Source organism: Haliotis rufescens, unplaced genomic scaffold, assembly GCF_023055435.1.
Source record: "Haliotis rufescens isolate VD_foot unplaced genomic scaffold, xgHalRufe1.0.p SCAF_1, whole genome shotgun sequence".
Taxonomy (NCBI): Eukaryota; Metazoa; Mollusca; class Gastropoda; order Lepetellida; family Haliotidae; genus Haliotis; species Haliotis rufescens.
The window spans coordinates 16,152,122-16,208,019 of record NW_025963779.1 but is presented as its reverse complement, the minus strand read 5'-3'; the positions used below and the strand labels follow the sequence as shown (position 1 = coordinate 16,208,019).

At 39.4% G+C, this 55,898-nt stretch overlaps 3 protein-coding genes across 5 annotated transcripts; 1 reads left to right on the top strand and 2 right to left on the bottom strand.

The window, feature by feature from the left end:
* The first annotated feature begins 19,054 nt into the window (after positions 1 to 19,054).
* On the top strand, positions 19,055 to 40,937 carry LOC124149481 (toll-like receptor 4). 2 transcript variants are annotated; one of them, XM_048391987.1, is made up of 4 exons: positions 19,055 to 19,418; positions 20,022 to 20,177; positions 21,265 to 21,381; positions 36,567 to 40,937. In XM_048391987.1, exons 3-4 carry the CDS (start codon positions 21,364 to 21,366, stop codon positions 39,888 to 39,890), a joined length of 3,342 nt encoding a protein of 1,113 aa, XP_048247944.1. In that variant the 5' UTR covers positions 19,055 to 19,418; positions 20,022 to 20,177; positions 21,265 to 21,363; the 3' UTR covers positions 39,891 to 40,937. The 2 variants fall into 2 exon arrangements, with proteins under 2 accessions (XP_048247944.1, XP_046377064.2); XM_046521108.2 differs by lacking the exons at positions 19,055 to 19,418; positions 20,022 to 20,177; positions 21,265 to 21,381 and adding an exon at positions 23,562 to 23,694.
* A 2,310-nt stretch (positions 40,938 to 43,247) lies between these two features.
* LOC124150421 (deleted in malignant brain tumors 1 protein-like) lies at positions 43,248 to 49,246 on the bottom strand. The gene is made up of 6 exons (XM_046522438.2): positions 49,159 to 49,246; positions 47,813 to 47,867; positions 47,498 to 47,588; positions 46,257 to 46,396; positions 44,889 to 45,032; positions 43,248 to 44,179 (listed from the first exon to the last, which is right to left on the bottom strand). The coding sequence occupies exons 2-6, from the start codon at positions 47,853 to 47,855 to the stop codon at positions 43,725 to 43,727; spliced, it is 873 nt and encodes a 290-aa protein (XP_046378394.2). The 5' UTR covers positions 47,856 to 47,867; positions 49,159 to 49,246; the 3' UTR covers positions 43,248 to 43,724.
* Positions 49,247 to 51,810: 2,564 nt separating this feature from the next.
* Positions 51,811 to 54,920, bottom strand: LOC124150407. Of its 2 annotated transcripts, none has more exons than XM_046522417.2 (5): positions 54,852 to 54,920; positions 54,062 to 54,158; positions 53,738 to 53,862; positions 53,286 to 53,426; positions 51,811 to 52,917 (listed from the first exon to the last, which is right to left on the bottom strand). In XM_046522417.2, the coding sequence occupies exons 1-5, from the start codon at positions 54,886 to 54,888 to the stop codon at positions 51,923 to 51,925; spliced, it is 1,395 nt and encodes a 464-aa protein (XP_046378373.1). In that variant the 5' UTR covers positions 54,889 to 54,920; the 3' UTR covers positions 51,811 to 51,922. The 2 variants fall into 2 exon arrangements, with proteins under 2 accessions (XP_046378373.1, XP_046378380.1); XM_046522424.2 differs by having other exon boundaries at positions 54,062 to 54,169; positions 54,852 to 54,910.
* Positions 54,921 to 55,898: the final 978 nt, after the last annotated feature.

Sequence of the window (55,898 nt, the reverse complement as noted above, 5' to 3'; positions counted from 1 at the left end):
ACATTTGAATATTTTATATTATTAAACATTTGAATATTTTATATTCATATAAATATGGCAACAATTGCGATGATGGTCGGTGGAGCTATTGTTAATGCTCTAGCTTTTTTGGGGAGTAATTATTTATTTTCTACTTTGAGGGAATCAAACGCTAAAGAAGTTGAAGAGGAGCGTAAACGACATAACAATGCTTTAGAACAACTCGAAGCAGCCCAGTCACAATATACGCGGCAGAGAATGAAGAGATTAGATTTTATTCATGAAGAAATGCGTAAGGAAGGACATTCAATTCAAACGTTTAAGGATGTCGGATCTGCCATGCACGAATACTTCCTCGTTTATGGGAAAAAACTTGACCCAATACCGAGACCAACAATGAGTCAGTTTTATACACCGTCAGAGGCTCAGAAAAACTGCGAGGTCGCATTTGTGATAATGGGGTTATTTGATGTATTGATTTTCAGCTATACCATGACCTAGTTAGCTAATCTATAAATAGCGTTGGCTGGCTGCCTAATCAATATCTCACCAGTGTAGATGTGATTTGCATTTAGACAAATGATATGATTGATCAATAAACCATGAATCATTGCAGGTTTACACTCATGGGTAAAAAAACTCTATGTAACCGACGCTGTGTTGATATTTACTGCGGCATACACAATTATTACATCAGGCGCGGAAACATAAACTATACGTGTTCTGTATGCGGGATAGGGGTCAAAGGTCGTTATTGTTTATGTAAGGAACACGGTGCTGATAGGGTCAGGAACCAGATTATTTATGCTAGGAAGAGAGATTACATCAATGAGAGAAATAGGTTGGGGAGAATACGTATTTAGATATATGAAAAACAACCAATTAGACATTTGACTCATTTTGCATATACCATTCAACCACAATGGTTCTTGTCAGAGAGTTGAAGGCTATGGCAAAGCAAAGTGGTCTACGTGGATATTCTCAAATGAGAAAAGCTGAATTGATTACCTTACTCGGTTTGGAATACAACAAACCCCAGACTGTTAGAGAACTCAAAGCTCAAGCGAGAAACAGTGGGCTGAGAGGTTATTCTCGAATGAGAAGAGCTGAATTGATCGCTTTACTAGATAATAATCAACATTATGATGTTGATAATGATGATGAGAATAAACAACAAGAATTAATATTTGTACCCACATCCGCCGGCGTTGGTAAATATCTAACAGGTTGGAAGATGGATATTAATTCTAACATGGATGTTAACGATATTAAGCCCATCATATCGAGTAAAATTAACGAGGAGTTAGATGATTTACATAGTATAAAATACCAGCTGACAATTAAAATGTTATTGAGTAAAAGTAACACAGACGATAGCACCGAATATACCGAACCATATTTTCGAAGCAATCAAGAAGTTATAACCGAATCCGATACTATAAACGCATCAATTCAGAGAATACAGGAAACTTTAGAACGCTGGACTAATAGAGGTTCGGGTTGGGGTGTGGATAAAATCGATAGTTTATATTTAGATATAGCAAATTATATGCCCTTCACACTGCAAACACGAAAACATCTTTTTTTCCGTATATGGTCATTGGACGGAAAAACGACTAAAAATTCATTAAAATTGATTAATTGGTGAGCGTCTAGAAAGTGTCCAGAAAAGGGTCGAGTTTTTCAAGCGTAAAATGGACGGAAAAACGATGTTTTTTGCTCCGCCTTGTACAACTGTGAACGGCCAATCAGCTGGCGCTGGTCCCTCGACGCACGTGATTCCTAAGGCTTCCTTTCGAAAGCTTTAGGTTTCGTATTTCAGTTAACGGAATTCAGGCATGCGCCAAGAAGTCAAACCAAACAATGTTACCAAGTTTATTGTGGTAACATATCCCTCGGCTATGAACAGTTAACCCTATCGGTTATGGGTTGCGTTTCATGTAGTTATAATAACACTAATTTTTTAATGTGAAGTTTACAAGATATACGGCTAGGACGAGAGGTCGGTCACATGAAGTTCTTCACGTGACTGTATTCTTGAAATTGCGTAAACACTGACTACTTCCACATTTCTGGGGAAAACCCTTGGAATTCCGTGGTACGAATTCATACAGAAGCGTGGTTGCATGCCCGTTTAAAGATACCCTCGCTACAACCCATCCCAGAGAAAAAACAAACGAAAAAAACATCCAATCTATCGCAGTGACAATCTACAGCAATCTATGAATTTACCTTAGTTAACGTTTATCGTGTCGGCCATTTTGACGTATTGTACTTGATGTAAATGTATTACGACGCTCTGTCATTGTAATTGACTTACTGAGGTAATTCTGAAAAAGATCTTCTCATCTAAAGAGGATATTGTTTGGAATATATTTCTGGGGGGGGGGGGCTATTTTATTCCGGGAAGGCCTATTAAAGCTAGCAGTAAATCAAGGCACCATGCGTGTATATGATCTGTTATTATATGTGTTTAAATTACGGTTTGGGGCGTTAATAAAATACACTGACGCAAGTATATTCTATTCAAATCAATTGGATAATTGAATATGCTTTCTTTTACATATTACATAACAGCACTGCACAACATTTGAACAGTTGCAGTAACACACTACCGTAATCGCATTAAACACCATTTTCAACTGTACAGTATTTAAGTATTTCAGTTATATCACGGTGTACAGACTGAGGTGGTATTAAAATCCGAATTGGTTCAGGCTATCCAACGGGTGTTGGGAAAAGGTGGGCGTATACTGCCACACAAGTGGCACCCGTCACAAACACATGCAAGGACAAGTCAATTGTTCACCTGAACAAAGCACGGAAACACACAATGATGCCCGTCCTCACTTTTACCGAGCATGTTAATTATATTGCCCGTCAAAAACATGGACGAGTATAAACAATATGTTCATTCACGTAACACATGTCATACATTTTGACAAAATGTATTGACTCGGAGCATTATTGTTAATCACAACGTATAGACTCGGCATGCAGTTGAACTCATCACCCATCCCATTATTGACAATCCTTCTTGAAGATCTATGAAATCAGAAGCTGCAACACTTTATCTTTTAATTGGCATGTCAGACTTCTATTTCATAACTCAGTTTTTTTGCACAGATCACTAGGGAAGGGACATTGTCACGTTGTCGCATTGTCGCATTGACGCCCTTACAAAAACAAGCAAAACGTGTCAAAATTAACAAAAGCGCGACAATTGGCCATTTGTCGCATTGTCGCGTGTTTGCATTGTCGCTCTTTGAATAATCTTTTTCCTTATTTTACAAAAGGGCGACGATGCCGTAACGCGACATTTTCAAGGTCAAAATATGTCTCGTTGTCGCATTGTCGCCCCATCACAAATGTGTATAAAAGGCGTAAAGTTCAGTTAATGTTACAGTTAGGAAGAGGTAACCAAGTTACATCTGTCGTAGAAGTTCAACCTGATACATGTAAATCTTGAAATGAAAACACAAGTCCGTCCGCGAGTCCATAACGTTTTATTGTGAGCTCTTCTCTAAAAGTGCTTCGACTACCAGTTCCAAACACGTACATGTAGTACCTCATCAACAATCCACATACCTCTAGTGCAGTGGTCTTCCGGAAGATCTTACTCTTGACCGCATCAGACAACTGACGAGTTCACGCCTGACCTGTGACCTCGTTGCAACCCTCATGAGGTGTTTGCCGAAGGGGGAGGGGTAGGAAATGTGTGCTCCAGCCAAGCGCAGAGCTCGCGACACACTGTATACTGAATGTTGTATACAGTATATTGCAGTTGATATACTGTATACTGCATGTGATACTTATTAGCGGAAATGTTACAACTTTCAAGATTCAAGATTTAATTTCCATTTATTTCATATACGTCAGACCGCCGTCATTTATCACTGGAATACTGCTGAGAGCGGCGTTAAAACAATTTGTTTTCATAATGGAGCGCTGCAGTCATTTAAAATAGAACCGTATACATATGTAGTACCAACTCACTCACTCTGTTTCGAATATTCAGCAGAAAATATATTATTAACCAGGTCTTTGGGAAGAGATATCAGATTTTTATAAGCAGTCACATAGGGATAATAAAGGATCCCTTGCTGATAAGGTTCTTGTTTACTTAAGAGCAGAGTTGGCCATGTTAGATGATATAACCAAAATCCAGGAGCTCTGGCGGGGGGGGGGGGGGAGGGGGCAATCTGGACTTGTCAGTGTATGGAATGAGCTGTGGCGGTGACCCAACAGAATCATGATTAGGAAAGTCTAGATTTCCACAGCCCTAGCCTGAAATTAAGAATTGTTCTAGGCTCCATTTTAATTGTATTATGTTCATTTTGTAGACATGGATGGACCAACCAGGAGAGAAATTGTTGGAATATTAATATCACATGTTACCACTGATCCAGTTAAATTCATCACACTATAACATATTAGTATTTGACATTACGGCATTTGATTATAAGGGCATGATCATGTACATGTTCACTGTAGTAATGTACACACCAGGCAACTTGATTATAATTTTTATTACAGTGTAGCGCGGCATCAACGATAATTTTATGATATCCTCACTTGTCATCGATGTATTGACATCGAACAATGGACGACAATTCGAAATTCTTATAAATAGCTTCAATAGGGACAGCGCCGGTGTCAGTACAATTTTCCTAGTTAAAAATATGTCTCTACGAAATATAATCTGAAGCAGACAAGAACAATACTTTTTTATTAATGCTTACTTTCATGGATAGAATTGAGTCAATCTAGGCTTGCCAAATCGTTCTAAACTTGAGCTGGATTCCTTTTAAATTTATTCTCTATGGTCTGGGAGACGAACGGGCGTCAGTATCGCATGGAGAACTGGGACAGCCTGAATCAGTGTAATCGGATATGTTGTGGAGTTTCGATTTTGGGCTGTTTGCTGAATAGAACAAGGGCTCACGAACAAGGGCACAATGTAGAGATTAAATCATTACCACCTCTCTTTATATCGGATATGTTATTGTGATTTGAAATCTCTTTTGGAGAATTGCGAGTTATGTAAACTCTGTATTCTTTCGTCATGGTAGCATATATATTTTCTATGTTGCTTTTTGAATCATCCACAAATAATGAGAACTACAATGTAAACCTCTCTTTGGAGATAAACAATAATACTACTGAAGGGGATATCTGAAAAATGGGACTTATCGACAAATATTTCTTTCTTAAATACTACCCGTTACAGGCATTCTGATCATTATATTATACTTTGTACAGTTTAAAAGTCAAATAATGGCAAATTGTGTATCTTTCTACATTTTGAATTCATTATAATTTCTGCAATAAAACCTTAGCATTAGATAGTGATATAAACGAAACTGATCTATACTTTGATAAATGAATTATCAATTTCGTATTATGAATTAGATAAACAGAAATATGATAGTAAAACAAATTATTTTAATCTGTTCGTGTGAGTAGGTAACGAGAGATCTAGGCAACTCACTAACGTAGCCATTGGGAAAAATGAAATATTAAAAGTTTAGGGGGTTGAACAGGTACATTGAATGACAGGGAAGAAAGCAACGCAATAATTAAATTATGAATCAAATTATGTTATAAATATAACAGAATATATAGAAATATAAGTTTAATTTCTCATTGTTGGAAGGTATTAAATAATAGATTTTGTTTGTTTGTTGTTTAAGGACGCACTCAGCAATATACCAGCTATATGACGGTGGTTCGTAAATAATCCAGTCTGAACCAGACAATCCAGTTATTATCACCAAGAGCACCGATCTACGCAATTGGGATACGATGACATGCATCAACCAAGTCAGCGAGCCTAACCATATTTCAAGACATGTATTTGATATTCATAATAAATCCACAAAAGCTACACAATGGCGACAAAACGGTACCAGCATCACAGATTACTTTAATTAATATAATTACTTTAAAGTTAAAACATGTATCTAAATAGAAAATTGGAAGGATACACTTCCGACATTTTTCGTATTTTGTTTTCGTTTGGAGAGAGAAGTTGTGATTGGTATCTGATGGGTGCAAACAGGTGTTCCCTTCCGCCCAGGCCTTACGGCAATGCTATAGCCCAAAATGAAACAAGCCTAGATGTTCAACAGGTTCAGGCTGAAATTTCCATACCACTTGGGCTCCTTTTAAATTTAGATATAGTTTCTCGTGTCGATATGTGTCAAAAGAAATGAATTAAATATTACAGCACTGGTGAATAGGTTGTATGCGCATGTCAGTGTCGATCCTACAATATCCTTTTATGCAAAATACATATATGCTGATGAATTAACGTAGTAATACTACGCAAATATATGTCAAGATGTATACATCAGTAACATCTCGTGATCTTTATTCGTGCTTTAAGCTCTTTTTCTACGGGAGATTCTGGGGTGTTACATCACACCAGAAAGCCAGGTCCAAATTCAAGTCATAATTTCATGGTCCGTCTTGTATGTTGGAAACCAATATCGCAACATAGCTGAATATTGCTAAACGTGGTATTAACCCGATTACTCACATAATTATTCCATTTTCTACAGTCATCTACGAACACTATCTTTCAGGAGGTATATCTATATCATCCAAATGTCCATACATATATGTCCACATATATATGTATAAAGCAAGTCGTCCTGCACTCTTCCTTAATAGTAGTGTTTGTTTGATTGTTTGTTGTTAAACGCCGCACTCAACAATATACCAGCTATATGACGGCGGTTTGTAAATAATCCAGTCTGGGCCAGACAATCCAGTTATTGACATCAAGAGCACCGATCTACGCAATTGGGATACGATGACATGCATCAACCAAGTCAGCGAGCCTGAACACCCAAGTACGTTAGTCGCCTAAGTACAAGCATGGGTTGTTGAATGCCTATTCTAACCCGCATCTTCACGGGTAATGTTTTTAATAATAAGGTACAGTAAAATTATGTATATGTCCATAATAGGTGTGTATAAGTAAATGGATAATATATCCATACACGCCAATTAAATGGCTGCATATGGTTCTTTGATGAACTCTTTTACAAGTCTATATTTCAAGACATGTATTTGATATTCATAATAACTCCACAATAGCTACACAATGGCGATAAAACGGTACCAGCATCACAGATATCTTTATAATTACTTTTAAGTTAAATCATGTATCTAAATAGTAAATTAGAAGGATTAAAAATATACACTTCCGACATTTTTCGGGGTTTTTTCGTTTGGAGAGAGGAGTAGTGACAGTAGTGACTGGTATGTGATGGGTGCAAACAGGTGTCGAGTGGCTGTCTCAGATGGCTCTAATTTCGTAGCTCTAAAGATCACGACGGCGATACAGACCATGATGTAGTTGTCTCACAGTCCCTGAACCATATTATTTTCCCTTCCGCCCAGGCCTTACTGCAATGCTATAGCCCCAAATGAAACAAGCCTAGATGTTCAACGGGTTCAGGCTGAAATTTCCATCTCACTTGGGCTCCTTTTAAATTTAAATATAGTTTCTCGTTTTAACCAAAATAATGTATTTGTATAATGTATCCCATGCATGTCTATATTTCTTCAGACAGACTCTCCATGTTCCTATCTATTTGTATCAAAAGACAAATGAATTAAATATTACAGCACTGGTGGATAGGTTATATGCGCATGTAAGCGTCGATCTACAATATCCTTTGCGCAAAATACATATATACTGATGAATAAACGTCGTAATACTACGCAAATATATGCCCAGATGTATACATAAGTTTCATCTCGTGATCTTTATTCGTGCTTTTAGCTCTTTTTCTACATTAGATTATGGGGTGTTACATCACACCAGAAAGCCAGGTCCAAATTCAAGTCATAATTTCATGACCACAGACCTGATGCTAGAATAACATCTAATCTCTGAAATGAACATATTTTACAGAAAAAACCCAGTTGTTAAACAATAGTTATAAAATATAACAAAAAGAGACTTTCTTCATTTTGCCAAATTTTGGGCTGTATTGGACATATTTGTTTCGGGGTCTGTATGCCAGACACACCTAATTCTTTAAAGTATAAAGATAAGTACATGTAAGTATAGATGTGGTATATATTCAAATATGTTTGTGATTAACCCGACCTTGAAAAATATTGAAGGGTGAGTGGTAACTATTTATGTCATTATTTCGAATTAGAATGATAGCACATCAGAAAAGCATGGCACTTTAATATACGTATCTTGTTAGCCCAATAGTGTTTTAAGTAAGAGCAACATGTATATCGAGAGTATAGGTTTTGTGCGTGACTTACCCCACATTACTGTCAGAAAGTGTGCATGCTCTGTTTATCGGGAATAAATGACATAAGGCGATTCATGCGGATAAATACGATTTACTTCAGATCTAGTATAGATTACTGTAGGTTAGGAGAAAATGTATGTAATTAACAGAACTTTTGATTTCGGCAAGCTTCGTGCTCAGGGGCTTGTTTGGGCGGGTTTAAAGGATTCGGGTCCTGGCTTGGTCTTTGTGTTGGACGTCTAGCTGGCATTTCCAGGTTTGACGTATCAATGACCAAAATGATGTCTGATGCAATTCTCTATTTTGACTTGTACCGTATGTTTCCGTGCCTTTTCGGGTGAACAATTGGCTTGCCTTTGCATGTGTTTGTAGCGGGTGCCACTTGTTAATCGGGATGAGCTCGCCTTTTTGCGAGCACCCAGTGTCATCATTTTATAAGGTGAATAATGAAACATGCATGCTCCTGGTGTTGTCGGAATCGTGCAGTTGGCGCTACTTTTGGCAAGGGTTTCTTGTGATGATGGAACGGCTTATGTCGTTTTTGTCAACTGATATAATCAACTGTGATATAATGTCAGGGTATATGGTCATGTAATTAAGAAACAAACCACGAGTGGGAGTTGTTTATTGTACGATAAACAACGACCACGACTCGTTTATTTCTTATATGAGATATCAACATTACGTACGACCGCGGCAATGCCAGATAAATCCATTTTATGAACAGGAGGGTTTGAATTTGGTCTTTCCCGCATATTCTCACAATTTTCTCGTCTGAACTTTTTTTCCCAATACCGATTAACATTTCGCTCTCACTTTCTGATGCGATTGTTCGGGCATTGCATTTATCTACCTTCCCCAGCTACATCTATTGGGAACAACTCACTGGACACTTCCCTCTCACAAATAACATCAAAGTTACGACGTCCTCAAGTTGCGAGTGCATGTTCGAATCTCCATAAATGACGTCATGATAGAACAAGGTTTTATCGTGAAATAAATATCGCTTCCTTCTTCTTTGTTCTTTGCGATTTATCGCGTAGCTGTTTTATATCCAATGTCAATTTCTCATTGCTTTATCATGACGTATCCGTGTCATAACCAATCATGTAGCAATAGCAAACACAAATATAGTTGACTTAGAATAGAATAGTGTCATGATATATAATTATCCTTTGGTGTGCAATATTTCCGGTTGATAAATCTAACATATGCTTACTTTTAAGAATAGCGACTATACATTTTTATATTACATTATCAGGTCTCTGTAACATTTGCAAAATAAAACAAATTTCAAAATACAACTGAACCTAAATGTATGTTGTAATATCCTTAAGTTGCTGAGAGCGGCATTAGACATAAACAAAACATAATATCTTAAAGAATTATGTTAATAATGTCGATGCTAAAAAATAATCTCCACAATATCCATACCTCTTTCTCTATGTTAAATGTGAAACATAATAACTATTTTTAATGATCTGAAAGAATAATAATGACAATAATATCAAAATAATATCATCATTATTTATGTTACTTATCCTCAACTGAAGTAGTCCTCAACACTATACGTTCAGAGAAGAAACCGATGAACATATTATCAACGTAACATACATTAATGGAAATTAGATGAACAGTTGATTGAACAAATGATATTATTTGGTCGACCATCTATCAGCCAATACAAATTGTGAGACTACAGTGATTTTTGCAAGGCTACTCTCATAAATGTCATGACGCATTTGAGGCCAGGGTTCTTCTACACTCGCATTAATGTGCTGACTTATTATTGCGTTAATTTCATGATTTACGGTATTCATGAAGAACATTTCACGTGGGACCAACAGAGGGAAATATGACTATCGACTTCTTTTTTTATTTAGCTAGCTCAAACGATCTATTGGTTTGATTTATTGTTATGGTATCCACAAAATAAGTTGGATCCGGTTTTGTTGTTCTTTGTTTAACGCCGCAGCAATATTCCAGTTATATGACGGTTGTCTGTAAATAATCGAGTCTGGACCAGACAATCCAGTGATTGATATCACGACCACCGATCCACGCAATTGAGATACAATGACATGCATCAACCAAGTCAGCGAGCCTGACTAACCGATCCCTTTAGTCGCCTCTTACGACAAGCATAGTCGCCAATGACAGCAAGCATGGGTTGCTGTAAATCTATTCTTAACCGGATCTTCAAAGGTCAAGTTGGATTCAACTGATATGTTAAGATGAAATAAAACTGAATTATATGTGCTGTTTACATATCAAAGTTTGCCAAATTGTTACAACATGTTTGGCCACAGCAAGGCTACGTATTCACAACTTATTGTGGTAGGCACAGTATAACTCATGAGTCTGGACTGAGGGAGGGCCGTATTCCTCCTTGTGGGTCACCTGCTTGGCAATATGGGACGGGAAAACTGCAGGTGGGTGAGGGCAGTTAAGTTGATGGTACAGACAGAACACAGAGATCATTTTACAAATGTGAAACGTCATTCCACAAAGGAAGAAGCGAAAGCTGAAACTTGGTGAGATTTACAGAACAAAGGCGGTTATATCTAGTTTCTTACTGACTCTCGAGGATACATTTGATAAAACTTCGTGTGTACGACACGGCCACCAGTCACTTAATTTGGGTCACAATCATTCTGTCTTCTTTCATTTATCATTTGAAATACCATCCCTTCGTGCACTTGTGCTTCCTACTCAAGTTACCGAACACATCCTGTTTACGTACACATGCAAGATATATATTACGCCGATGAGAATTTACGATTATACGTTGATACGTCTAACTGCTGGCCTGGTACGCAATGTCATATTTCTTATCGCCAGGGATCACAGGTGTGATACCAGTCTCCCTCAAGGAGACGTCTGATTACGTGAGTGAGTGAGTGAGTGCCTGTTCCACTGGTATGTCCGGATCTGGGTACGGGTCACCGGCTTAGCGTCATCGATCTAGATATATCTATGCAGGAATAGGTCATCCATGCGGATAGCGTAATCTCGATTAATGTATTCAGGAACCTTTCGTGAACAACATTTATTGAAAATGCTACCGAAGAATCAAACAACTTTAAGATTTGGCTTCTGTGGTGGAATCATTCTAATATTTCACATAACCGTTAACGTACTTCTTGAATGGTGTCACGCCATTCATTCAGACAGATCTCGAAGATATGTTAATATCTATGCGAGGACAGCGGATTAGATATCGCGAGGCCGGTTCACAATCCGTAAAAGCCTGTGATATGCCATGAATAGCCCATTGCATCTCGTATATACGGTACTCCACACAGAGATTAACGAAGGGCATCTATCTGATCAGGGGTTATTTAAATATCTATAACAGCTGTGTGTCAGTTTATCCAGTTTCTTTCAGTGCAGAAAAATACAAAGGCGGTCAGCTGTGAACACGGTTCTTCAGCATCGGACATCAGCTGTCCTTGACACGCACATTTCAGCGCATTTGAAGCTACTGAGAATGCCCCTTGCAGAGTTGGACGAACATTCTGTGGTAGCGCTCGCGGCGGTGTTGACCAGAGGCTATCAGCAGTATTTCCTGTCCAGGTTATTTAGGTCCATTGTGTGTGTGCGTGCGTGCGTGCGTGCTTGCGTGCGTGCGTGTGTGTCGGGGGGGGGGGGGGGGGGGGGGGTGCGTGGGGGTGAGAACGGGGGCATGGATGGTGGATTTAACAACAAGTAAGGTCATCTTGAGCGGGACGGTTTTCGTAGGCAATAGATGGATTAGCATATGAAATATGATTCTCTTTAGGTAGAAAAAGATCCACTTACTGTCTCGTAGTATAGATGTTGCAAGAAATTGTATTTCTGAAGACATCACGTGACAGTTTTTTACGATGCATCACGTCTGCACCAGCGCTTGATTACAGCCTTGTGTTTGGGTGTTTCAGTAGTTTAAATTGCTCTTCTTGATGTTGTTGAATAAACTTTGATACTATGAACAATATAAGGTTATATGAGAGTATGACTTTAGAATGGTAACATGCGTTAATGTATATATGATATAAATATATATATATAATAGGATGACATAAATAGAACAATGAGTAGTACGTCCAGATTAGTGTATAGACAACATTTAAAAGTAGATGAAAGAACACAATCGTCCGGAATACAATGTATACTTCTGGTGCACTTCCATGTGACTATATAGCATACAATAAGCTTACGGGTCTCGTTTGGATCCGTTTGGGTGGCAGCTTAGATATCCATAGAGTAGGTTCATCTCGGAATCTCCCATATAACTGGGGCTCCTCTTCAATTTAAATGGAGTTACTTGTTTCTTTCAAACCTATACACTTTTAGAGACTAAGCATTAGTCTGAATAGATATCACCAGTTTGGAATTTGAAACTAATCTGTTTACAGTAACAGAACACTGTTTATGTGTCATGTACAAAATGTATATGCATATACTATCTGGCAATAAACACCAAGATCACCTTCTACAAAAATAAGTTTTAAAAGCCGGTTGATATTCTTTTGCGTATTTGACGATTATATAACTTTCGAAAGTATAAATCCTTTTCCTATACTCAGACGTTCCTGAGCCTTGCGCTTTCCTAATTATTTTGACTAAAATTATTACCGTTATCATTGTATTTGTTAATGGGAAATACGCGCCGATCAAGTACGTGCCATAAATTAAAGCGACATTGTACGATTCCGAACTCATCACGAGACTGTGTTTATGAATCACTGTCAAATAGTGGTGACATATAGTGGAAACAATACGCGAAATCGCGCATGCACAGAACGGAAAATTTGGACAAGGCATTAACCAATCCGCATGCGTAGAACGATTGATTTCAGTACTTCCTCTAAGCGCTTCGAGTACGTACAGCGTCAAACTCGGGCCTCTAATCTAACACGCGAGAACTGACCAATGAAATATGAGAAGTAGGAATACCGGTAGACGCTGTTGCCTGATTGACAATGCCAATCAAGAAAGGGAGGAGCTTGATGATATCGTTCTCTCCCAGTAAATTCCGATGTCAAATAACGACTTTATTTGGACGGAAAAACGATGGTTTGAAAGCGTCCAAATAACGTCGTTTTTCCGTCCAATGACCATATACGGAAAAAAACGACGTTTTCGTGTTTGCAGTGTTAAAGGTGGATCTTATATAGATTTACCCCCGTATTATAAGAAGAAAAAAGCCATAATTAACGTAAAAAATAAATCCGATGACTGTTTAAGAATGATGATAAGATCTGCATTGTTCCCGTAGATTCTAAAATTGCAAATAGACCTTCTAGCTATCCCCAAAACGATGGACTCAACTTCGATGGTATAGACGAACCTACACCAATATCACAAATTGATAAGGTGGAAAAGCAAAATAATTTAGCTATAAATGTTTTCGGACATTCTAAAGGAATTGTTGTACACAGGATAAGCTCCGCTCCGGAACATATCCCCAGAATCAATTCATTTCTGATCGAAAAAGATGGAAAATATCATTATACGTGGATAAAGAGTTTAAACAGGCTATTATACGATCAAACAAAACATAAAGAAAAGAAATATTTCTGCGAAAGATGTCTACATGGGTACAGCAGACAAGGTCTATTAGAAGCGCATAAAGAAGACTGTAGAGGTGTTGGACAGACCGCTATCAGGATCGATATGCCTAAAGATTGAAAAAATATATTAAAATTTGAACATTATTGTAATCAAATGCCAGTACCATACGTAATTTACGCCGACTTCGAAGCGCTTATCAAACCCATAGAAAATACCAACCGTAGCAATCAAGATAGTAGTTTTACGTACAAAACTCAAGAACATATTACTTGTGGGTTTGGATATATAGTTGTAAGGTATGATGGGAAAACAAACCAGCCCGTGATTTACAGAGGTCCCGATGCAGCGGGAAAGTTCCTAGAATATCCACAAAATGAAGAGAGAATAATCACGGGAAAATTATCGTGTAAGAAACCAATGTGTATGACGAGGGATGATTGGAGGGTCTATAAGAAGTCAACGAGTTGTCATGTTTGTAATAAACCCCTGGATGGGGATTCCGTAAGAGATCATTGTCACGTCAAGGGTAATTATCGGGGAGCCGCGCATAACGAGTGTAACTTGAAACTAAAAATGAATTCTCAAACAATACCCATCCCCGTTGTGTTTCATAATCTTAGGGGATACGATTCACATCTCATTATGCAAGCTATCTCAAAGACCGACGGCAGTTTAACGTGCATTCCTAATAATATGGAAAAATACATATCGTTCTCGTTGACTAAACCTATACATTATAGGGACAAGGATGGGAAATCTAGAATAAAGCAAAGTAATGGGCTTATATTCATAGACTCCGTACAGTTTCTGTTATCTTCCCTGGACAATTTAGCTAATGCGAACAATCCCGATGACTTTGCAATAACAAATCAATATACCGATAAGATAACTCGTCATTTGTTGCTGAGAAAAGGTATATATCCTTAGGAATATATGGATGATTGGTCTAGATTCGACGAAACTGAATTACCACTCCTCGAATCATTCTATAGTAACTTAACAGAATCTAAAATAACAGATGCTGATTATGAACACGCTCTCACAGTCTCGGATAAATTAGGTTGTAAGAATTTAGGCGATTATCACGATCTGTACTTAAAAACCGATGTACTGTTACTCGCCGATATATTCGAGATATTTAGAAAGACATGTTTAAAACAATACGGCTTCGATCCGGCATGGTACTATTCCAGTCCCGGACTATCGTGGGATGCATTGTTGAAGAAGACCGGCGTAGAACTAAAACTACTCACAGATTACGATATGCACTTGTTTATTGAGAAAGGATTAAGAGGTGGTATATCGATGGCGGCGAAAAGGTATTCTAAGGCTAATAATAAATTAGTGGAAGGATACGATCCGAGTAAACCCGACACGCACATATTATATCTCAACGCTAAAAATTTGTACGGATGGGCTATGAGTCAACCTTTACCCACGGGTGTTTTTGAATGGGTCGATGATATCGAAGTGAATGATATCCATAATATCGAAGTGAATGATGCGAATAAAGGGTACATACTAGAAGTTGACTTGGAATATCCAAGTTCGTTACATATAGATCATAACAGTTATCCGCTATCTCCCGAAAGATTAATGGTTAATAAAGATTGGATGTCGGAATATCAAAGCTCCTTGATGGGTAATACTAGCTTAGCTAACGTTGAAAAACTCGTACCAAATTTGATGGATAAGACAAAATATATAGTTCACTACAGAAATCTCCAGTTGTATCTATCGTTAGGTATGAAACTTAAGAAAATACACAGAGTTCTAAAGTTTGATCAAAGCCCTTGGATGGAGCCCTATATAAGGCTGAACACAGATTTAAGAAAGATAGCTACCAGTGATTTCGAAAAGAACCTATATAAGCTCATGAATAACTCAGTATTTGGTAAAACTATGGAGAATCTAAGGAAGCGTGTTGATGTTAAATTAGTCAGATCTAATGAGGGAGAAAGACTCAGGAAACTTATAGCCAGTCCGGCTTTTAACAGAAGCAAGATATTCGATAACGACTTAGCCGCGTTGCATATGCAGAAGATTAATATAAAATTCAACAGACCGGTGTACGTCGGTATGAGTATTCTCGACTTGTCAAAACACTTAATGTATGACTTTTAATAGAACGAACTTAAGAAGCAATACAACGATAGATGCGAGGTGTTATATACCGACACAGATTCTTTGTTGATGGAAATACAAACCGAGGATGTGTATAAAGATATGGCAGAAAAAATAGATATGTACGACACGAGCGATTACCCTAAAGATAATCCACTGCACAGCGTATTAAATAAAAAGGTGTTAGGTAAGATGAAGGATGAATGTGCTGGGACTCATATAGCGGAGTATGTAGGATTAAGACCTAAGATGTATTCTATAAAGAAGTCCGATAATGGGGAGATAAGAAAAGCTAAGGGCGTTAAGAAGTATGTTGTAAAAAAGCATATCAAACACGAACAGTATAAAGAATCATTATTCAACGGTAGAACGTTCAAACACGAGATGAACTCTTTAAGAAGTTACAATCATAGAATATATGGATTAAGAATGAACAAGACATCATTATCCCCCTTAGATACAAAGAGATGGATTGATAAGGATGGTGTAACTACCTATGCTTATGGTTATGGTGGTAATACCGTACCGTCGGGAACTATGAACAACTCTTCTCGTACAAATGCCCTACCCGGTCCATCTTGAAGATAATAAAGAATAGGCTCTCCTTCTTTCATAACCAATCGACTAATGTTATATGTCTTAAGAGACCATATGGGATCGGTTGCGGGACGTAGGCCTCCTTCGAGTTCACAGGCCTGGTATAAATATCTTACCCTTACTCTATCCGGAAGTTTTCGTTCTTTGCCTCTCCTCGGTGCTGAAGATTCGGAAGTCACGGATTTAATTTTAATAGCATCGGATGGTTTCTTCCCTATTAATCTCGTTACTTCATTATTCAACGCTGATACAACGGCTGATAATCGTGTCACCCATTCGGTTGATCTCAATCGTTCCGATTTCATTTCGATCCCATACTGATAGCCAAACAAACGTTCCGCTAATATCCTGTTAAATCTTTCGAGGATAGCTTGACTGCGGTGGGCCTCTCTTTCACCACGCCTGATTTCGACATCGTTCTTTGTTAACAGTTTAGTTACCGATCCCATAAACTCGCGACCGGGATCTACTTGAAATAGCTAAGGCCATTTTAGTGGTCCGCGTTTATATATGCGACTCAGTGCATTAGCTACCTCTGTTGATTCTTTCGAGGTTAATGGCTCAGCCTCTTTGACTAGCCACATCCACTACGGTTAGCGTATTTATATGTTTTGCGTTTTACCTTATCCTGGGGAAGAAACAAGAGGTCAGCCTGATGAACTTCATTCGTTGTAAAAATATCAAACTTCTTCCTCGGTATATAACGCGGTGCCGGTAAATATATTTGCCACATCGCTTGTTTCTTTAACCAATCCTTGGCCACATCTTTAGATACCTTAGCCGCAGTGGCTAATTTTTTTATTGCTCCTACACCTTTCCAATATCCTCGTGGGCTATAGTAAATTTTATTCATTATTAATTAATATTGATGTTTCGTTTAATACAACTCATGACTATCGTTGAATCGCATGATCATTTTGGCATAAAAAATGCCACCTGTAGTAGCAGTATAGGTATATAAATCCGGCTCCAGTGGAGTTGCGGCAGGAATAGCGATAAAGTTCATTTCTCGTAGGTTACAAAAGAAAGCATTAAAACACGATAGTATTCGGATACTGGCCGAAGCAAAGTTGAACAGCATTGACGATCATATTTCGACAGCAATGGTCGATTGTAAGATATCCGAGGATGAGTTTCGTTTAGTGTTGTCAGAACTCACCAAATACAACGCAATGAAGCAGGATATTCGATCAAAATCTCGTAAGACCAATGGTATTAGCGAAGACGAGAAAAAACAGTTCATAGAACAGGGGAGGCCGTATAATATTCATTTGATAAGGTTGAAGTATACTCTTGAAACATTTAAGCAAGACCAATTAAAGACTATTATATGATCGTAATATACACTATGAGTTTATATCCGGCGCTCGATAAGGCATTTGAAAAGATGGATACTGTTGATGGATTTCGATTACATCAAATAAGCGCCATAAAACATAGAATAGAGAAGGATATGGAGTTGAGACTTGGATTGTATAAAAAGTATCGCAGAGCCGTGAATGCTCTGGACAGAGTTGACACCGCGCTTGTAGCAGCTGGCATGGGACTCGGCGTAGCAGGTATTGGTTTACTATCAACTATAATTGCCTCGCCTATCGTGCTCGGCATGGAAAAAGCCACTGGAGTCTCGGGACTGGCAGGAATAGCGATAAAATTCATTTCTCATAGGTTACAAAAGAAAGCATTAAAACACGATAGTATTCGGATACTCGCCGAAGCAAAGTTGAACAGCATTGACGATCATATTTCGACAGCAATGGTCGATTGTAAGATATCCGAGGATGAGTTTCGTTTAGTGTTGTCAGAACTCACCAAATACAACGCAATGAAGCAGGATATTCGATCAAAATCTCGTAAGACCAATGGTATTAGCGAAGACGAGAAAAAACAGTTCATAGAACAGGGGAGGCAACAAGCGCGTCAATTATTCTGTGCCAAAACCAAAGAACTGGTTGGAGATTAAAAATAGATTGCTTACTATCGTTAGATCACATTTAGACAAAAGCATACATAAATATATATATAATAATGGAGACAACAATCGAAAAAGCTCTTAAATGGAGTGAATTACCACAAGGTTTTTATTATATCAGTGATGTCAAACCAACCAAATACGGTTATCAATTGTTTCTTATCAATTTACAAGAAGAGTGTAATTATATAGTCTGGTCTCCTAGTAAAATGAACGAAGAACTTAATAAAAATGTTGAATATCGCTTTATTGATAAAAATAATAAAGAATATTTTTATTACCAATTAGGCTTATCTAAAGCAATGATTGGCCCCAGTTATTAGTGAGCTAGAGCCAATTTAACTTAATCTCATGACTATCATTGAATCACATAATCATTTTGGCATAAAAAAATCCATCTGTAGTAGCAGTATAGGTATATGAATCCAGCTCCAGTGGAGTTGCGGCAGAACCCCCATTACCTATACTACTGCTCGGCATAAAGGGGCTAAAACAAAGTCTGGTCGGCTTGGAGTCAGTATACTGTGTCTGAGTGGGGTACTCATGTTAAACTGCGGCATAGTATCTCAGTGACCTGGCACTATAAATCGGCAATAGTCTGGGCTAGTACAAGCAAAATTCATTTCAACAACGAATTCAAAGCTTCTTTATCGACAAACACCATGTACTTGTGGCTCATACTGCTGTGTTCTGAGAAAATGAGTGAGCGACGTGCACGGTTATAACGACACACAGTGGCATACGATGAGCATGGCAGGTTCCGGCTGGAAATACACCCCGGACACGACACTGTGTATCAACTTTCTCAACCAGAAGCTGTGTGTGGACCTCAACATGGATCTGAGTCCGGCTGACAGAAGTGTAGCTCAGGCGATGCAGGTCATGGCGGAGGAACATCTGTATTGGTGAGAAAAGTCCGAATGTGAATATTTTTAGCAGCACTGAGAGTTCAAATAACTTTGTCGGAATGCTTTGTGGGTCCTTGCCGCTGGTGGGGGTGGGGGTGGGGGGGGGGGGGTGGGGGGGGGTGGGTTCCTTCCCCGGCCGCGTCATACCAAAGGACGTTAAAGGATGGTACTTGTTACTCTGCCTAGCGCTCGGCATTAATGTGCTAAAACAAGGACTGGTCAGCTCGGAGTCAGTATACTGTGTCTGAGTTAGATATTCATGTTAGATTGCGTGCGACATGGTATCTCAGTGGGCTAACACTATTAAATCGGCATTAGTCTGGACAAGTACAAGCAGCCACACACACGAGCATGCACGTTGCTTTGTACGTGTAATAATGTTGAAAGCGGCGTTAAACTCCATTTCACCTCACATCTTCAGATACCGAGGACCAGTGAATGCCATAAAGTCATACATGCCACCATGTATTCAAGAAGTTGGAAAAACATAAAAATGTGTCATGCAATAATAAACGCCATGTTTCGTTCAGGCCTACGGGTTCAGGAAGGCAGGAGCCAAGTTCACTCAAATCTTTGATTGAATTAACACTTTCGTTTCAGGTGTCTCGTCCTCTTCCGATGGAGATTGACAACGACAAATCATTTTTATCAAGTGCATTGGAGTCAAGGCTTGGAGTCATGGCTTGGGGCGACACACAGAAGGGGAGATAGCTGAGATGGTTAAGAAGGATCTACAATCCCTGTCTGACTTCATGGGTATGCAGAAGCTGTGCCCATACATTGTATTCATTTATATATATAGATGAAATGTGCGCATTCGTGTGTTCCAGTGGATGGAACGGCGCGTTAGTTATCCCTGTTCGAGGATTTTCAATTAAAGTCACCACATATTACAGGTTCCTGTTTAAACCCCATCTTCTTTAAGACACAAGGTTGGTCTTAAGTTCGTCATCTTAGAAAAAAAAGCTCTACCCCCATGTGCAGTGTGAAAAAGTATAGTGTGGCGATTATAGTTAAAGCACGAGGACGCTTTGACGTCTATTACTAAATGGAATGGTCCTGTGTTTCTAAATTATACCTCCGTATTAAACGTTCGAACAATATCTACGAGGCAAAATCCAAACTGGCGATTGACACATGGATTCCTCAAAGTCCCACAATGTATGAATTATAGTCATGGCTTCCACGAGCGTTCTTTCCATTTACGCTGACATAATATAACGGATATACTGTGTTATAGCTCGGCCTCTTAATATTATTTCTTGTGCAAAAGTGAAATTTGAGTTGAAAAATTCTATATTGGAGTGGACTGAACGGAGTGTCGGGCTTGTCATGAGGTCTCGTCTCCATTTACAAAGGAAATCATATATATATATATTAACATGCACACAAGCTTGGTGTACATTGTGAGACATACAGTATGGACATTTCTGGATAATTTAAATTTCTCCCTGTCCCAGAGATTAATATCTGTGAACAGCAAAACTGACATGTCATTTTAAACTGTGGACGACCCATGTTTATTGACTTTCTGATATGTCCATGTAATGCTAAATGTGATACAGCATATTATAGAGGCAGTCTTTGTCAAGTTGCTGGAATAAACTAATTAGCATTCAAGCTGAAATGAAAACAATGATACTCTTCTACTTTCAAACGAGTCTGCTTTCGTCAGTTTCCATTCTTTTATTCAGGACGTACGGCACTACAGCATGCATCAAAATACTTATTCGTTCGTTTTGGTTACTCATGCTGCAAGGATTGTATGCTAATGTCCTGTCTTGTACGCTATCTGTTGTTTGATGTGTTCATATTCATCAGTCCACACATGCGGTTGTTCCAGGGACGAAGAAGTTCCTGATGGGGGACGAGCCCTGTGAGGCTGACTGCGCTGTGTTCGGTCAGCTGTCACAGTTCTACTGACAGTTCCTGGGCACTGGGCATGAGGACATCATTAAAGGTAACGTCGATTATGGGATTATGAATCTTTTTCAGCACCGTAACTGACCTTCATCGAGCTGACATGACGTGACACAGCCGAAATAACTGTTTGCAGCTGAATTTACATGTAGTTCCTGGCTCCAACATGTGGGTGACCCTAAAACGTGTCTACCAGGTGTTTGGTACACACGTGAACATATACGTAGTGTGAGGCAATGCCTATATTATGAAAAAGAAAGGGTAAAGTAACAATGGAAATTGAAAATTTGCGCATATGGCTTGACAGACTGAGTAATGTCCTAACTCGGTACACAGGCCTATTGTCAAAACATGCCATGGTACCTTGATGTTTTAATTTGTATTTTGGTCAGACCGCCTCCTTGGTCTAGTGGTAGAGCGTCCGCCAGGAACGCGGAAGGTTCGAGATTCGATCCCCGGCCGTGTCATACCAAAAGACGTCAAAAGATGGTACTTGTTGTTACCCTGTCTGGCGCTTAGCATTAAGGGGCTAAAACAAGAACTGGTCGGCTCGGAGTCAGTATACTGTGTCTGAGTGGGGCATATGTCCGAGTGTCATGTTAGATTGCGGCATGGTATCTCAGTGAGCTAGCACTATAAATCGGCATCAGTCCGGACTAGTACACACACACACACACACACACACACACACACACACACACACACACACACACACACACACACACACACACACACACACACACACACACACGTACACGTGCATGCACGTCGCTATATAAGTGCAATAATCTTGGACGCAACATTAAACCCAATTTCAACTTGTATATGGGTCAAAACAAAGTCACTTCCTAGTATACTCAGCAACACAAATTATTGTGATCACATTACCAATCAATATTTTTAAAAAATAGATTAATCGCACACAAGAGAAAAGCATGGCAGATCATCATTCAGGGTGTTACCTCGCCTCTCAAAGCATGATGTGAAAGCCCGAAATGACACGTCACAAGTCAGTATCGTGTTTGCCTCCGTGTGCTTCTATGCAGTCAAAGTGCAGAATGTCAGTCCAGGGCCAGGCAAGGGCCTCATGAAATCCACCTCCACCTCCGCCATATTGAGGAAAGATCTGCTGACGTTGCTGAGTATATTGTATTCCTTTCCAGACGAGAAGTATTTCGTTCATTTGATGAAATCTTTGAAACAAGATTTCATTTACGTGATGATCAAAGCATACCTATGTACTCTTTATGATCATTATGACAGATTATGAAAAAGATGATTTGAACCGATATATCTAAGATAGCCTACTGACAATTTGTTTACATTTGTAATCTGTCGTCGCCTTTAACGACGAGCATAGTCACCTCTTACGACAAGCATGGGTTGTTGAAGACCTAAACAAACAAACAAACAGAACACCCTCTCACCACCATCTACACACCATTTCCAAACATCCTGGATTCAACTCTGACACAAACTTGTTTTACTTCAAGATACTGTCTTTATCAAACTAAACTGCTTGACAAAAGAAAGTACACACTTGAAAGTTGGATTTCATCAAACAATTACAAACGTTATCAAAACGTTACCATAGCTAGGTACCCGTGAAGATCCGGGGTAGAATAGGTCTTCAGCAACCCATGCTTGTCGTAAAAGGCGACTATGCTTGTCGTAAAAGACGACTATGCTTGTCGTAAAAGGCGACTAACGGGAGCATGTCATCGATCCCAATTGCGTGGATGGATGTTCATGATGTAAATCACTGGATTGTCTGGTCCAGACTCGATTATTTACAGACCGCCGTCATATAGCTGGAATATTGCTGGGTGCGGCGTTAAACAACAAACAAACAAACATTACAATAGCTAGGGATTCAAATTGTCTTTTCATTAATAGCCACCATCAAACATGGGGGTATCCTCTTTTGCCCGGCAGTTTATGTTGCAAACAGTATGACACATATTGTCCTTGTGTGTATACAATTCCCTTATCAAATTGCATGAGCGTATTATCCTGGCCCCAAAATGTAAATGAAGGGAGTGGCTATTAAGAGCAGCATTGAACCGAAACATTTCCCTTGTCCTGGAACTCTTTTGTTGAAGTTGCCATGCTGTATTTGGACAGTAAATCACGAGGATGTTTAAAACAGACAAAGAGGAAATTAATTACAGCATTAATTTTTTACATTTCAACCCGCCACGGAAAGTTAAGCTGTTGAATTTTGATTAACTGTATTTTTGAGGATATTTGACTCTCTGTGATGGTTAGATATGCAGTTTCCTCATATTAAATTTCATAACGATGCACAATGTTCAATAGAGCAGGTCACGATTTGGCTATGGAGCACGTTCGGGTAAGTGAGTTAAGTTGAACGTCACTTTGAACAATGTTTAAGTTACATTACGGCATGTCAGCTTTAACTGAAAAGTGAAGGAAAGTAAAGCAGGTCGTAGATGTGTAGCACTTTGGTTAAACACCTTCTAGCTCGGGCATGGTTTTGAAATAGATAGAAAGATAATGAGGGTAAATCTGGACTCGTTCACAGGGATCATCATGTCTGCACATTACGAAAACGTATAGCAAAAGTATTGATGGAATCCATATTATATTTTTCATTGCAAAATATCAATGCAAACTATGTTACCGTATGAAATGTTTTGTGGGTAAGATATAGAGGTTATCACGCGAGTGTATTTGGGGATGGTAAATATCTTGCATTAGGAATAAACATTGTATTTACCATCCCCAAACACACAAGCGTGATAACCTCTTTATCATATAATGTCATTCTTTAATTCTGTGCTTCTAAATCTCTGTGCTTTCCCTCTCTCACAAACATTACCGAAACATTGCAAGTTTTCCAGGAATGCGCGCATAAATATTTATTACGTCACAGGGAAGTGATGTGTCAGTCGGACAGTGACAGTAGTCAATATAGCTCCAACTGAAATCTGTTTCTTATACAGTGGTGAAGCAACATACATGTATACGCAAAACAACAATTGTTTTTGGACTGTGTATAACACGGGACAGGAAAGTGTTAACTGCAACTGAGTGCGTGCGTGCGTGCGTGCGTGCGTGCGTGCGACTCTCGCATCCTGTATCCTTAATTACACAATTTCACACAGTGCCCAATCAAGAAGGTCCATTTCCTGCCACATCTCGTCAAGTTACTTAAACACGTCCCATTTTAATTCTGGAAACCCAAAAGTCCAGAAACTCTACGGTTTTTGCCCAGTCTCGATCAAAGATATTTAAAAAATTTAACATGCTGTTTTCATGGGAACATACCAAGGAAGAAAAAATGAAAAAAAAATTGTTCAAAACACAATATTTACACTATGTCGCCAATGACACAAAATTTAACTCATTTGAACTTAATTCAATGATTTTATAGCGATATTGAAATATTTCGTCCATGGGCGAGAAAAGGGTTTGGCCCATGGGCGAGAATATTTTCCTTTACTCAAAACCAATGTTTTTGTTTCGCAAATACATAAGTGTATTTATTTCAAGTATCATGACACAAAATTTAACTCATTCTAACTTAATTCAACGATTTTATGGCAATATTGAAATATTTCGCCCATGGGCGAAAAAAGGGTTTGGCCCATGGGCGAGAATATTTTCCTTTACTCAAAACCCATGTTTTTGTTTCGAAAATACATAAGTGTATTTCTTTCAAGTATCATGACACAAAATTTAACTCATTTTAACTTAAAGGGGCACTGATCTAACGCAATTCTCCGGGACTGGTTGTTGCCTTTGTTATTGTTTTTTCCCAGTGAGTACCCGGATGTATAGCAGAAATGTAGACTAGTTCGCGACCTCTGCTGCGCCATTCATAAGCGCATTAGTCCCTTTTATGGGTAGTAATAAGGGCGTATGGTCACATTGATCAACAAAATGAAATACAGTTTTCGAGATAATAAGGGAATGTAGGTATCTTTGCGGGTAGCATCGGTAATGGTGACGAGATTTTGATAAGTCACTTGCTTGGTAATTTTGCGATTTTCGTTTACACTATTTTGACTTGCAACACAAAGTAAATATTTCACCTTAGCATTGCTTTTTTATAGTGTGTATATTTTTTTACTGTCAAAATGTGTAACATTTTCAAATTTATTAACCGCCTAAATATTCAGTTATGTTACAAAGTGACTGAAAAACATTTCCATCTGTATTATTATGATAACGAATTCCAAACATTTTGATGTTTAATGTTATCACCAAGAGACTGAAAATGTTACGTTGAAAAGTACATTTCTATGTTGTTTGGCTTCTAATCCTACATAATAATATGTTGTGATGTTTTTAGGCCCTTTTGATCGTCTTAATCAATTTTAGTCAATCTGAAGAATTTCCCAACCAAGACGTAGAGGAACAAGAACGAATCGGTTCAATGCTACAGAGAATGAAGGAAAACAAAATGCAAATACCATAACTACAACCTACCAAATTTATGTGTATAAATTTTGGGCAGCTTCCTTGTTCGAGGAATGTATCCGTGAATATCCACACAAAGGAACAATATCTCACTCGTCTGCAGCTGTACAAAGAAACTTATTCGATGTCACGTGTCTCTGTAACAATCAAATATTTTTAAAGATATATATCGTTTCGGGATATTATAACCCGTGTTCGTTTCTCAACTGATCACTTAGATTGTTTCAGGTGTTTCACATAGGTGTCAAGTCTCAAGGGTCGGCTGAGAAAGCCCACGTGACAACTATTTTCATAACGTCCACGGTTCCTAAAAAATCCATTGAGTGAAAGATAACAATGAGCAATCAATCAACGTATTACTAGTTAACCCTTTGAACAAAGTATGTTGTTTTTACATCGACACTTCACGCCATGATATGAGTGTATTCCCTTTGTTTTAGTAAACCTAGACATGTAAACACTCCCTTTTGACATATCCACTGTGCAAGATAACAGTGATTAATCAATCAACGTATTTTCTGTTTATCCTTTGATGACTAGGAACGATCCGTTGATTTACAAAAAAAGTAAATCAACTGATCATTCACCTTTTGCTGGGCTGCCATGTGCATATTACATAAAGCACATTTCACCTCACTTCAAACCTGGATTTAGATTGAATAATTACCCCAGACACAATAAATGCCAAATGGGAACCTTTGTCAGGTAATCTAAGTGGTGCTACCACTAATTGTACCTGTAATATATTCATTAACTGAGCATCAAGTGAATGACGACAAATACACAAGTGTAGGGTTATACCAGAAAACGTGGATGACAACAAGTGAGTAGTAATCGTATTATCGACGCAATCCGAAATCCGAATATGCTTTCACTGCGTGGATACTTTTTTTATTATTAAACTATAACCATCTGGGGTATTTCCAAATGACCATATCCGATGAGCTCCGCCGTTCTTTTTGTCTGTTTGTTTAGGCTGAAGAAATTAATTAACATGCGCCCTTTGTCTAAATCTTTATAGACCACGGTTAACCAATTATTAATTAACCGGCATTATTTACAGGTGATTCTACAATACCTGCTCTCGGTCAATTACGATCTACCACACCACGCGTGAATAAACAGTTATGCAGGTGTTGCTGTTGGCAAAAACCTAGACTGTATATGTATATTTTTTTGAGGATACATGTATTACATATTTTCGTTGATATGTGGATATATTAAGCACAAAGACAAAAAAGGTTTATGAAAGATGAATTAGTACCTTGACATATTCAACGAGATGTGTATCATCGTTTAATGGGTCATTCAATAAAAGTATGTTTGGAGGAGATATCAAAGGAGCCGCCCAATATACACAGTGTCGTCCGGTGAACTACCACCCCACCCACATATCTATTGCAAGTTTTAGTACTCATACACTTTCTCTTTTTGTGTTGATATGAATTCTATTTTCGTACATGATATGATTTCATTTTTATCTTTGGCTGCTCTGTTTATATATGTTCGAGTAGTTGTCTGTCCCCCATAAATTGACATTGCTGCCTCGCTATTGCATCTCTTGACTACAGGAGATCTACAACATGTAGCGGATCTAACTGCAATTCTTGTTTTAACCAAGCCCGGGTTTGACATTCCAGTAACTGGATTAAGGTTGATTGCAAGATATGCATACCTCGTCATAGTGATTGTTGTGAATTCCTCAAAGTTGTGTTTGTTTGGTTAGCTGTTTAACGCCGCACTTAGCAATATTTCAGCTATATGACGGCGATCTGTAAATAATCGAGTCTGGACCAAACAATCCAGTGATTGACATCATGTGCATCGATCGACGCAATTGGGATACGGTGAGCCGCCCAATATACACAGTGTCGTCCGGTGAACTACCACCCCACCCTGTCCGTAAGAGTTATGTAATCGGTACACAAATATATTTGATGCGGTGTCAGTGTGGAAGGAGTTTGAATTACGTCCGCCCCTGGCCACAGAAATCCTCAAAGTATAGTAACAATCAACAAGGTCAACGCCGTACTAATTACCTACGACTGTCAATCTGTGTGCTACAGCTACCATACCATCACCCCTAGGCCTGTCACAACTAGCATATTAAGGGCTTATTCAAAATATTAATTGTAGAAACGTCGTTAAGTGACTAACGTATGTCGTATACAGTCCTCATATTTGATTAAAAAAAGTAAATACGTCAACGGCGAATTCAACTGGATGTTACCTTCCTTATATCAGCTAACAGTCCTGTTTGTGAAAATATGTACTAGACATAAGATTTAAAGACTAATAAAATCAATTGTAAGACCGCATAGACCATAAAACCGAATTAAATATGTCTTGGTATCATCTTTTGTGTATTAGATGATGGTAATGACCTGAAATGTTTTAACGTTAGATTAGGAAGAAGAGACATTAAAGTGTTTTATAATACTTGGGAACATGAGCAATAAGATGTAGCAACATAAACATGCATGGAATGGAATAGGGAAAATGGTGAAAACAAATTGAAAAGGATTTTAATACAAAATTATTGAATTAAATAACTTGCCTGAACACAAGGGGTACCCAAATTTGTTTGACAGTTATTCGTGTGTTGTAGACTGTCGAATAGGACTCATGTGTGTACGTAGGGTACACATTAGACTAAAATCTAGTCTCTGAAATGAACATATCGTACATAAAAAAACAGTTGTTCAGTTATCTTAATAAAAATATAATAAAAAGGAGCCCAGTGACTCTCTTCATTTTCAGATACTGCAGTGATCTAGACTTGCCAAACATTATAGACTTGCATGGGCTGTATTTGATATATATTTGTATCAGGGTCTGTAAGACAGACTAGGTACACATATCTATTGCAAGTTTTAGTACTCATACACTTTCTCTTTTTGTGTTGATATGAATTCTATTTTCGTACATGATATGATTTCATTTTTATCTTTGGCTGCTCTGTTTATATATGTTCGAGTAGTTGTCTGTCCCCCATAAATTGACATTGCTGCCTCGCTATTGCATCTCTTGACTACAGGAGATCTACAACATGTAGCGGATCTAACTGCAATTCTTGTTTTAACCAAGCCCGGGTTTGACATTCCAGTAACTGGATTAAGGTTGATTGCAAGATATGCATACCTCGTCATAGTGATTGTTGTGAATTCCTCAAAGTTGTGTTTGTTTGGTTAGCTGTTTAACGCCGCACTTAGCAATATTTAAGCTATATGACGGCGATCTGTAAATAATCGAGTCTGGACCAAACAATCCAGTGATTGACATCATGTGCATCGATCGACGCAATTGGGATACGGTGACATGCATCAACCAGGTCAGCGAACCTGACCACCCGATCCCGGGAGTCGCCTCTTACGACAAGCGCTGTCGCCCTTTTACGCCAAGAATGGGTTGTTGAAGATCTGTTCTTACCCGGATCTTCACGGGTCCATTGACGCAGGGATTTGCATAAAGTCATTCCGACAGCATATAATGCCTACTCAATGTCTCCTCAAAGTAATATAGTACGGTACTTAGAGTACATGTGAAATTGTACTCAGGTTAGGGAGACGTTTAATCTATATAACGTGTTATTAGTCTACCTAACAATGTATTTAATGAAATGAATGCAAAACAAACTCAACGGTTAAAAGGTTTCATTGAAAAAACTACCCCTGGTCTTGCCTAATAAAACAACTGCAACCCGACACAGATCAAACGCAACTTACAAACACAATCATAATCTGGTTAGTCTCTATCACTCAACGAGTTGGAGTAGCTTACTCTGCCCACAGTATGACAGTATTGGGCAGCTCAGTAATTAGGAGGTAAGACCAGGCAGGTACACTGGTCACACTTGACTGGTCTGTCCGATGATTAGGTCGTCTGACAATTGGGAGTGAAGCATAGCAAGATGGGTAGGATTGTTGCTCCTTTTATGGGACCGATTAGTTTTATGAACACGGGCCTCGGCACAAGCGTGGTGCTGGAAGACAAGTTATACATGTACATCCCATATGGTGACTGTTTTTCGCTATTCATATTCTAAATTCATTCATAATACCACAACAAAGTACTCCTTGAAACTTTACAATCACTTCAATATGTACAATAGATTGTACGAGAACAAATGATATATTGCATTATATATTATTATATATTATTAAGTCTATTATCTATTATCAGCCGCTACGTTTGTATCGTTTGCATTGTACAAAGAAATATTTTGTCTGTCCTTTTGCAGATTTAGCCCCAGAATGTGCTCATTCGAATTAGGAACGAAAATAATTGCTTATCATGAGTATATATGATACAGTTAAAAGTTACTTGTACACTGTAGATGTATTCACTTTAAAGTCGTATACGACCTTCGCGAGCGAGTTGAATGATCCAGGTTAATTGGAACGAAGTCTAGAAAAGGGTTATACAGTTTTGTATTTGGTAATGTGTAGGTTTGTTAAATATGATTTTTTTAATTCCTTTTATTCAAAATGTTAAAAAATAATTATGCGCTGAAAAATAGAGCTGACTTGATGGGAGATATGGCGTTAGCCACCTGAGATTGTCTTGTGGACACGGTTTAACCTTACTGTGCCCTCACCCTGGTTGTTGTTGTCGTTGTTATAAGGGATTGGGAGCTACAGCACATTGCATTTTTGGTTACAGTCTGTCTCACTAAAGTGGACATGTGCAGGTGAACTGTGTTCAATTAGTATATGAAATGCCCCAAAATGTGAACTCCAGACAATAATAACCTGAGAGTAAATCCACGTGCGTCTGCCTTTTCCCTCGTTCACCTTCGAAATCCTTGATCATGACAGAGTTCAGAAATTCAGTGACAATGTTGCTGAACAGTTGACTCTGATGGACGTATTGTGCAGAGCCTGTTTCACACTATTGGTTCCAGGACCACTAACACTGGGAAGAGTGGGACTCTGAGCTGAAAAAAGTTTGGTCCTAACCGCCCCAACATCTACAAGTTTGTAAGCTTGTTGACATCATTAAGAAGAAATTAACAGTCCCATGCTGAGACCTTTCTCAAAATTCAGGCCGATGGCAGGCTGCCAACAAAAAGAAGAAAATATCGCAACCCCGACACAAGTGTGCTCAGTCAAACAATGAACTTACGACCGGCAGAAAACAACTCCCGTTGAGTATGCCGATGCTGTATCTCAACCGTGTTGGCCTGAAAAATTAAAAAGCTAATTCTACCATGAATTTGGAATTTCCTGCATTCTGATTGGTCAATCAGAGGCTATTAAATCACAAAAAAACCTCTGATTGAAACAGCTGGTTTGACGGCCGCATCACCGCGGAAGCTAATATTCATAGAATAGTACTATTTTCTGTCATTGTCGGTAGGCATATTTAAATAGCTATATCGACAATAACAGGTTACAAAATGCCCAGATGCGGTTACTACAATATTCAAGGGATGTGTGGCAATACATTTCGTGCAGAAAAACACGACAGAAATCAACAAAGGGAATGTATTTACGTTTTGGAGACAACAGAGAGCTTGAAATTTTGGCGCTCTTATATATACGACTGTGACGTCATATCTTTTGCGTGACAATGAGCGATATGACGTCATAATGGTGACGTGCGAGGTAGAGCGAAAGCCTTGCAAAGCTTGCTTTGTTTACTTTAGGGATGCCCACCTCATGTTAGCTTACCAAGTTGCCGTGCTTATATGCTTTCAATGCCTGTCATATGTTCGAGTGAAGTGTTACGGTGTACACAAACTGCTTGAGTTATACAGCACCATATTTTGTTCGGTGATTCCGTAATTCAGATCGATAACCCACTCACAACACTGAACTCAACCCATGCCGCTTTACTCAGTATATTTGCTAACGCCAAAGAGTTCGCGTTTTATTTAGTCATGGTAGAATGGAGATAAACATACTGTGTTTTCAATGTAGAGCTAGGTTACCTGTAGATTTAACCGCGCTAAATTTAACATTTGAAACCTGACGCTGCGCGTTCGGTTCCAAATTCAATTTAGCGGGGTTAAATCTACAGGTAACCTAGCTCTACATTGAAAACACAGTATGTTTATCTCCTAATTAAACACATAATATTATAATTATTTTTAATAGAAACCGTATCTTAGTTTGTTCTTGCACTGTATCATATCGTGTATTTCATCTGTATATGTGTAATGTGTATATGTATAAATGACTACACTTTTACCGCATATTCTGCAACAGACAATAATTACTCGTCTTATGATTGTCTCTCCATTTACCATGGCTGACTGCACTAATACCCTTTTAACAGTGGACACCGATATCAGTATACAGACAGACAGATAGTTTATTTTATGTCTCGCCTCAATTTACATATAAAATGCTATAAAAATAACATTAAATAAAATAAAATGAGCCACTCCTATTGGAGTTATGAGAGACAAACTACTAGAAGTAGTATAACCATAGTTTAAAAACATTATCGAAGATAAAATTCTGTACAACATATATGCAAATTAAAAAATATATTAGGCTTTATATAAAATATTACTACGCAGCTGTAAAATTGCCTTGCAGGTTTTGGCACTAAGCGTTACAACACTGGGACTGGCCAGGATAAAACAAACTTTCACAATATCACATTCATCTTTAAAACCACGCCACACTTCATTACATTTATCTAATAAAACCTGTCGAACGTCATTATAAGTTGGGCAGTGCAATAGAACATGGACTTCGTCTTCAACACACGTATCACAATAAAAGCACACTCTCTCGTTGATAAGTAGGTTTGTATATCGCCCAGTCTCGACTCGTTTTGGGGCTACACCACATCTGAATACAGCTAGAGAGCGTCTGTTAGGCTTTGACATAGGAATCTGATTAAAATAAGCAACATTATATTCGTTCTTCAGCTGATTATATAGTCGTAGCTTGTTGCCTCCGTTACCGCTTCGACTGTTCACTTGACTCACTGAAATTTTCCATTCCTCCTTGAAGCGTTGAAATACAGTATCTCTCACTTTACCTCCAATTTGACGATAGTGATACGTGTTATTTGTGGAGGTAAAAACAGATAGACCTAATTGTTTATATTCGTGTTTACTCTGAAGTTCCAGTTCCTCTTGTTGTTTAGTGCGTGTTTATTGGCCCACACAAATACTTTTCTTGTTAATCTATGTTGTAGAAGGGAGCTGCAACGTTTGTAGAACTTTGAGATAGTTTCCCATTGTCTTACTATTGGGGGAATCCACCCCATGTCTCCAGATACAGCATTATTCGGAGCAAACTTTCTCAATCCCATGAAAAATCGCATAGCCTTGTTCTGGACTGCGTTGATAGGCTACATGTAGGCCTTTTGTTCAAAAAGGAATATGCAGGAAATTATATGTAACAATTAACTGTGTAGTAATTACTTGTTTGAATGTTATCAGTTTTGCGTTCTGAGATACAGTGATGTAAGCATCTTCTACAATTAACAATACATGTATATAATAAAATACAGAACTCTCTGCCGGAATTTTTTCGTGGAAATCATTCGATCAAGTAAAAATGACTGCGTGACAAGACGAATAAACTATTTATACCCGATAAAAGAAACTGCCTTATTTTAGGAACAGTGCTATAACAGGACATTTGAAATTTCTAACAAGCAGATACATTAGAGACAGTGACTAGACTACATGTACGTAATCCGTATCAATCAAAGGTGTAAAATAATTGAAAATCATATCTGTTTTATTATTACTATATTTATTACAATGCAAATAGTTTAGTGATACATTTTTCAGAGGAGAGGGCATACACCCAAGTATATTGCTTCCGTGTGTGAATGCAGGTAATACTTGGCAACTCAGTTCTCAGTTTTATACCGGTTGTATATCTGAATTTGTATATCGAACCATGCGTACAGCATGACAATTACTTGCTAGTCGTCAGTCTGCAACACACATAACACGGTCAAACAATTTTGGGCACCGCTTTTGCAAGTTATTTAGTACAATATTGTTTTATTAAAATCTATTTCAATTTGATTCACCATTTTCCCTATTTCATTCCATGCATGTTTATGTTGCTACATCTTATTGCTCATGTCCCCAAGTATTATAAAACACTTTAATGTTTCTCTCTCCTAATCTAACGTTAAAACATTTCAGGTCATTACCATCATCTAATACACAAGAGTTGATACCAAGACATATCTAATTCGGTTTTATGGTCTATGCGGTCTTACAATTGATTTAATTAGTCTTTAAATGTTATGTCTGGTACATATTTTCACAAACAGGACTGTTAGCTGATATAAGGAAGGTAACATCCAGTTGAATTCGCCGTTGACGTATTTACTTCTTTTTTAATCAAATATGAGGACTGTATACGACATACGTTAGTCACTTAACGACGTTTCTACAATTAATATCTTGAATAAGCCCTTAATATGCTAGTTGTGACAGGCCTAGGGATGATGGTATGGTAGCTGTAGCACACAGATTGACAGTCGTTGTTACGTGCGTCACTAGGTAATTAGTACAGCATTGAACTTGTTGATTGTTACTATACTTTGAGGATTTCTGTGGCCAGGGGCGGACGTAATTCAAACTCCTTCCACACTGACACCGCATCAAATATATTTGTGTACCGATTACATAACTCTTACGGACAGGGTGGGATGGTAGTTCACCGGACGACACTGTGTATATTTGGCGGCTCCTTTGATATCTCCTCCAAACATACTTTTATCGAATGACCCATTAAACGATGATACACATCTCGTTGAATATTACAAGGTACTAATTCATCTTTCATAAACCTTTTTTGTCTTTGTGCTTAATATATCCACATATCAACGAAAATATGTAATACATGTATCCACAAAAAAATATACATATACAGGCTAGGTATTTGCCCACAGCAACACCTGCATAACTGTTTATTCACGCGTGGTGTGGTAGATCGTAATTGACCGAGAGCAGGTATTGTAGAATCACCTGTAAATAATGCCGACACTGTAATTAGATACAACGTACTAATGAGAATATGAGAACTATCATAAGAAGGCTGTTGTTTTTTCTGAACTGTTACCATTTTCATACCAAAAGTGACAATGCATTTAAAAGTTGCTTTAGTGTCATAATATTCACTCAAGTTTTCCTCAATCGCCTGTGAACATCGCACCGCATATAATTAAATAATTATTTCGAAATTTCGTTAGAATGTGAGATATTCAGCTAGACGTTATGCAATGAAAGACGAATCGGGTTTTTTCCCAATTAAAATACGCGCACGTGTACCTGTATATTGCATATCTAGTGTCACTTAATTTTCCAGTGTGATGTATCAACGAGACATAAAATGGGAAATGAAAAAGAAACAAACTAAACTTTAATTCGTTGGAAAATAACGCCAATGAATTGGTGTAGACGCGCATGAATTCGTATGATAAACTGTCAAAACGTTTTGAGAGATAAGGCCGGGTTCATTAAAGATCGTTGCAATATGTAAAAAAGGTGAAATTTGTAAAACTTCTGCAAAGGAAACATCCAACCAAAGGCCCTTTTTTAAATAGTAATGTAATGATATAATACAGAGTATGGTTCACATGATACAATATACTTTGTAAACAATTAGTTAATTTTTAAAGGGAACGACGAAAACATGGGCGAAATATTTTAATAACTCCAAAAATTAGTTGAATTAAGTAAAAATGAGTTGAATCATGTGTCATGCTTATAATCCCTTAATGTATTTGCGCAACTAAAACTGTTGAGCAAAGGAAAATATTCTCAAACCTTTTTTTCGCCCATGGGCGAAATATTTCAATATCGCTATAAAATCGTTGAATTAAGTTAAAATGAGTTACGTTTTGTGTCATGATACTTGAAAAATATACATATATGTATTTGCGAATCAAAAACATGAGTTTTGAGTAAAGGAAAATATTCTCGCCCATGGGCCAAACCTTTTTCTCGCCCATGGGCGAAATATTTCAGTATCGCTATAAAATCGTTGAATTAAGTTAAAATGAGTTAAATTTTGTGTCATGATACTTGAAATAAATAAATTTATGTATTTGCGGAACAAAAACATGAGTTTTAAGTAAAGGAACATATTCTCGCCCATGGGCCAAACCTTTTACTCGCCCATTGGCGAAATATTTCAATATCGCTATAAAATCGTTGAATTAAGTTAAAATGAGTTAAATTTTGTGTCATGGGCGACATAGTGTAAATATTGAGTTTTTGAACAATTCTTTTTTCATTTTTTCTTCCTTGTTATGTTCCCATGAAAACAGCATGTTTTATTTTGTAAATACCTTTGACCGAGACTGGGCAAAGACCGTAGAGTTTCTGGTCTTTTGGGTTTCCAGAATTAAAATGGGACGTGTTCTTATTAGTCCAGACATAATTAAGCCAGCTTGATATACACACTGCAAGATAAACACACATCTCCATCCTCCCTTGTCAACTACAACACAGCCATGCATCTAGAGTTTAAAGGACACTGACTGACACTTGGTTATCGTTTCATCACGCCGCTTCATGCTCATACAAAATAAGACGTGCAAAAGTAGCTTTGATCTTTGGTAATCTCATCAATACAATATTACACAACTTTGAAGACGCAGTTGATACTATTGTTATGCATTTTCATTGTGAAAAAACGCAACAACATTTTCAGCAAATCTGAGTACAAATCATGTTTTTTCGGGAACAGTCTATTTTTATTCAAGGCAATCTAGTCCTAACCCCATGGCGTTTATGTGTATGAAAACTGTTTGCAAAACTTACAATTACGTACATGCTTTTTCCAGAAACATCTGGTGCTGTTCCTACTGCTGGTACACCCTGTTTTAGAGACTGCTATGGCATCCTCCCAAGCTGCGAGACGAGATGCAAGTAACGATGCGAGTCGAAATACAAGTCAAGTTGCAAGTCGAGATGCAAGTAATGATGCAAGTCGAGATGCAAGTCCAGATGCCAGTAGTGATGCAAGTCGAGATGCCATTAGTGATGCAAGTCGAGATGCAAGTCGTGATGCCAGTAGTGATGCAAGTCAAGATGCAAGTCGAGATGCAAGTCGAGATCCCAGTCGAGATCCCAGTCGAGATGCAAGTCGAAATGCAAGTCGAGATGCAAGCAACGATGCAAGTCGAGATGCAAATAGTGATGCCAGTCGAGATCCCAGTCGAGATGCCAGTCGAGATGGAAGTCACGATGCAAGTCATGATGCAAGTCAAGATGCAAGTCGAGATGCAAGTAGTGATGCAAGTCGTGATGCCAGTCGAGATGCCAGTCAAGATGCCAGTGATGATGCAAGTCGAGATGCAAGTCAAGATGCTAGTCAAGATGCCAGTCGAGATGCAAGTCAAGATGCAAGTCGAGACACAAGACATGATGCAAGTCTAGATGCAAGTCAAGATGCAAGTCAAGATGCAAGCCAAGATGCAAGTCGAGATGGAAGTCGAGATGGAAGTCAAGATACAAGTCGAGATGTAAGTCGAGATGCAAGTCAAGATGCAAGACATGATGCCAGTCGAGATGCAAGTCGAGATGCCAGTCGAGATGCAGGTCGTGATCCAAGGCGAGATACATGTCAAGATGCGAGTCAGGATAAGTGTGAACCGTGTCGCTGTTCTTTTTGTGGAGAGAAGGTTAAAGCTGATTGTTCGCATCTGAAACTAGACAAGGTCCCATCACATCTGTTACCCAACATAACTGAGCTCAATCTTTTAGGAAACAACATCCATCGTTTGGAAAATAGATCTCTCAGTTATCCAAATCTTACCATATGTAATATATCTTCCAATAGACTGAATTATATTGAACTTTATGCCTTTCAACAACTAAGAAACCTTGAAATTTTGCACCTTGATAATAATAATTTATCTATAACAGAGGTCTTTCGTCACAGACTGTTTAAACATCAGACAAAACTTAAGAAGCTCTATATAAACCAAAATAATAAATCTCGCCCTTACGATGCTAGCGTAGACCGAACATTAGAAAGTAGACACCAAAAAAGTGTATTCAAATATAGCTCAAATTCCAGTTCCAAAATGAAAGACAATCATCACATTGGGAATATATTTGGACGCGATGCTTACCCAGGTTGTGCTTTCAAAGATTTAGTATCATTACAAGAACTATACATTGATGGAACGGAAAAACTATATTTTGGCAAGGAATTCAAGAATCTGAAGCACCTCCGGTTACTATCACTAGGGGGGGCGTTTAGGACATGTTACACGCGTTACTTGAAGAATGACACATTTGAGAATGTGCCTCACTTACAGAATCTGGATCTGTCTTACTGTCTGTTGGTTGACATTGAACTATCATCTTTTGAAGTGCTAAAGAATCTAAGTAACCTCGAAATGTCACATAACAGATATCTGGGAATTCCAAAAATGGGACAAGCTATGTATGGATTGCAGAACTCGTCTCTGAGAGTGCTAAACGTAAACGGATTAGGACGATTAATGGGGCTTAGTACTATGTTGACAGCTAAAGATATCCAGTATCTAAAGCATACGAAATTAGAGGAATTGCACATTCAAGGAAACAGAATAGAAATAATTGATAGAAATGTAATGATTAACCTTCCAACATCTCTCAGAGGAATATCTATCAAAGGTAATCACCTTTCGTTTGGTCTTTATATGCTGGTATTGTCCACGCTGACAAATTTGGAGTGGCTGGATGCCTCCCATCAAAGTACATCGCATATTTCCTTCTTTGATACCGCAAGCCTTCATTCACGTCACCTTCTGCAACTGAATAGACACATACCTTTCAGTGGCAATATTACACTTTATGTTCCTCCAAATGTTACATTTGTCGATTTAAGTCATTCTAAAATGGTTTTTGAAGTTATTCGTTTCGAAATCGGCCCAAACAAACTTCGTGAAGCAGATATATCATTTAATTATTTTACCAGTTGGACGGGTCCCATCATAGGGCTAACACAGCTGGAAAAATTAGATGCTTCTAATAATTTCTGTGAATACCTAGCAGAGGGAGTGTTAACGTACTTTCCATCTTTAAAACATCTTGACTTTGGTTCCAATTACCTTGGTTATACCCTGACGGATGACACCTTTGGTGAAATTCCTTTTCTAGAATATCTCGACTTATCAAATAATAAGATAAGTTCACTTCCAAAGCTTATCTTCAAGAACAAAAATCTGCTTAAAATCCTTAATCTAAGTTCCAATTATTTGATGTCGTGGAATATAGAAATAAACAATTTTCATATGTCCGTTATAAATTTATCAAGAAACACCTTTGACGAAGTTCCATCTCTTCTGCGCCATCAAGTCAGTTGTATGGTAAGTAGGGATTTTCAGCTGTTCTTTAATGACAACCCTCTCAAGTGCAATTGCTTAACTTTGAATTCATTGAAATGGATGAGAGATCATGCTTCGAAATTACATAATCTTGATGACATCAGCTGCCGTGATGACAGCAACAGACGACTATTCTTGAAAGACATCCATCAAATCATCTTCGAGCTTGACAAAAAGTGTACCTCCTACCTAGGTATTTCTATCGGGGTTCTCTGTCTTGTGATGCTAGTTCTCTGTTTGTGCATAACAGGTATCGTGTACAGGTTTAGATGGAAACTGAGGTATCTTTACTATCTCATACGGATGAAACACAGGGGTTACCTTGCTGCTGGGGAGGAAGAAGAGGGTGGGCCACAGTTTGAGTTTGATGCCTTCATTTCCTACGCTGACGAAGACCGTGGGTTTGTTGTTGAGAACATGAGGCAGATATTGGAGGGACAGCATGGACTTCGGCTCTGTATCCACCATCGAGACTTTCTCGTGGGGGAAGCTATTGCTGCCAACATTCTAAACGCTGTCAAATCAAGCAGGAAGACGGTGATCGTCCTGTCAAGGAACTTCTTGAGGAGCTACTGGTGTAAGTACGAAGTGGAGATGGCCAAAATGGAGAGTATTTACACTGGACGAAACACACTGCTGGTGGTAGTCCTGGAGAATATTCCTGTGAAGGACCTGACCCCTGATATTGTGGAGCTGATGCGTCAAGACTCTTACGTAGAGTACACAGATGATCGGGAAGGTCAGGAGGTGTTTTGGCAAAATCTTGAACGTGCTCTACGTATTGTGTAGTTGGTTGTTAAGATGTAGGAGCATGATCTATGTGATTGTAGATGTTTCACAATTGATCAGACCTTTTTTTAATTTTCTACTTTCTTACATTTTACTTCAATGATACCTGGAGATACATTTTATCATTCATTTCCTTAAATGTTTTGTTGTGGTTTATTGTTGAGGTTGTGTGTTGTGCTTGGATTGATCTTCCCCCTCGTATTGTCTTCTCCATAATAACCTGATATATCTACAGTTTACCATGCATGTGTTATGGTAGGTGTATGTTTTAATATTATTACCGTTTTGTTTCTCCTCTGTGACATTATGCTGAGCACACAGAGGTTTCGACTTACATGTACATAGTCTTCGGTTGCTATACTGGAATCAGTTAAACTGTACATCTTCATGACTGCAGGACAGGTGTGTCAAGGATATGGAGTTTCAGACATTTGAAGCTTTCGGATATCATTTGAGTCACAGAAGGTCTAATAGTGTGTTTTCTATTGCGTATTACCTTGTTATTTTTCCTGTAGAATTAAGTGAGGCATATCACATGAGGGTGTGGCAGTGGTGTTTGACTTTACATTATCGTTCTACTGATGTTTTGGCATGCACTCAACTGTAACTTTGATCTGTAGGAGAAGGGAGTGTTTAGCACAAGTTTTTGAAATTACCCAAATTTCGTTATATAATTTTTTCTAGTGAGATAAAGGTTGAAACTTACAGATGGCTTTTCAATCCAAAATTAAAAAACAAAACAAATTTAATTATATATCCATGTTGTCAGGGGTTTAATTACATTCTTACATGAAACTAAAATGCACAACGAGATAAACATGTACATCAATGTGTTAGGCAATTCTCACTGAACACCCATTGCCTTCAAAGCTAGAAACTGAGCCACAAGACCAGTCTGATGTACCATCTCATCTCAAATGATGTGTTCAAGCAATAATATATTCTTATTTTTCACATGATTCTTGCTTACTTTTATCGACTGTATCTATGAACATATTGTAATTTTTACGTTTGTTTAAGAATAATAAATAAATAGGTTTGCTTTCATCTGTAGTAAAGAAATTCTTTTCACAAGAGTGAGTGATGCTCAACACTGCAGTGACCAATATCCCAACTACATGCATACTTGTACCATAAGGGACAGTAAATACTCGAGTCTGGACAAGAAAATCAATGGTAAAAATGACATGTGGCACCTGGGTCCAGCTTGGCTATGAAGTATATGTCAACAAGGTGATATCAATATGTTACACTGAGCATTTTCAACCATATTTGTTCTATGCATGGTCAATACAGTATGTGGCAAATCCGTCCTGAGATACTGATTTAATCATTGCATTGCATAGTGTCATGCATCTTATTAATTTTCATCCATTCCAAACACCTGAATGTGATCCTTATTCTGTACTCGTGGATCATTTAAGGGCAATTCAACAGCCTGATAATGAATGCTTCAAAACCGATAAACGCCTTCTACCAGTCATAATAAAAAGGAAAGCGTACCACTTTTCACGTTCGTGATTTCTTGTAATCTAATGGGAAGTCAGTACACCAAATACAATTCTCGCAACGCATTGACTGGGGACATGGAACGCTTATTCACCACACGAAAGGACAGTATTTCCAACAAGTATTCACGCTTGGAAATGAAGGTGTAATCCGAGGTCCATTTGACAAACGCTTGAAAAATATGCATCATTTGGCCGAGGTGTCTGATGAACGTGCAACCGGATAAAGGAAAGTATTAATGATATTGACCAGATGGAAACGTGTCAGCTTGCATAACAGTGTTTTGCTTAGTCAGGCCCTTAGCGCTTGCAGGTTATTGAGATTGTTGGAGCATTGATGCCAACTGAATCAACATTTGTAAAATTAAGACAATATGTGAGCCCGAATTTGTCAGATGGTGGAAAAATCATCTTGTTTTAGATTCGGTAATATGAAAACTATTCAAATACATACGAAACACCGCAGGCACTAAAACGTTTGAAAATTTACAAACAGAAGTGTTTCCTAGCACAGGGAATGCCCATATTTCAAACCCTTGCACATTAAAAAAATAGTCCAAATGTTCGAAGCCATGAGAATAAAAAATGTAAATTTGAAAAGTAAATGTTTACTTAGGTATTAACCTCAGGTATTAAGTTCAGCACATCCGGTCATAGCAGATATGACAATAACGACAATAACGGATGATGATCAAATGTTTCATATGTGTAGATGTATAGAAAATATACACCCAAAGTAAGTTCATATCTGGAATCATACGCAAATCATTGCATGCACTTCTTACTGCGTTCAGGGTTTGGGTCCTGTACAAACATTAGGCGACACGAATTAATTCTTGATAACTTATTTATCAATGGAAGTTGTAACCTAAAAGATGCCACAATAAACTGAAATGTAAGCACCCAAATACAAGGTAGCAGAAAGGTTCAATGTAGTTTTCAATAAATAAATATAAGGAACGCCAAAACAGGATAATCACAGTAAGCCTTGCTTTGAGAATAATTAAGTATAAACACACGAAGGTATATAAATAACATGAACAGTTTGTTGTATTGTCACTTGTGCTTCACATAAATCCAAACATCAAAGTAAAACAAACAAGAATTACATCGAACTTGACGCCACAAGTATGGTGTCGGAAAGACCCTCCGGTTAACCTCCATAAGTTGAGGCAATTGCTGTCAAGTTTGAAGGTCAGGTTTAAGATCCGCCATGGTAAAATGCAAAATGATTGTTGAATGTCGGCATTCCTGCTGTTTGATCCACCTCAATGGAAGATCTGCGTTCTATATGTGGTTTACAGGTTTATCAAGACCAATTAACAGCCAAAGGGAATAACACTGCACAGCGCTTGAGCATTTGCCACTATATAAGCATTTCCCCAACTATTTGTAAATATTTCAATGACATATGTGTTTGGAATAGAGATCTGGGGTTTGCCCCAGATGGATGGAATTATTTCCGACGCTGAAAGTTATTTGCTTAATCTACTAAGAATATGAAATGTCTGTTGTGATGTATAAATTATTGTTACTCATAATCCAACACATACAGGCAAATGGGTGAAATATATACAAAATGAACCCTTTATATTTCATGACCAGTTACACTCTAGTCATTTCAGTGTCAAGAGTAGCACATGACGTCGATACTAAGAGCGTCTCCAAGGTTATATAGCTTAAAACATGTGACAAAAACTGTGGTGCTCAATAGGGAGTGGTCTGCATCCAGGTGGGTACGTTGGGTCGGCATGTCTAACATTGGTGCTCAATACGGAGTTGATCCACATCCAGGTGTGTACGTTGGGTCGGCATGTCTAACATTGGTGCTCAATACGGATTTGATCCGTATCCAGGTGTGTACGTTGGGTCGGCATGTCTAACATTGCTGCTCAATTCGGAGTTGATCCACATCAAGGTGGGTACGTTGGGTCGGCATGTCTAACATTGGTGCTCAATACGGAGTTGATCCACATCCAGGTGTGTACGTTGGGTCGGCATGTCTAACATTGGTGCTCAATACGTAGTTGATCCACATCCAGGTGTGTACGTTGGGTCGGTATGTCTAACATTGCTACTCAATTCGGAGTTGATCCACATCAAGGTGGGTACGTTGGGTCGGCATGTCTAACATTGGTGCTCAATACGGAGTTGATCCACATCCAGGTGTGTACGTTGGGTCGGTATGTCTAACATTGCTACTCAATTCGGAGTTGATCCACATCAAGGTGGGTACGTTGGGTCGGCATGTCTAACATTGGTGCTCAATACGGAGTTGATCCACATCAAGGTGGGTACGTTGGGTCGGCATGTCTAACATTGGTGCTCAATACGGAGTTGATCCGTATCCAGGTGGGTACGTTGGGTCGACGTATCTGAACGCCGCCGGTATATTATCTCCCCCCACAGACGCTGAGTCGATAGGGGGGCGCTTCCTGGAGACACCAGGTTTGGGTTCAGCTCCTGATATGGAGGATGCACTGGGGAACTGAAGGTTCATCGATGCAGCTTTACCTCTGAGGTCAGTACTTGGTCTGATTTTTATGGAGGTCTTGAAGACCGGTCCCAGTGATCCGTCGGGCTTTGTAATGAATACTTTCTTGGTGATTCTTTTCGCTGTGGACTTCTTCTGGTACTTCCGGCGACACACGATATAGACAACCAAGCCGATGATTATCATTACCCCTAAGGCACCTAGTACCCAACCAATCACGTTGTTGTTGGTTTCTTTACGGTCAGATTTTGGCGCCTGGGTAACTACGGCAAAGCTGCTGTAAGATGCTGTAGGACGAAAAACATAATATTAGCAACAAAAAATATTTTCAAATCGTTCTGATCATCGCGAGTCTCATTTCAACATACAGTAAACTACATGTACGGTTGTAACGAACGTAAAGGGACCACTAATTTTAGTTCGTTATAACCGAAGTTCGTTTTGCGCATATAAACAACGTATATACAGCGTATATAAAGCAAAATGGACGGGACCAAAAACAGTTCGTTTTGTCCGTCAGTTCGTTATAAGCTTGTTTGTTATAAACGTAACTTACATGTACAGTATGTTAATTTCATAGCAGTCATAGCAATAATCATAGCAGTAAATATATTTTCATTTTGTCTTGTAACCAATCCGAATTTTATATCAATGTCAAGTTTGCACGTAATTGAAGAAAGGGTTCTCTTTCCGATATGATAAAAATCACAACATTTAAACCGAGACAAGAAATGAATAAATTCGAAACCAGAGGCTATGAACAATGTTACAGTCATATCACGACTTGACAATTTAATGTGGGAACACGGGTAGGTTGCTGACCAACCTAGAAACGTTACCAGAACAGGCAAGCAAAGGTTTCTGGCTCGCTCTGAGGTCGCAGCATCACAACGCGTATTGCGGCGCCCCAAACGACTGGGTCATCCGTACCCCCAGTGCCACTGGACGCTACAGGAACATACAGGTTCCCCACCGCGTGTCGTACACTCTACATACCCCAGTATTTAATGACAAATCCCTTGTACGTGACACTGTAGTCACTGTTGAAGTATAGCTTGAGGTCAGGTCCTGTGGACGAGAAGGATATGTCCGGAGCTGACAAGTCACCACATAATCGATCAATGAGAGAACTTGTGTTAGCTGCAAAACAAACATACAATGTCACTCGGATCCACTCGGGTCGTCTCGGGTTATTTCGCTACTCACAATACTTTGCGTGAAACTCTCATTTACAGATGTTGCGTAACTCAACAGTATAGTTAGCATAGAGAGGACGATGTTTGTGTTGCGTAATATCACTGCATAGTTCGTATAGATGGGACGATGTTTATGTTGCGTAATTTTACTGTTTAGTGAACATAGAGAGGACGCTGTTAAAAAGAACTTAATAATGTTGCTAACACCTTTCGTTTTTATATGTAAGAAACTAGCAAAGGATAAGCTAACAAACAGGTTCAGGACCAACGGAAGAGTGTGTTGTTGCATATGATAGCAACGTGAACGAAGGTTTCATTGTGGAATCATTCCATTGCTGGCCAAGATAACTTATTGGATTGACCTCAGATGAACATGAAGTAATGTTGAATTTGACCGAATATAGCCCCTATAGACTTTATAATACGCTTAATGAAATAAGAAAAAATTTAAATAAATTAAGTTTAAATTATGCAACATTTTTGTGTTCGTTACTTATTAATGTGTGTTTGTTGTTTAACGATATCTAGCGATATGACTGAGGCCTCCAGATAATCGAATCTGGACCGGGAAAAAATGTAAGCAACGAGCCACGTCGTCGGGGTACGATACCACGCAATCAACCAAGTCAGTATGACCACAAGATCCATTAACCCGCATCTTACGACCAGCACCGTTTACAGGGGGCCAACTCCGCTCCGAATCTCCACGGGAGCATTTGCCTTGGAGTGAGTGAGTATGGTTTTACGCCGCTTTTAGCAATATTCCACCAATATCACGGCGGGGAACACCACAAATGGGCTTCACACATTGTACCCATGTCGGGAATCGAACCTGGGTCTTCGGCGTGACGAGCGAACGCTTTACCCACTATGCTAACCGACCGCCCCCATTGCCTAGGAGAGACATATAGCAGTTTGAAAGAGACATAATAGTTCAGGTTTGTCTTTCCCGTTGACCCAGCGGACATCTATCTCTATCTCGACAATTGGTTTGCCATGCACATAGCCATATACTATAGTAAAGATCTTCACATCATATACCATCGATTATCAGTTATCAATTATATACTCCTTGTTACGATTTCCCTTGTGAATAGTTATTCCTTTTCATACGAATGAATACATGAACTTGTGATTCTTAACACAGAACACACAAGCGGAAGCTCACCGTCAATGACGTCGAGGTAGTCATACGCGCAGGAGCTGTGGTCTTCCATCTGGAAGTATTCCACGTTGATGTTGACCACCCAGGTGCCCCTGGAGCTGTCCTGACCCGAGGTGGTCAGCAGCCACGTCTCCGTGCTGTCGCTGTAACAGTGGGGACATTGGTCAGCAATAGCACTCGCATCATGAACAGGGGTCGCCAATAGTACTCGCATTATGAACAGTGGTCTACAATAGTACACGCATCATTATATATCGGTCAATAATAGTGAACGCATAATTTACAGCAGTCAACAATGCTGCACGCATCATTTACATCAGTTAACAATATCATGCGCATTATGAACACGGGTCATTAGCAGTGCAAGCATCATGTCATGGACATCCTTAATCTAGACACATTGAGTGAATCTATCCAGTGTGGCGAGAGAGAGTGACGGAACGTTGTTTTACATCGCTGTCAGCAATATTCCAAAACGGCTTATAAATAGGTTGTAAATAGTCTGAACAAAGCAGTTCCGTGGTTGACAGCATAAGTAACGACTATAGTCAGTCAGGAAACAAATGTTGGCCAGTCGATGATCATTACCCGGCTCTTGCGAAACATTTTGAACACTGAAGACGCCATTCTGCCTTAGAAAATCTTCGATATGCCTTGCCTCGGAATGAGATATTACAACAAAAGACCTAATACTTGACTCTAGATGTGGTGGGGCGGGGTTAATGATAAATTCCACGAAATACAACACTACCCAGCAAAAGAATGTACCCCCAGGTGAGCGAGTGAGTTGGGTTTTACGCCGCTTTGGACAATATTTCAGTTACGTTTACTACTGTGGCCACAAGGCATGGACAAGGTGCTGACAATAGGGGAGTCGTGATCAGGGCGACGCTGGGATTCAAATCCATGATCCTGAAATTCTGGATCCGTGAAGATCCGGGTAGAGATTAGGCCTTCGGCAACCCATGCAGTAAGAGGCGACCATGCTTGTCGTAAGAGGCGACTAACGGAATAGGGTGGTTGATGCATGTCATCGTATTCCAATTTCGTAGATGCTCATGGTGTCAATCACTGGATTGTCTGGTCCAGCCTCGGTTATTTACAGACCGCGGTCATCCAGCTGGGATATTGCTGAATGCGGCGCTAACAACAAACAAACAAACAATTTCTGAGATCCTGACACGCCTAGGGGACACAACTGTGCACCTTGGTAAACTTCGATGTAATCTTGGTGCAAACGGTACCTGGGGTAATTGCCAGGATAACCAGGAGACGTTAGCTCTTGTTCTTGATCTGTGACTTGAAGGACGATTTCCCCGATGGCTCGTGACCAAACTAAACATAGAAATACAATTTCACCCATTTGTACAGTGCTAGGACTATCTTAAGCCTATTAATTTGTTGTAAACAGAAGTGTTTGGGGTTTAACGACGTTTTAAACAGTATTTTTGTCGTATCACGACGTGCCAGCTTTATGTGGGAGGAAATACGAAAATGCTGTAGGCCTTAGATGATTGCTAGGCCACTGAGTGAATACTTATACATACATATATACTTACATACACAACAGAGAAGTGAATGTAGCATTAATTTCCTATTCATGTTGAAGGCAATCTGGAACAAAAAATAGGAATTCTTTTAAGCCGCATTCAGCTATGTTTCAGATAAATAACGCACGTGTGGATCTGTAGGGCTACAAAGGGGGTTCACAACTATGCCAAACCAACCCTGCCCCATCCAACCCCTTTTCATCCCCCGCCCAACAAAGTTGGCGGGGGATATAGAAACGGGCTCCGTCCGTCCGTCACGTTTCGTTTCCGGAGCATAACTCAGAAACCGTTCAATATTCTTTTCATCAAACTTTGCAGGTCTGTCAGGTACATGCTGAACTGGTGCCTTTTGCTATTTAGAAATTTTAGAAATTTTTATTTTTTACGTTTCCATGGCAACAAGATGGACTCAGGCTCCAAACCTTTCTTTTTTTTACAATTCGCATGACAAGTTCCACCTCGGTTAAAAAATGGTTAGGGTTTGTTTAGATATAATTATGTCATAAATTCTGCAACAGGGGCGGGGGATATAGCCACGTTAGTGGCAAACTCTTGTTAATCTTGAATCCGCCACTAAATTGGTCCCTTGAAAATAACCAAGTGGCTGATAGAATGAGCATACAAGACGTCGGGAAGTCACACAATTAGTAAGGTCACACATTGTGACCACCCGATCCTCATTTGCATAGGGGACTGGGGATCAAACATAATGGTTATTCGATGCTGGTGTATTTGATACGGGTATCATAGTTATATTTTAGACCTTATGTCTGAAGTGTTTCGACGACTGTTTTCAACCTAGTAACGTTTCGTGATATACTTTCTATTCTTCGGCGGTTTCATGCCCGAAGTGATGCAGGTCTCAGACGGTTATCACTTTGGTGAAACCCAAGAGCAATGGTATGATGCTGACAACCTGGAAACATAACAGGGGCGAACCGGGATTCGAACCCACTATCATGAAACATACATTTCCCTAATTCTTTAGAGCTCAATATTTCCCCTAACCATGGTCAGACCTTTCTAAAATACTATTGTACATATCAATCTATGGAATCCCAGATAGGACACTGTCGCGCTATGGTCAACGCGACAATGTCTTTTTAAGGACTGCATAGGCATCAGCAATGTTTTTAAAGTTAAAAGAACAAATTCGTAGACTTGTGCAGAGTTCGGTGATTCTTATTCACGAACCGACTTCTATGTTCCCTCCAATATATACAAAACATTTATATGGAAGTTGGAAGGCGTGCAAGATGTAGGACTACAAAAGTGATACACACGACACTTGCAGTATATACGTTATAAGTTACAGAATCATCTTGTTTCTATTCAACGAACAGAGCGGTACTCACAATATTAAGGTCGATCACCACGTATGTTGTATCTGAAATAACAAACTGCCGTCTCAACACTAGGGTCAAGGAAACAGTGTTCACGTATCCACGCGTGGCTCGTTAGCCCCTTCTGTGTGCTCATTGAATCAGAACAAATACCTGACCCAGATAATCACTGGATTTGTTTCGGTGACCAGTTGAGCCCAGCGTTCGATCCTGTTACGTGGCGTGTGGAGAAACGACTTGAGGCATTGTGCGTTACTGCTTGTGTATAATCTTCTTGTTGCCTGGCAACCTGGTCAAACACCTCGGACAGGGGTTTACCTGTACCAGATTCGATCCAATGTTTTACTTATGAACGTTTTTATACATTAGTTACCATACTACTTCAGGACATGCAGTGGCAGGATATTTCTGAGATGTCCCAAACTACACTCTAAATACAGAATGAAATGAGCGAATTGGTCTTAATGCCATGTAGAACAGAGGCTGTGGGTTAGCCTTGTGGTTAAAGCGTTCGCTTGTCACACCGAAGACCCTGGTTCCATTCCCATGGATACAATCTGTGAAGCCCCCTGTGTACCCCACCATGATATTCCTGGAATATTGCTAAAAACGGTATAAGACCATACTCACTCACTAACATCACTTAGAACAACAGCATTTCAGTTATACCACGGCGTGTCAGCATCACATGGGAGGAAAGCCTGAAGTGATGCAGGGCTTTGACGTTTACCGGTTTGGGTAAACCCACGAGCACGGGTTTGGTGCTGGCAAGCCTGCAGACATAATCAGGGCGAATCTGGGATTCGAACACAAAATCATAGATTCCTGGCACGCCTAAAGGCCGCAACAATTGAGGGGTCATAATGAGGACGACGTCGGATTCGGACTGACCACCAATTGGCCTTGGTGCGGGTTTGTGACGGGTGTCACCGGTGGGGCAGGATAAGCTCACTTTTCCGCGAACACCTGGTATCGACACTATTTGATAATTGGGGCGGTCGGGTAGCCTAGTGGTTAAAGCGTTCGCTCGTCACGCCGAAGACTCTGGTTCGATTCCCGACATGGGTACAATGTGTGAAGCCCATTTCCGGTGTCCCCCGCCGTGATATTGCTGGAATATTGCTAATAGCGGCGTAAAACCATACTCACTCACTCACTCACTCACTCACTATTTGATAAAGATTCATGAATACATGCTCATTATATAGTCATACAATCGACTCTGCTTTTAGCAGAATTACTTAGGAATATGAAAAGGGTTTAGCCGCTTTTATTTCCATGGGTTGGGTCATGAGAGTGAGTGAGTTGGGTTTAACGCCGCTTTTAACATTATTCCAGTTATATCACGGCGTGCCAGCTTAATGTGGGAGGAAAGCCCCAAGTGATGCAGGTCTCAGACGTTTACCATTTCGGTGAAACCCACGAGCACGGGTATAGTGCTGACAAACCTAGAAACATAATCGGGGCGAACCGGGATTCGAACCCACAATCATAGGTTTCTGGCGTGCCCAAGGGACGCAACTCTGCACAGCGAATCGCGGCGCCTTAGACGACTGGGCCACCCGTGCCCCCGTCACTATGTGATGATGTTGTTTTAACATTATTATCTCACATGCTAAATCTATTCTCATACCATTGGCGTGTCTGTCAACAAAGTCAACATGCGCATAAATGTGAAACATTATACAAGGATTCGTTTGTTATTGAGTTTAAATACAATATGTGCCTCCTTAATTGTAAAACAATGGAGGTAATTATATTTATTAAAGATATTTTTTTTTTTTTTTTAAAAGCACCATTATTTACTTTGTTTAATTTCAAGTGATTTGAAAACAGAATCATCTCCTAAATATTAAAATGTGTATGAGGTCATTATATTTAAAAATGAAATTTCTTCTTTTTCAAATCACTAGGAGTGTACCAACGAAAGAGGTTTTGAAATTAAGAATATTCTTTTTCAAATATCTGATTTTTGTATCTGAAAGCTACACCTTTTAATATAATGGTACCTCCTGTAACAAATCATGTTTCAAAAGCGTCCCAGTTGATACCCTACCCCCCTCCCCTAATGTTAAATGGTCTGAATTAGAATGAGGTAACATATCGTAAAATTCCTTTAGTGTCGTATCAATATGAGTTATTTGAAAAAAGTATTCATTATAAAGTATGGTTATTTCTGAAAGTCTACACGACTTATATAATGTGAATTCCTGGAACAAAGTCTTTATAAAACTCTAAGCCAGTACCCCATTCCCAACCCCGAATGTTAAATGCTTAAGCTTGGACGGAGAGTGAATTAAAATATGCAGAGACCTTTTAGAATCGTATTTATATTATAAGACCTCGTTTGTTAAACTTTACATTGATTTATAAAGTTTGACTCCATGGTTTCGTGGTCACTTCGTTTGCGGGCCCGTGAAGATCCGGGGTAGAATAGGTCTTCAGCAACCAATGCTTGCCGTAAAAGGCGAATGTGCTTGTCGTCAGAGTGCGACTAACGGGATCGGGTGGTCAGGTTCGCTGACTTTTACAAATTGCGTGTATCGATGCGCATGTTGTCCATTACTGTACTGCCTGGTCCAGACTCGATTATTTACAGACCGCCGTCATATAGCTGGAACATTGCTGAGTGCGGCGTTAAACAACAAACAAACAAACAAACACTTCGTTAATAAATCACCACTGTTAAATTCTAGCAAATAAGTGTCACAATGTCAGTATAATGATTATTAAAATAAAGGGTACTCCCGCGTCACGGGAGAGGGTACATTATCATTTAATCGTCACTTTCATTGATGACGTCATATTCAGGATAGTCCACATTCCGCCTGACGTCATATTTTGGTACTCGGGGAACTCCCGTTCTTTCTCCCCCTAACATACCACACCGGACGAGATCAATCCTGCTGACACTGGTTTTGGCGAACACGCGACCCCTCTCAAACTCTTCAACGCTCTTCACGCGGTTTTTATTCCGTGCTCGTCGTGCCTCCCGTGCTTTTTTCAAGGCATTCGGAAGACCTGTGGAGCGATTTTGGCCTCGGGGGCTCATGACGTCACTCTCGCTGGTTTCATCGGTGAATTTTACCTTCGGTGACTGATTCATCCTTTCGGAGGCGTACGACGTTAAGGTTGTTGCGTGTTTGGCTTCCGGAAGTTGAATAGGTTGAAGTCTCCGGGGAGACAACTCCATCATGCCCAAATGCGCGTAGTGGGATTGAGGATTGTTTAAATGTTTACCATCAACGTCATCATAACATGTCACACTTTGACCAGATTCCGGAACAGGGGCCAGACTGTGGATAACATAGTCATCCTGGTTGAGACGAAAAGAGACCGACTTCTGCCTGGGAGAACTAGATGTGCCGGAAGAGAAGCCTGACGTCATACTGGTGCTGAGTCTATCCGTTGTAGATGTCGTAGATCTGCTGCTCAAGTCGGACTCGTGCTTCAGTATGGGTCGTCTCGGTGTAGGAGTGGAACATATCTTCTTCCACACGTCGCCTTCGTTAGGGCGTTTTCTTGGCTCTATCTTAGCCTTGTTGGAATTGTGTATGTAGACAGACCCGATTATGATGATGACAACCGCTATACAGAATGCTACAGCGATGAGGATGCCGATAATTGATGTGGTTGACATGGCAACCGTGCTTGCGCCTAACCGTGATTCGCCTAATGTTGTGGAATCAGGTGGAGCTGTGGTTGTCGTTGTCGTCATGCACTCTTGTGTTGTTGTTGATGATGTTGTTGTTGTTATGGTCGGAGGAGAACCTGTATGAATAAATGAAAACATATATTATAATATATAATGTTATCCATCCCGTCGACGTTAGGGACAGCGTGGCTGACTGGGGGGCTGGCTGAGTGGTCATAGGCACTTCAAAGAGCTGTTCAGAGTTGCGTTCCTAATTATACGTGCCACGACAAGATTTGTTGGTCTGTCAGCACCATAGTCATTCCGTGGGTTTACCTAAGGGCTAAATATCTACTGCTTACGCGACTTTTCTTCACTCACTCACTCACTCATGCACGGTAACAGAGAAACCGTGAAGTTGATTCGTTTTGCCTTTCTCCAACTGGATGAACAATGACATTATTTTGTTTAGTAATGACATATATAATTGCATGTCACCACTTACTGAAGTACTTTATGTAGAATCCAATATGGCTGCCGGAGCTATCCGTCTTGAACAACACGTACATGGATGCACCGGAAGTGACGTAGGACGGCGTAGATATGCCACAGAATTTACCGATGACTGGAGCAGATGCATTCTCGCCTGAAAGACGAAAGGTTAACATATGAATAATACAGATAAATGATTTGTTTCCTTCTGTTAAGAGGGGGCACGGGTGGCCCAGTCGTCCAAGGCGCCGCGATTCGCTGGGTAGAGTTGCGTCCCTTGGGAACGCCAGAAACCTATGATTGTGGGTTCGAATCCCGGTTCTCCCCGATTATGTTTCTAGGTTTGTCAGCACCATACCCGTGCTCGTGGGTTTCACCGAAGTGGTAAACGTCTGAGACCTGTATCACTTGGGGCTTTTTACCCACATTAAGCCAAATAGCAGGATAAATTGAGATCTTTCTTACCGTCGTGTACTTGCACGAAGTCATATAGGCAAGAGGCACTATCCTCGATCTGACTGTCAACCACTTCCATGTGGATCACGTGACTGGGGTCGCTGGCAACGAGAAGCCACGACTCTTCCAGGTTACTGTAATCAGAATAATAGACAGCACCAGTCATATATCATACTTGTGTTGTAAATAATATTAGTTGTTTTTTAAGGAAAAGGTCACATGTATCGAATGGTTTCATTATGTGAACTATTTTTCTATTATTAATAATACAAAGATCAATTAATTTATATCGACTTTAATCGAAAACAAATGATGAGAACGGATAGTTCTTACTCGCCATATTTCACTGGATAGCTGGGCGAGAAGAAATACGTGTCTTTGGGCGTGGCTTTCAGCTGGGTCACACTGACACATGCGTCGGGGAGAGAAACTGAAATATACCTTATAATATAAAATATAACAATATATCGGTGGAAGCTATATACATGATAACACAAATGAGTGCATTCTTTTACTGCATTTAAGACACTGACCATTTTAATTGTAGGTTTTAAAGCAGTGAAATATACGTCATCGTAAGAGAATAATCACTCTCGATTATCTGCTAATTCCATAGGGCGTAAAAGGCAAAATACGAGAATTATATGAATGGATCCTTGAAAATCAGTCATGACACCAGGTGTTCACAAAAATAATAAGCATGAAAAAATGTTTTGTCTCTAACAAAATTCCCATCCCTAATCAGTCGAAAAAGGTGAACGCGAGAGGAACTGTGTACGTTAGCTCCGAGGCCGAGGCAGTGTCTCTGTAATATCACAACGTTAAGTTAAGAACAGGAGGAATGCCATAATATAAGGGTAACGCTTTTTTTCGGGGCATTATCATTTGCAGAAGCCTGAGGTCTTCCATTAACTGCCCGACGAAGGAGGGCAGTTGAAAAGACCGAGGAAAATAAAACATTACGTCGCTTAGCAACAAATGAAGATATTACATTCCATACATTGTCCTCATTTTACATATTGCAGTTATTTTCATAATGCAAAAAAACCCCAATAAAACATTACGTCGCTTATAACAATATATTAATGTCACCAAACCAAACACCACCAAACCAACTACTCACCAACAACAACCAACACACATAACACTCCTGTATACATATTTCCGGACTGAGGACCCCTGAGTGAACCACATCAAGACTGTGAACTCACTGTAACCACACTCTATAACGTCCAGCACACCTGCCCGAGTTTAATCCTGATATCAATGGCGTTATGTAAGCCGACATGCAACAAGTTAGTTTACTCTAAGTAGCCCAATGTCACTCTATTGTGGAACAGTTAAGTGGCGCTAAGGTGATTGAAATGCATGGACGTTAAGGCTTGCATGACGAGATTTGCATATTGACGGGTTGTTGAGCTTTGTCACAAGATTATGGATTGTTAATGAATTGCTGTGGATTATGATATTTTTGATAGATTCTTATCGGGATTTAACATTGATTTTGTTTAAATGTGAAGTCGATTTTGTAGATAGTGGGAATGAAACTGTATTTCATTATAGCCAGGTTTGGTGAGGGACTTGGGGTATAACACTACCGTTTTTGTTTTGTTTTTTGTGTGTGTGTGTGTGTGTGTGTGTCTGTGTGTGTCAGTGTCTGTCTATGTCTGTGTCCGTGTCCGTGTCCGTGTCCGTGTCCGTGTCTGTCTGTGTCTGTGTCTGTGTCCGTGTCCGTGTCCGTGTCCGTGTCCGTGTCTGTATGTGTCTGTGTCTGTGTCCGTGTCCGTGTCCGTGTCCGTGTCCGTTTCCGTGTCTGTCTGTGTCTGTGTCTGTGTCCGTGTCCGTGTCTGTCTGTGTCTGTGTTTGTGTCCGTGTCTGTGTCTGTGTCCGTGTCCGTGTCTGTGTCTGTGTCTGTATGTGTCTGTGTCTGTGTCTGTGTCCGTGTCCGTGTCTGTGTCTGTGTCTGTGTCTGTGTCCGTGTCCGTGTCTGTCTGTGTCTGTGTCTGTGTCCGTGTCCGTGTCCGTGTCTGTCTGTGTCTGTGTCTGTGTCTGTGTCCGTGTCTGTGTCTGTGTCTGTGTCTGTGTCTGTGTCCGTGTCTATCTGTGTCTGTGTCTGTGTCTTTGTCCGTGTCCGTGTCCGTGTCTGTGTCTGTGTCTGTGTCCGTGTCTG

Excerpts from the sequence above, each read along its gene's own strand:
- LOC124149481 (XM_046521108.2), top strand. The coding sequence starts at position 23,650 with ATGTTCAATAGAGCAGGTCACGATTTGGCTATGGAGCACGTTCGG. Across the intron at positions 23,695-36,566 it reads TGGCTATGGAGCACGTTCGG|AAACATCTGGTGCTGTTCCT; the intron begins GTAAGTGAGTTA and ends TGCTTTTTCCAG.
- LOC124150421 (XM_046522438.2), bottom strand. The coding sequence starts at position 47,855 with ATGAATAGGAAATTAATGCTACATTCACTTCTCTGTTGTGTAT. Across the intron at positions 47,589-47,812 it reads TTCACTTCTCTGTTGTGTAT|TTTGGTCACGAGCCATCGGG; the intron begins GTAAGTATATAT and ends TTCTATGTTTAG. Across the intron at positions 44,180-44,888 it reads ATTTGTCATTAAATACTGGG|CATCTTACAGCAGCTTTGCC; the intron begins GTATGTAGAGTG and ends TTCGTCCTACAG.
- LOC124150407 (XM_046522417.2), bottom strand. The coding sequence starts at position 54,888 with ATGTATACAGGAGTGTTATGTGTGTTGGTTGTTGTTG. Across the intron at positions 53,427-53,737 it reads CTTCGTGCAAGTACACGACG|GCGAGAATGCATCTGCTCCA; the intron begins GTAAGAAAGATC and ends TTCGTCTTTCAG. Across the intron at positions 52,918-53,285 it reads ATTCTACATAAAGTACTTCA|GTTCTCCTCCGACCATAACA; the intron begins GTAAGTGGTGAC and ends TTATTCATACAG.